A 72,089-nucleotide genomic window follows, 5' to 3' on the forward strand; every position below is an offset into this window, starting at 1 on the left:
AAAGCTGCTGGAGACAGTTATTTTCTATACAGTAGTTAACCTCAAGCCTATTTTAAGCTGAGGTAATTGTCTTGCTAGTATGACCAAACTGGATAAAAATCAAAGATGTGATTTAGACCTACAGATGTATCAATGTAAGATCTGATGTAAATAACAGTGAAATTTGGTGGGTGTGTAGGAAAAACATGAACATACTATTCCTGTAAAAGATTTGGCTACACACAAAGAGTTGTGGTCAGTGGCTCAAAGTCCAGCTGGAGACCAGTAACGAGTGGTGTCCCTCAGGGATCGATGTTGGGACTGATCTTGTTTAACACCTTCATCACTGACATGGACAGTGGGATTGAGTGCGCCCTCAGCAAGTTTGCCGATGACACCAAGCTGTTTAGCTCGGTTGATATGCTGGAGGGAAGGAATGCCATCCAGAGGGACCTTGACACACAAGGTGGGCTGATGCCAACCTCATGAAGTTTAACCATACCGAGTTCAAGGTCCTACACCTGGGTCAGAGCAACCCCAGGCAGAGCTACAGGTTGGGCAAAGAAGAGATTCAGAGCAGCCCTGCAGAGAAGGACTTGGGGGTGTTGATCAATGAGGAAATGAACATGAACCAGATTCAGTATGCGCTCACAGCCCAGAAAGCCAACTGTATCCTGGGCTGCATCAAAAAGAGTGTGACCAGTAGGTCAAAGGAGTTGATCCTGCCCCTTTACTCTGCCCTCGTGAGACCTCACTTGGAGTATTGTGTACAGTTCTGGTGTCCTCAACATAAAAAGGACATGGAACTGTTGGAACAAGTCCAGAGGAGGGCCACGAGGATGATCAGGGGACTGGAGCACGTCCCGTATGAAGACAGGCTGAGAAAGTTGGGGCTGTTCGGCCTGGAGAAGAGAAGGTTGCATGGAGACCTGCTAGCAGCCTTCCAGTATCTGAAGGGGGCCTATAGGGATGCTGGGGATGCACTGTTCTTTAGGGACTGTAGTGATAGGACAAGGATTAAAACTTAAGCAGGGGAAGTTTAGATTGGATACAAGGACGAAGTTTTTTACTGTAAGGGTGGTGAGGCACTGGAATGGGTGTGCCAGGGAAGTTGTAAATGCTCCATCCCTGGCAGTGTTCAAGTCCAGTTTGGACAGAGCCTTGGGTGACATGTTTAGTGTGAGGTGCCCCTGCCCATGGCAGGGGTTTGGAACTAGATGATCTTAAGGTCCTTTCCAACCCTAACTATTCTATGATTCTATGATTCTATGATTCTATTTCTAGGCTGAGTCTTAGTAAATTATAGTATGTGGTATCCATTAGTTTGCAGAAAATAAAGCAAAATTTTTAGGTTACCTAAACTTCCCTACTGACACTTACAAAATCTCACAGGACAATTTCCTATAACATTTCTAATTGTATCTCATCCAAATAGTTTATCTTCCAGGGTGGCTTTTTTTAATTTTCTGAAGCAAAACCACAGTTGACTGAACCACTAAAAGCATTTATGCTAATATTTTCATGAATCTAAGGCTTATTGCAAGATGTTTTCTAGTATCTCAGGACAAGATGCCTTTATCAGTCAGACAAAAATAAACTACTTTGCAAGTAGCATTAAAAAGTAGAAAATCCTGTAGAAATATTAATCATCTTCGCTCCTTGGCCCCACAACTTTGTAAGCTGCCATCTTTATCTGGCAAGAGTGAGGTACTACCAAATATTGTCTCCCCAAGTGGCCACTGCAAAAACAATGTGTTAAATACCCACTCCTTCTGTACACATAGAGAGGTTAGCTGGTTTTCCACCTGCCAATACGTAGCATATTACTTTATAGATATCTTAAAAAACATTTAAATGGATGTTTAGTGCACTAAGGAGTAGCTTTAGCAGAGCCATGATCTAGCTCTTTTGTCATAGGACTATTTAAATGTTTAGATGTTAAAGCTAATAGGAAGCAGACTCCAGACTCACCATCCAAGAGCAAGCTAGTGATATCAGCTGCCTGGTAAGAATTATTGACATAGACTGCAAGTGTGTCTTTCCCTTATGGAACTTTTTTCCCAATATGTTAAGAGCTTGGTGGCTACAATCAAGGCAATGCAGTACTTTTTATGAGATGAACATGTGAAGAGCTAACAAGTTCTTTAAGAAGCCAGTAAAAGATTACTTCGTAATTTCTGCGCTTTTACAGAATTTGGCCTCTTTTATATCCAGATCAAGAAGTTAGGAAGTGCTTTCAGATCAAAAAACTTAAATGTAGTGTTAGAGATTAAGATGTAGCAAAACTTTTAGCCTACTGTTCACATGTAGATGTATACAGCCCTGAGATTCCCACCTGTCTTCTCGTTATATGTCTTGGTTGGGAGGCTGCTGTATCTGAACTAATATTAGTATTGATGGGCAGGACACATTAACTTGGGTACAATCTTATGTTTCCCTAGTTACACAGTTTCCAAAACCATAATGTTTAGCTGGTTTGGAAGGTAGGAAGCTTGCTTTTGCCCATTTTGAACCCCTTAAAAAAAAAGTGATCTCATATTCTTTGTGAAGAAGTAGTCAGATGATCAGTCTGAAGATGCTTCCTGTCATTGTTTAATCCCAGCCAGCAACTAAGTACCACACAGCTGCTCACTCCCCTCCTCTTATGCCCCTACTCCACTGAGACCAGAAGGAGAATTAGAAAAAAAGTAAAAATACATGTGTTGAAATAAGAACATTTTAATAATTGAAATAAAGTAAAATATAAAAATTATTATAATTATTAATAATAATAATAATTGTTATACGAGAGAGAGAGGAATCAAAAAAGCTAAGAAACAAAAAACTTCATGCATAATATAAATGATCAGCACCAATGCCCATCCCATCCCTGAGCAGCAATTGGTCTCTCCCAGGTAACTCCTCCCAATTTATATACGGGCCATGATGTGTTGGGGCATGGGATACACCTTTGGTTAGTTTGGGTCAGGTGTCCTGTCTCTGCTTCCTCCTGGCTTCCTGTGCCTCTCCTCACTGGCAGAGCACGTGAGACTGAAGAGTCCTTGGTCAGGGTAAATGCTACTTAGCAACACATAAGGCATTGGTGTGTTATCAGCACTGTCCTCAGACTAAAGCCAAAACACAACACTGACAGCTATTAGGAAGAAAATCAGCTGGAACCAGGATGCTTGCCCTGGTTATACATTGGGAAAATGTAGTCTTACCTAAACCTAGAAAATTTTGAGATTCTGCCTTGGCAAGCTTAAGACAAGAAGTTTCATTGTTCTCATAGAACCTGGAAATGAGAGGGGAAAAAAAGAAATAGGAACTTGAAATATACCCTGGTGTCTAATACAGAAACTAGAAGCAAGTCAACTTATTAAGGTATTATTAAAGTATTATGTTATTCTTAAAGTAATCATGTATCTTTATTTTCCTTTCTTGACAGCTTGAAGCATGCTGATTTCTTGACTCCCAAAGCCTATGATACCCCTAGCATATTATCAGAGACCTATTGTCCATTGGGCTTAAAAATGCAATAATATTTTTTTAAAAGATGTTACAAGCAGCGATTGGAATTTACATTCATTAATATGTTTAAATATGCTTTAGAATAGCCTTATTTATAGTTTATTGTTGAAAGCTGTACATTATATTTTCACAAGCTTTTCTATTCTGGCAGCTTGGCCATCATGTATTAAATGTTGTTATTTAGCTGTCACAATGTTTTTGCTTAATAAGTGGGAAAAAGATAGCTTGTTCACAGTTCTCCTGTTCATGAAGTACCATCATAAAATGCAGGGTTAATATGTGATGCTACTGTCAGACTTCAAATACAGTATATGTTGTTGATTGTAGACTCAGTCTTGGAAATAAGTTTTTTATTTTCATTGTGTGACTTTACATGCTTTTATTTCTGATAAGACTTCTGAAGCTTGTTGTCAACCCTGATTATATTTTTAAGTTTAACAACATTTATGGTAGTTAACATGGTAACAGTCTCAGGTAACTGCATTTTATGTAACTCAACAAAGCTTTCATTTTAAGCTTCAAATTCAAATATATATAGTTTGTATTATCTAGATGTAGTATTATTAATAAGTCCATTCTTTTCTGCAAGAAAAAACTCTTAGATCCAAAATTACTATTAGTGGAAATCTAGCAGTGAGAATTACACCAAGAGAAAAACGAAAATGTTTGTGAGAACAAGATTAGTAAATTAGCTCAGAACGCTGTTACAGCTGCAACATTGTATTGGTCTATTAAATTATTAATAAGCTTCTATGAGACCAGAAGAAGGTCTGGAACCAGTAGAAAACTGTATCACATGAAAGTTTAAATAATCATGGCCATATGTAAATCTGTTGCCTTATTCTTTTAACAATGCTGCAGTGATAGTTTCAGTTTTTAACATATGCACTGATTTTTTTAATAAGCAGTAACAGAGGAATCCTCTAGTTCATTGTTACTTCAAAGCACAGCTTCCAGTTAGTATTAGGTTAAAAATAATTGATTTATATTTCTGAGAGGTACACTAAATATATTATTACACAAAAATGATGTAGTGAGCTAATCTCATCACAAGGAGGACACTGCAAAATTTATCCTTAATGTGTTGTACAAAATCAAAAATAAAGTTATATTTTTTAGTGTTTTGAAAATAACTGGAATATTTTTATTCCAGACATGTTTTGCTGACAGTGTTTTTCAAGATAAAAGGTGTTCTGAAGGCTTTTCAAAGCTGATTTTTTCAAAAGGGATAGTTTTGAAAGAAGGCATATCTACATTTTTACACTTACTAAAATAAGTTTATAGCTAACAAAGTTTTTCCATCATTCAAATTGGTTCTGTCAGCAGTTGTTTTTTGCTAGACTTCTTGCAATTATTGTCCCTCAGACTTACAGTGGTTTTATTTAACTGCTCTTCAGGCCTCTGCAGTTTGGGCATCCAAAGTTTTCACATATGCTGTTATTTAATTGAAATATATTTTCCCCTGACTTTGGGAATCCGAACTCATCTGTAGTAAGGGTTGCTTTGTTCTCTTCACACAGTATCCCCAACCCATAGAGTTCATACTCAAAGGTCACATCTACCACAGAAGTGCTAACTTACATTGTAGGCTTGGGCAGACGAAAGCAGTCCTTTCTCTGAATATCTGTGGGATCTTATTGTCCAAGACCTATCAAAAGGCTCCCAATGTTGTGAAGGTGGGCTGTCAGCAGTATAGGCAATGGGATGCCTGTCCTTGCCTGCTCGAATTCTGCCATTTGGCAAAGTAAAGTCATGGATATTTCCCAGAAGAAGCCACGCTGCAGGATCCAAGCATGAAAAATCCTTGTGTGTCTGTTGGGAACAAGGCCCACTCAGTTGAAGATTTGTTGGTGAAATTAAGAGGGTTTTAAAATAAGGAGGTTGTGGTAAGACCTAACTGGATAATACTCTGTTTTGTTTTCTATCATGACACTTGATTTGGTCAATTACTGCTTTATTACATTGAAATAATGTCTTTCATATGCTTTGTCATACATTATTTGTGCTGTTGAGACTTTCTTGCTAAAGGAACATTTAAATGGCAAATATGACTTTAAATAGGTTTAGGAAAATAATTAAAACTCTAGATTTAAATATGCAAACAGCTGAGCTAATAAATGTGCAAGTTATTTGCTGCCTTACAGAGCATATGGGCAGAGCTGGCAGAGTAATTAAAGGGACATAAGCATCACTTCCAAGCACTTATTTTGCTATGGAGAATATAGAAATAACTAAGTGGTGTAGCATCATCACATCTGTGGTGAGGTAAGACATTATGTGACAAAGAAAGGACTTCAGCATGTAAGCCTCCATCACTGAAATAGGATTAGAAGCCCAGCCAGCTAAGAAGCCACCCGTGATAAGCCTACAACACATAAAACCTATTTTGACATTTGCTCTGTTTAATATGGAAGATGCTCGCTGATTTCTGGAAGTTTGAAACAACCCTTCAATCATTAGGTTTATAGTTGTAGCTAGCATTAAAAACAGGTTTAGATTTTTTTTTGGTGAGAGTTTGAATCATGGAAATTCAGAAAATTAAAAACAAAACCCCAAAACATTGGAACAACTTCTCCAAATGTTAATCACTTCATATATGACATGACATCATTACAGTTCAGTGAAATTTCAGAAGTTAAACAGAAAGATTTAGGATATCAAACTTTCTGCCTAAAGCTCATTGCAGTGATGAATTGTTGCATTCACTCACTTTTCACTGCAGGCAAACTCAGATTTAAGGCTAATTTATTATGAATCAAATGCTTTTTTTCTGGCTCTGTGCACAAACCCCATTTAGGTTTAACTATATTATTCACCTGAGGCTTGTTATGGATGTATTTAAATGTTTGTAGAGAGGAAGAAAACCATAACTGTGTTAACAACTAATCAGTGGTCTTGGGCTTCTAAGTAGGTTTAATATTTCCTATATTCATTGCAATTATGTCAAGACTGAGGTTGTTTACTCAGATTTTGGACGATATCTTTCATTTATCTAACAAATTTCCAAACATTTTTTCTTCTTTTTTCTCCCTTCCCTCCCCCAGTTATTTTTAATGTATTGTTCTCCTAAATTGAAATCTTACAAAAATGCTGGTCTGAGCAGCCTGGAATACAGAATATCTGTTTTATCTGCAAACAAATGGGATAGATGCTTTTCTTCGCAAGACCTTGTCAACACCACTTACAGCTTTCCCCTCTCTCCCTCCACCACCCCCAAAAATGCACATTTACAGATAGATGTCTTTTGCTTTTAACTTTGTTCAGTCTCAAATTTGTTGACCAAAAGAATAATTAACAATGTATCATCCTCAGTGCTTGTTTGTACACTTCATGTGGATAAATGCTTGTAAACTAGTGATGGTTTGTACTTTCTCTGCTCTAAGTAGAATGGATTGATTTTAAAGGGAAAGGTCCTTTCATATTTAGCTCACTTAGTCTGAATTTTTATTTTAATTTTTATTGCTTTGGATTTTTAAAATCTAAAAGTTGGTAGAAAAACATAATTTATCTTTTTTGAAAAAAGAAAACTTTCAAAAGAAACCATTCTTATCCTCAAATTTCATCTAGAAAGGTTAATTTATAGAAAATCTGTTTTTACAGGTAAAATAGTTATGAAATCCTGGAATTTTAAAATTACCCTACAGAATTTAGTGTCACGACACAGGTATGAAAACTATTTCCATGGTCACTGACTCCAATAATGCATTGTCAAATGCAAACTTCGTAAGTTTATCAAGTCATGTAGGAATTTCCCACCTCTCTTATGTGACTGGAAGCACGGCTTTAGGGTTTCATTCATCTGATGATTAAAAGCCTTTTTATGTGAGTCTACTTAAATATATCTATACAGAGTTTGCTACCATGAGTACTGCTTTTTAGAAGTTTTTTTTTTTGGGTATTTACCTTTCAATGCTTTTAAGGTGAATAATCTTATTCTGTCAGTTTGCATTTTTCTGAGCTAAGCAATATGAGATAGACCTGCAAGCTGTTTATTATTGTTCCTTTTATCTCGTTCAACTTACTCTTTTATTGCATCCATTGCAGCTGAAAGATAACTTTTCAAGCACACTTAGCCATAATTTTGCACAGTATTCTATGCTAAATATCTGTAATTCTGTGGTCATTTTTTCATCACTGTAACTGATGTTTTCTGAAAATTAGTTTGCAGATCCTTTACCTTGAGCATCATTTTCAACTGATAGACTTACCATTCAGCTACACCACTTAATGTCATTCTAGTCCTCATTGTTGCTCTTCCCATTTGTTATTCTGGATCTGCTGAGTTCTGACATCACCTTTTAGCTGTGTGTCAACAACATTTCTCCTGTGCAGATCTCATTTATGAAAACACCAAATAAAGTGGCCTGAAAGTCAGTTTCAGAGTGTTATCACCGGTGATACTATTTGAATGTACTTGCAGCATCTGTTTAACTTCCTTCCAAACACCTACATTTTAAATCTTATTCTAACTGTTGTTTTATTTGTTTGTTTATCTAGCTAGATGTGGTTTGAGCTGTCCATATACCTGTAATTTTCCTCCTCCCTTTGTTTTTCCAGCAAGATTGATGGACATTCCTGGCTGCTGCGCAGCTCTGCAGCTGTTGTGTTTCCTTTGCCTCTTTTGAGCACACTATGATCCATTCTTTGTTTCCCAGTGTGGGTCCCAGTGCCAAGGGGCTAGTACAAACTCACCTGTTATCTTTAGGAATGTATGAACTCCTACTGTATCAAAAGGTTTCATGTAGCCCTATCTCATAAAAGACCATTACTAGCATAAATAGGTGAGTTACTCATAGTATTAGAAAGTGAGAATAAATTCTGTGCAAAAGCTTGTACTTGTAAGCTGCTATTGAAGTCTAGATTAAATTTACAGGTACAGCAGCTGGATATCTAAGTTTCTGTATTTTATATTATGAGGACAATTTGTGCTTAACTTTCTCTGCCATCTCCAAGTCCTCATATACAATAAACATGAAACAGATCTTGCTCTATTTCTCTCGTCTAGACTGAAGTCAGTGTTGAGAAGTTAAAATATACATATATTGGGAGTAAATTAAATACCTTGAGTCTCTGAAGGAGCGAACATGATCTGATAACATCACAGAAAGCTGTGTTTTGCTGTGTTTAGATACTGAATCCTTGGCAGAGAGAAAATTAAGTTAAAAGTTCAATCAAGGTGGATTATTTCAGACAGAAAACATGGATTTTTGTTGATTTTCAAACTACTTACAGGAATGTTCATTATCTGGTTTTGGATGAGTTTTTTAGTATCCATTTGTTTTAGCACCAGTTTATACTCTGATGGGTAGAACTAAGGCAGTACATCTCTGTATGTGCAAACACCGTGCCTGTGCCTTCCAATGGTGGGCTGGGACCATATCCTCTCATTTGCAAAGTTAAAGATCAGGAAAAAAGAAAAAAAATTACATACTTCATCAGGCTTGTTTTCTGAAGTCATTAATGAGAGGCAATGGAAAGTGGGAAAGAAGACAAAAGGAAGTTATGTACTTCCCAAACAGTGTTGTTCTTCTGCAATGAGTATGTGGGATACGAACTGTAATTTGTGGATGGAGGCATGGGTGGGGGAGGGTGGTGTGGACATTTTGTGCAGGTAAAGAAAGCAACATTTTGTTGTTATTGTTGTTGTTGTTTTAATTTAGTTTCTCCCTAGTCCTTCATCCATTTTGTGAAAGAGAGAAAGAAAAGTATAGTCTTATGTTACCGGCTGTTTCTGGATGAATAATCGTCCTCTCTCTTGAGGGTAGGTGACCAGAGATTGCTTAAGGTACTACCTTTCCTCCCAGAGGTGGAAAGCAAGAGATTGGGTTCTTTAAGAGTCATAAGAGAGTTCCTTAAGAGGAAATTTACCAATTTTACAGGTGGAGTTTATCTCATGAGTCCATTTCTTAACCCTTTCAACAAAACTAGACTCAAATTCTCATGTTCATATTTGGAAAATATCATCCTTGAACTGATAAAACCCCAGCATGTCTTTCTTTTCCAAAGAGTTTAGGATCAAAATTTCTTCCTATAATTTAATGAATCTTCTGAAAACATTTTGGCGAAAGTGGAAATAAAGATTTTGTTTTAGTTGTGTTTAAGAATATTGTAAATGGAACAATGAAAATATATGAACTCAATTTGATGTTTGATGTTTATCTGACTTCTTTATGAGATCGTTCTTAATACAGTCAACCACATCTTCCCCTGAAACTTCATTAAACTTCTCAATGGTAATTGAAAAAAATTGCCTTTACAGACTGTACTTACAGCTACATACAGGAATTTTTGTGAAGTACTTTCATGACTTTTGTAGCCACTCGCTGACACAATCAGTATTATAGAGTGGCATCTCACTGAAACTCTCATAACTTTATAGGGTAATTGAAATTACTTGGCACTGCTGCGGCACCTTGAATACCATGTTCAGTTTTGGGCCCCTCACTACAACAAAGATGTTTCATTGAAAAAGAATGTTCAAAGAAGGGTGACAAAGCTGGTGAATGGACTAGAGCACAAGCCTCATGAGGAACAGCTGAGGGAAATGAGGCTGTTTAGCCTAGAGAAAAGGAGACTCGGAGGAGACCTTATTGCTCTCTACAGCTACTTGAAAAGAGGTTGTAGTGAGGTGGGTGTTGGTCTCTTCTCCCATACAGCAAGCAATGGCCTCAAGCTGCACCAGGGAAGGTTTAGACTGGATATTAGGAAAAAATTCTTCATCAGAAGGGTTGTTAGGCATTGGAACCAGCTGCCCAGGGAAGTGGTGTAGTTACCATCCCCGGAGCTATTAAACCACATGTAGACAAAGTGCTTTCGGACATAGTACCTAAGAACATGGTGGAATTGGCAGTGCTAAGTTTACGGTTGCACTTGATACCTTAAAGGTCTTTTCAAACCTACATGATTCCATGACTATCATTTTCTTTTAAGAAAGAGATTTCCCAGAATAATTAGGATTACTGTCTAACGATATAACAAAGACAGCAGTGTGCAGTACCCATCCTGCCGTCTTTTATCTGTATCAGGATAGAACACAATTTTCTTTATGAGACAAAGGGTTAATTCTCTGAAAATTCTGCATGAAGATATTAGGAAAAAATGTCATCCCTAAAACATGAAAAAATACTTCCTGAATTCTGAGGCTCTGTAGTTTATATTAACAAAAAAATCTGTTATATGTGTATTTATGGGCACAAAAATGGCAAAAACTGAAAATATATGCAAAATCACACTACTAAATATTTGTGCAAATTCTGAAATGCCACCTGTTTACACAATGTTAAGGTGTTCTTTCTTCATGTCACATTCCACATTTCCAAAGATATTCTTTTCACACTGCACATCAGATTCAGAGCATTATCTGAAGGGCATGGGCTTTCTTAAAGGTTTGTTGTTTTGTCACCTAAGCAGATAACTGAGCTGAAAGCAAAGCTCGAGCTTTGCAAAAGCACTTTGGAGGTTGGCTACCCAATGAGATTTAACAATCTGAATCCACAAGGTACCTCTTTAAATTCCCTGGCAAAAATGTATCAACTCTCCTTTCAGCTTCTCTTCCTGTGTTTCTTGATGTCTCAGAAGTGACACTTTGTAATAGAAATCTTTCAAGATTTTTGATTTTCCACAGGCATTGCCCAATACATGCCTGTTTGAAAACTTAGACTATCACTAATAAAATCCTACCTATATGGAAAATTATGTCTTTAACGTGTAACTAATATTTTAAAATAAAGTTTTTGTTAAATGTGATTCTTCAGCTGAGGCAAGTTCTCTTGAGTGCCAATAGGATTTTACCCAGGGCTGTTTACAAGGAAGGGAAAATCTTGTGTCAAGACTGATTATTAGATTACATTAGTGTGATGATGTCATAGCATAAGGCTGATGGTCATCAGTAAAGCTGCACTGGATGAACCCTAATGGTTTACAATTGCTGCTGTGTTACCAAGGAAAACCTTTTTGCACTAGTTCTAGTGCAAAGCATTCACAAGTTTTCCTGAACTTACTGGGATATTGATGCAACTACCTCTTTTCAAGAGCTTTTAGTGTGCCATGGAATAATGTAGTCTCTTGGTTTCAAAATGCCTTTGAAGTTCACTTGTATTTCCTTGCAATCTGCTCTTGAATTCAGACTAGCGGGTAGGAAACATTAGATTCATATTAACTAAAGAGCTATCAGATGGAAAAAAAAAAAAAAATTCCACCAAGACCGTAAGAAAGACAAGGCTTTCAGTCAAAACACTGGCAAAAGAGAGCAATGATGCTTTCAAAGTCCTTAGAAAGCTGTGTAGCTTGTGCTTATCAAGGATGGAAAGATACAGAGTTAAGCAGTTTCCGGGATTCAGAAAAATTTCTGACCTGTCAAGCAAAGAAATGTCTTGCTAGCTATTGAGATTAAAGACATAAAAATAGGTTATAATTTCAATTGCAATGATCCTAGAGATTTTCTTCCCCCCTCCCCTTTTTTTTTTCCTAACATCTTTTCCTGCTTGTCTCCACTCTCTTCATTTCTGTTAACCACTCATATTTCTGTACACAATAGACATAGGCTTGCTGTGTTCAAATAACCACTTGCCTTAAATGCTAGCTGAGTTTTCAGTGTCTAATTGTGGGACCACAGAGTGCAGAGTTTAGGGATTTGTCTGCTTTCCTGATATACTAGAGACAAGAGCACTCACAAAACACTTTCAAAATCATTAAATCCTCTTACCCTCTTAGACTGAAACCTGTACTGCACACAGCTGCAGTAACCCCCCCCCCCCCCCCCCATCTGCATCGTTTGGCACAGTTTAAAGTAGAGGAGGGAATAATGGTGTGTGGGGGGGGATCATTCCTTCTGCTGTGGAAGAATGGTTCTTGGAATTCAGAATAAGTAGTCATGGGAAGCAGATGCATTAAAGAGAATGCAGAGTCAGTCAGCAAAACACGTTTGCTATACCCTGCAAACGACTACAAAAGCACTGTGTGCACTTAACCCCTGCGTATTTAAATGTAATCTTCAGAGAAAAAAGGTGGGTTTTTTTGTTTGTTTTTTTGTTTTTTTGTGTTTTTTTTTTTTTGTTTTGGCTATCATCTTTTCACTTGTTTTTCTCAAAAAATCAGAGTTTTGTATTTGGCCAAGCAATCTTAAAATAAAGTGGGTTTTCCTCCTCTTTTACAGGGAATAATGAAAAGAGTGGAACACATCTTCTTCAGTAAGTCTTCAGATTTCACTATGCACAGTCAAGGAATATCACTGAGCTCTGAGGCACTGTAGAAATCTTGGGTCCTTAGCTCCACTGTGTTTGTAGTAGTCCAGAAACACAAGAATAAAAAAAATAAGCAAATTAATGAACACTGTTTTCACAGAACATCAGCTTGCTGTAAGCTTAAATATTTTGGCCTTTGGATAGTTTCACTGTACCTTCTTATAAAAAATAATAAGGTTTCCCATGTTTTCCCTTTCTTTTGCAATAGTAAGGCTAAATGGAACTCTTACAGAAAGCATTTAGGATTTTGAGCAGACGTTGAATTTTTGAAGGTACAATGGCTATTCAGTATTTCAATTGGCATTCTTTAACTTTAGGGCTGGGTGGCCATCCAGGGCATTGCTGGGAAATGTATTGGTCTGATAACATATTTGGTGGAACCATTTTCTTTTTCATTTGTCTGAAGCACTTTGTCACCTCTTTGGAATTTTTCTCTGTTGCCAGAGACAGCCCTCCACACCAGTGACACATAGGGAAATGGTGTTTCATCAGTGCAAGGCAAGGATACCTGAATGTGCACTTGATAAAATGAAAGAGGATGCTTGCAAGTGGGATTTCTCCCCACCTGTAGTGCTATTTCTTAAATCTTGTATTCATGCTTTCTCTGTGTACTGTTTAATACTATGCAGTAGCAACAAGTATTTTAGTCTTCCACCTTCAAATATGATGTGGTTTCTTGTGGTTTAATATAGCGTAGTAGCATATTTCAGGCTGGAGTTCAATCTTTGTTCGGGTAATTCAATTCATTCAACAAGAAATAATGCTGAAAGAGAAGGCTTATTTGTAGGCAGTAGTTTGCCAAATAAAGTGAATTAAAGCAAAAATGAAAAACTTCAGCTTGCTTTGGCAATCTGTCAGTAATCCACATCATGCTAATTCACAGAAACTGACTGGCTAAGGTGATGTTCACAGTAAAAGAGCTTTACTGGATTTAATTTTATTTATTTATTGTATTTCTTCTTTTTTTTTTAGGAGGTAAGATCTTAAAATTTCTCAGGTATTTTTCTTGGAAACACTGATAACGAAATGGACTTTTTTTTAGGAGTTTGGGAATTTTAAGATTGAGGTAAACAGATCCCAGATAGAAATGAGTTCCGAAATCTAGTCCACAGTCTGAAAACATTTATTTGTATGCAGTTCTTTTCTAAGCTTATGCTTTATGATTCATATGAAAGTATGTTGCCATATTTTGCACCCCTTCTTAGCATGAGCAACAAAAGAATTACTGCAGCATTTATGCATCTAAATGAAAGTTTAAATTACTTCGGACCTATCATTTTAAGTAACATTCAGTGTAATAGAATCAAGTATATATCTTTTGCTGGAGTTTTCTAGAGCTGTACTTGGAAACAAGAAACTTAGTGAATGAGGAAGGAGGTACCAGGAGAAAGTGCCACCATGATTTAATATGTGTGATGGTACTGAGCAGGTCACTTAACCCAGACTTTATGCAAGCAGTAAGTAGTAACCTGCTCATTATATAGGAATTAGTTTGGAACAAGACATCTTGACGTGCAGTGCAAGCTGGTATGCACAGTGGTGATCTGAAAAGAAATCCCTCAGATATTCATGTTTCAAGGGACCACAGAGAATTTTGTACTGCCTGATGCCAATTTTATGGTATTGCTCTGTGAAAGGTGAAAGCTTTAATTTATTTGGAGGTGGGCTCCTAGTTCTGCTGAGAAACTTTTTTTAAACATGAACTGAACCTGTTCCATAGCCTGAGTACAGAATAAATATTTTTTGGACTTCAGCATTCAGTCTTCATGATATAGCTTCCTGCAGCAGCAAGTGAGCTTCCATCAGTGCCTGTAATTTAGCTGTTTCTGATACCTTATCCCTACAGAAAACAAAGAAGCACAGGAAAAATCAGATTTGTGTGTCATGAATGGTTAAATTCTTTTTCATCTTGTTTTGTCTTTGCCCTTAGTTTCTGACTGGTGCTGTATTGTTTGTAACGACAATTATAGTGTCTAAAAATCTCTGCATTTTTACAACCATTTTTTGTCATTTGCCCTAATAAAGATGACAAGCGGGCTGTCTTCAAGTCACAGAGGTGGTGTGAAAATGAATTAACAGCTGTGAAACATTTGTACTGGTAAGTGTTATAAGAAAGTCCACAAGGAAACTTACAACACTGTAGCTGGAGCAGGGCACAAAACAGTCAGAAAATAAAGCCCAATACCTCATTTTGAGCTATAAAGTGATATAAAAAATAGAGCAGTGTAAATAGAGACTTATGGTCATTAGGTACACATACGTATACACTGAATGAAACAGAAGGTCATGCAATTGAGAAAAAAAATACAAGAAAAAACAACAAAATAAAGCACATAATATAGATCTGTGAAGATTACGTGAACTGAGACAAGAATGCAATCTGAATTAAATAATTTCCTCAGAATTTTAGTATTTTCTTTTGCAATACATTAATATTCTCCTAAAGTTCTTTTCTCTATAGAATACATCTTCACAGAAAGAGAAAAAAATATTTGTGTGATATTGGTAGTAGCATTTTAAGTTATGATGATGCTGTCCATGCAGAATGAGTCAGCTTTATAGTATCCTCTCTTTCACGTTTTTTTCTGATAAATCAATATTCTCAAATAACTAAAATCACACATAATCTTACTGAAAAGGACAATTATGTATTTTGGCAAATGTTATGACAGACAATACTGATAGAGCCTTAAGCAGAACCTGATGGCAAGAGATGGATTTTTTGCTGTCTTGTAATGTATTGAATTGATAACGAGAGCTCATAAATTTAATTAAAATGATGGAAATTTAATAAGAACATAAAGGCTTTTGATTGTATTAACTTACCAGGTGCTTATATGGTCTCAGTAACCATAGCAGGGGATTGTCTCTCACTCTGTAATTAAGTACAGTTGGAAGACCTCTCTGAGTTAAGAGAATATAACTCTTTTATCCTTACTGTTTGCAAATGAACTGCCAAGGACTGAGATGTACTGGACAAATAATGTAATTGGGAATGAAAAGCCAACTCTGCCTCACCCACATGAGCATCTCAATCTCTCCATCTTTGGGGATCAAAGATATTTCAAACCAGCAAAGAATTTATACACATTTTTAGGTTTAGTTCAGTGTCTGCCTAAAACTGTGACTCATCAGGGGAGCTGAGGTATGTTTGCAAAATAATTTTTTATCTGAAACCATTCTGATACTTAATCTAGTAAACATAAAATGATTAATGTCTGTTAATGCCTTTTTATCTAAATAAGTGTTTTTCTTTCATAAAAGAAAAATAATTCAAGGGGCATGATGGTCACAGCAGCTAACATCTTATGATATGGAGAAGTACTGATGTTGTAGCTGATGCTGGTACTCAGTAATTGTAAAGTAATGGGCAAATAATCAACAAAGGATATCTCACATTGATTTCTCCAGCAGGTTTGCAAAACATGGCAAGTTTATTGAAAATACTTATGTTTTATTCTAATTTCCTGGAAATTGAATGAACATATTCATCTCATCCACCATCTTCTGAACTCTCTAAACTACCAAAGAGAAAGATATAATTTTTGTGCCTTTTTTTCTTTTCTTTTTTTTTTTTTTTCCAAAAGGACATTTACTAGTGATAGCAATATTCTTTCTTAAATTAAAACTCTAAAAATTACCTTTCTACTCTGTGGACTGCACTTCCTCCCATGGCTCATTTACCCTGCAGTCTTATTTCCATTTTTGCTGCTGTACTCTGGGCTGTCAGTTGTGCTTTCCTTTCACTGACAGAGAGAGAAATCCCATGGCTGGCAATGTCAAGAACATTTCTCTGCCTTCATTCCACAGGGACATCAACAAGATGTCTGATCCTTCTCTCTGCGCTTTTCTGTCATAGGGGTATCACCTAAGCTTTGGCTGCCTTTACTTCTTTCTTCCATTGACAGCCACTGTTTGACATGTTATCATCACGCATGCAGAATCCTGCTCTTCTCATGTGTAAAGGCCTAACTGAACAATAAAAACCTTAAGTCAGTCCTTCCACCTCCAGGCACTGGGAAAAAATAAATAGTGAGCATTAGCCAGTGTCTCAGAATCAAACCCTAAAATGGTTTCTAGTTCTTGAGAAGAAGGAAATAAAAAGTTTAGAAAGGTAACCTAGAAGAAACAGCAATACATTGAGCTATTTATTTTATTTATGTATGGAGCAACATGACTTAATTAACATCTACTATTTCCATAATAAAGATAATGTTTTAATTTACATAAAGTTCCATAAAATATGGTGAAAAACTGTACTAAAATTTAAAAATATTCTGACAAGATCAAATTCATCATATATAAAATGGTTCCACCCCTCTGGTTTACATTGAAAGCATTCTCATATCCAGTCTAGAATAAGACCCACCATTGAACACATCTTTCAAATTCTATTATTAACTAACTATCCTTCACCTTTCATCCCTACACCTCTGCCCTTTTCTTCCTCTTCTGAAGAGCAGTGTCCCACCAGTTCATCCTTACTGATGTCTCCTGTTCCCCTTTATTTCCCTGGACATTTAATGTTTCCTGGTATGATCAGATCTATTTTTTGAGAGATCCCAGGAAAAAAAAAAAAAAGGCTTGGTAGAAAGTCATGGGCTATCAAGGGCTTCACACCGGGAACACTTTGCCATCAGCCTCCTCCTGTTAATTCACTACCATATAGGGGACTTTAGTTTAAGTACCTTAGGTGACTTCAGCTGTGTAGGAGCTGCAACAGTATGTTTCTTGCTTAGATGAATCCCAAACGATTTTAAAAATATTTAAAAGGTCAAACCAAAATACTCTGCATGAAGTGCTACTAAGGAAGTAGGCTGGGATGTCCTACTCCATCCATAATTTAAATTGTAGGTGGCTTGAGGGAGTGCCCCATGTAAAAAGTATTGCAATAATCTCCAGTTGAGGTAATAGAGATGTAGAGAAGGCGAAGATTTTCTCTTTGCCAGATTTCAAGTAAGCCCACTTGACAGACACTGTTGCAAAACCTAGTATGACCAGGCAATTGAGAGCTGCCCCTAAGCTCAGTAACTTACAACAGTGACAGAAAAAGCATCAAGCATTGTACCAGTACATCATAGCTGTACAAATAATCCAGATCTGTTTCTTTTCAGCTATTTGCATCATGACCATGTAAACAAAATCTAATCCTATAATTGTTTTCATATTAATATCTTTCCATTAATCTTGTATTAATTTATGTTTGGGCTTTTCTTTCAGCTCAATCTGTTTAATTTTCTTTTTGGTGTTTTTGTTTTTTCTTCCTATGAAGCCTAGCTTATTCTTTCTTTTCATGCTGTACTTTATGTTATTTTTTTCTTTCCTTACTACCTTATTTCTATTTCTTCTTCTGACTCATTTACTTTCTCTTACTCTTTTTATTTCATTTTTGTATTTTAATCTATCTCCAGTTCCCAGTGTATGCATTTCTTCACCTTTGCTATACATTCAGCCCACCAGACCTATTCCCTTGTAACGGTTCAGCCCATAGTACTAATTTACTTTTCCCACTCTAGTTCATTGATAAAGAATAAAGCATTCCTTTGCAATTTCTTACCCATTTTAGTTTACATTCAAGTAGGTGAGACTGAGTGAGAAGAGAAATTAATTGCATTCCACTGAAATCAGAATACAAGCAACCGAGGAAAACTTGGTAGTGGAAAAGTAGCAAAATAGAATGAAATTAAATGAGGTGAGAGATGGATTAGAAAGTAGTAGTGGGTAAAATTGAGCACACATTTTTATGAAAAGACTACACAAATACTTGGCAAAGTGACTGAACTGGAAACAGACTAAGGAATCAAGTCCAATGAGCTAGAAATTGAAAGGAGTGAAAGTGGCCCAAATTCAAACTGAGAGAAGACAGAAATCTCCACAGGAAAGGGATTAAACCTAGTGAGACGAGGAACGAAAAAAGATAAAGTCTTTAATACCTTCAGTTTCCACTGTGAGCAGTGTTTCTTTTTACTACCTAGTGAGTGATAACTCTGGAGGTCAGTAGAGAGAAATTGATGTATTACAAATATAGTCGGTGTATAATTAGAATTATAGCACAGCTAACAGTAATGTAAGCATCAGCCTACCTGAGGAGCAGATGTGTTGCTGCTAGAACAGGCATATGAGAATGCTTAATATTTCAGCTTAGTGATGAAAAGACTCTTGAACATCTGATTATTCCTTGATCTTGTTCCTATCAGCTATATTGTGAAATCTAGTTTTTCTTCAAAATGAAGATAATTTGACTGTCATAAACTGGCAGTCTAGTTTTGATTACATTGTCGCAACAAAAATGTATGTAAATTGGTTTCAATGGAATTCTGACACCTGTTTTATAAATATTGTTAAATATCTGCATTGAGCCAAAAGCCTGAGAATTATTTCAGCTGAAACTGACACATAAATCTGAAAAAAGTAAAACTGCTGTTACTATTGTAATATTCTCTCTAGTGTGTGTATATAGCACTTTTTTATACAAGGTGCTCTGTGTACCTGTTTTAAATAGTGGGAAATTCAAAGAAGGCGCAAAACTGACACAGAAATATCCTTAGTGTGTTCAATTTACAAATAAGACACTGAAACATTCTGGTCACTAACATTTAAATGCCTACAGTGTTTAAATGTAGGTACCTTGGCTTGACATACCTAGCCATCAGGCCAAGAGCTAGCAATGTGCTTTTGAAGCAAAGGTGGCTAATGGTATCCTGGGCTGCGTTATCAGGAACGTTGCCTGTAGGTCAAGAGAGGTGATCTTTCCCCTCTACTCAGCACTGGTGTGGCCATACCTGGAGTACTGACTCATGTTCTGGGCTCCCCAGCACAAGAAAGCTACGGGCATATAGGAGAAAATCCAGTAAACGGCCTTGAAGATCAGAGACTGCAGCATCTCACATACAAGGAAAGATTGAGAGTTGGAGGAGACAAAACTCAGGAGGATCTTATCAGTGTATATAAACACTTAAGGGACGATGCAGAGAAGACATAGCCAGGCTCCTTTCAGTGATGCCCAGTGACAGCACTGACCAAAGACTGTCCCAGGTTGCCCAAGGAGGTTGTGAAGTCTTCATCCTTAGAGATATTCAAAAGCCACTTGGAACATTCTTGGACAACTGGCTCTATGTATCTCTGCTTGAGAAGGATGTTGGACCAGATGACCTCCAGAGGTCCCTTCCAACCTCAGCCATTCTGTGATCAGCCCTCTTGGCTTCTGATTGAACATTGTTGAAGACCTGGGCTCAGCACTGCAGCAGAAACAACTACTAGTCAAGACCTCAGCTTGAATCGCTCAAGTCTGAAGCAAGTGCCATAGCAAGAAAACTTTTTTTTTTCTATTAGACATTTTCTTCTCATGATGAATTTGTTGAAGGCCAACTGCCTGTCTTTATTTTTGATACTATAATTAAAATTTTGAAAGATAAAACAGAATAAGGCAAACAAAATTCTGTCCCTCTGTTCTACTGTGATAATGAGTATTTTCACTGTATCTGGAATATTTTATTGTTTGTTGTTAAGAGATAATTTATTTGTTTATTGTAACTTCCTTGTAAAGTTACACATTTAACTTAAAGCATTTTAAAAGAGGTAATATAGGTTACTTTTTTTACCCTTGTTTTATATAGATACAATTTCTGAGTTAATCATCGCTAAGCAGTATTTTTATACAAAACTGAGAATTTCTATATGGATATATATTGATATTTTTAATCTCTATATGGATATCTTATCTGTCAGTTCACAAACAGTCCTCTTGGCTTGAAACAATCCTACTGCTTCTGAGTTAATCAGAGCAGCAAAAATTGGAAAAAGAGAGGAAAAAGAAAAAAACCTGCAAGCAGTACTAATCATGACTATAATGCCTTACATCTGTGAAAAAAAACCTATTGAAGCAGCTCAATTAGTTGTGACATTTGGTTTCACTGTACCTCTACATAAAGTACTTTTTAGGCATTATCATGTCGTCAACAGACACACAGAAACATTGTTAGAAACTGTCCTAAAGGGAGCTGAAGCTTGGCCCAGATTTGCCAAGATTTTCAAATAAAATGGTTTGAGATTTTGGATAAGGTTAGGAAAAGTTTCAAGCTGAAACTGCAGATTTGGTATATAAAAGCAAAAGTCCAGGTATGTTCTGTGGTCTTGGATCAAAACCTTATCTTGAACTGGTTGGAAGAAAGATTCCTCATCTGGTTTTGCTGGGGTTTTTTCCCCAAACAAAAGCTTAATCTATTTTTTCTTTCATCAATTTCTATAGCAGTTTTAAAAAAAGGGAGATGGCAAAGAATCTCAAGACTTGTCAAAATCCTCCCACTCACTCCTATTAAAAAAGAAAAATCTAGTTAAATTTTAGAATATTGTCAAAATAATAAATAAGCCAGCAAAGAATCACTCTTGCCCATTCCTTCTCCAGAGAAATTCCTAAAATCCAGTGACAAACTCATGAAGTGGTATGTTCCTGGGCAGAGAATCTACTGGCAAAATATTGCAAAGCAGGGACATCATATAGAGGCTTCTGTTCTTTCTAACCAGTGGTGTGATTTCATATGCCACATTTACAAAGAAACTGTTCATGATTCTGAAAAAGAAGATACTAAGTCTTGGAATAGTGGGCGAACAGCTGCCATAGTGTTATGATTTTTGAGGCATGGGTTTGTGCCAATGTTAGGAACAGGACTGCCTAAACTTGTTTGACTACAGTCTAAAATGTTTATTCATTTCAGCGCAGGTATTCTTTTGGGAGGAGTTTAGTTACATGCCCAATGACAACTGCAATATTCCACCATAGTAGAAGCCAGAAGAGAAAACTCATATGGTATAAATATTATTCAAATGTGTATGTAGGCATGTTGTGTAGCTGCCAAAATGGCACAAAAAGACAAACCCCTAAAAATCCAGGCAACAGCAAAGTGTAACTTATGAAAAATAAAAAAGAAATGCTCCACTGGACCTCTGAAAACTGTTTTTGGAGCTAGGGACTTTTTTATAATTGCCTGCAGGAGTGTGGAGAGAAATCCCTTGTGCCCACCACTGGCCAGCTGCCTGTTGGCCTGTGTCTGAATGAAATCCCATTATCCTCAGTAGAGTTGCTAAGCAACAGCTGGACTTAAAATTGTGGGTAGGTTTTTTGAGGTTTCTTCCCTCACTTTTACACTAGTGGGGACCAGTGATGAGTGTTGTCCCTCAGAGGTCGCTATTGGAATCAGTGTTGTTTAACATCTTTGTCAGTGACATGGATTGAGTGCACCCTTAGCAAGTTTGCCGATGGCACCAAGCGCTGTGGTGTGGTTGACACACTGGAGGGAAGGGATGCCATCCAGACGGACCTTGACATGCTTGAGAGGGGTCAAAGCCAAAATCATAAAGTTCAACAAGACCAAATGCAAGGTCCTGCATGTGGGTCAGGGCAATCACGAGCACAAATACAGGATGGGCAGAGACTGGATTGAGAGCAGTGCTTAAGATAAGAACTTGGGGTCTGATTGACAAGAAGTACAAAATGCCCCAGTGGTGTGCACTTGCAGCCCAGAAAGCCAACTGTATGCTGGGCTGCATCTAAAGAAGCATGACCAGTAGGTAAAGGGAGGTGATCCTGCCCCTCTGCTCTTGTGAGACCCCACCTGGAGTACTGGATTCAGTTCTGGGGCCCCCAACATAAGAAGGTTGTGGACCTGTTGGAGTGAGTCCAGAGGCCACAAAGATGATGACAGGGCTGGAGTACCTCTGCTATGAAGATAGGCTGAGACAGTTGGGCTTATTCATGATGGAGAAGAGAAGGCTCAGGGGAGACCTTAGAGCAGCTTCCAGTACCTATAGGGGCCTAAAAGAAATCTGGGGAGGAACTTTTTATAAGAGCCAGTAGTGACTGACAATGGATTTAAACTGAAAGAGGGTAGATAGAGATTAGATATTAGGAAGACTTTCCTCACTGTAAGGGTTGTGAGGCACTGGCACAGGTTGCCCAGAGAAGTTGTGGCTGCCCCATCCATAGAAGTGTTCAAGGCCAGGTTGGATGAGGGTTTGCACAACCTGGTCTAGTGGAAGGTATCCCTAGCTATAGTAGTAAGGTTGAAACTAGATGATCCTTAAGGCCCTTTCCAACCCAAACCATTCTATGTCTATGATTCTGTGACACACAGGTGAAATGGTGTTAGGCTGATAATTCCAGATCTGAGGTTTAGAGTTATTTTCAGTTGTGCTGTTGAAATAACCATGAAATAAGCTTAAGGAAGGTGAAAATATACCTTTATATGTAAGCATTAAAAATATTCAAAATATATTTTGCCACTGGATATTCCTAAATCAGTATCATCCATATAACACAAAAGATGAACCTATTTTGAAATCTGGAATTCTTGTTCCAAGATTTAATGTTCAGCATATTCTTTTATAAATGAAATATATTTTTAATTATTTTAGCCACCTACATAGTTCCTGTGATATTCATTCACTACAGCTTTGTCCCTCACAAGATATCGTATGTTATTTTGCCACAGTCTCACATGTGCAAATCTTAGTTTCTTTCAGTTGATGAAGTGCAGTTCTTTGCCTCCAGACTTGAATTTACAGTCATGGTCCCCTCATCCTCCCACTGGACCCCAGGATACCTAATGAAAGTTTGTCAGTTGTCCTGTGGGTCTGATAAGAACAATGTCAGAGTTTATCTGTGATCAGACAGCTTTCAGAAAATTTAGTGCTGTTTATTTAAGAGTGAAAAAAAAATATTATAGGAAAGTGTATCACGCAGCAGTCTCCAGTTATTGCACATCAGCTGCACATGGTACAGGCAAAAATAAATCACTTGTTTCTCTAGTCTGTATTGCCAGTTTTCTCCGCTTTGCCCCAGATACAGGCTGACCTTTTTTTCAGTCCTTTCACCAAATTGTGTGTCATACTTTTAAAACTGCAGGAAACTGTTTCCCCAGGCTTCAGGAAGGGCTGCTTTGTCTTTTTCACCTTCCTGCAGCAGCCTAGGATATCAAAGCTATATATCACATTTGCAGCAGTAATACATTTTGGCAGAATCATATATACAGTATCTCTTAAGTATGATTCAGAACAATAATCTTCAAAATGTTCTTATTTGTGAAGTCTCACCTGTCAAAAGCATCAAAAATGACTTTTAAAGACTAAATTGGCCTAAAAAGTTGAGATTTCTCAGCACTGAAATGGTGAATAGTTTTAACAGTTTACACAAGCTCAGGAAAATTGCACCTCTTTATGCAAGGTGGGCTAAAAATACTAGGCAAAATACAGTCCCCATTTGATTTTATTAGGTTGCAAGAGTGGTACATGAATAACCTTATCAGGATAACTCAAGGGTTAGAAGCATGTTCAGGTTCAGGTTCCCATTAATCCCAATGCAAAAGTTTTCTACATGATTTATCATGTTCCTGTCTTTCCTAAGCTCCTCAAAGCTCCTCCAGAGGTGTTGACCTACCACTGAATAAGCTGAATTTAGACCCTAAGCATATACATAACTTTAATTCACAGAAAGTATTTTGGTCCAGGTTGTGAGCTAGTCATCAGCTGGGTTACATTGTGTCCCCAAAATATCATTTGCTATGACAGATGGTACAGTGGTGGTTTCCACATATAGCACTGCTCCAAACTGTGACAGAAATCTTCTCTAGTAAAATTGAAAAGTTTAACTTCACCTTTCCTAAAAACTGACATTTATATCTTGCCTGCTGTAACAGCTAATAATAGTTACTTGTCTGCTAGTAGCTGACAAACCTGATTTGCAAGTTGCAAGACAGCTCTTTTCACATGAGTTTCCCTAATTCAGATGCTACTTTAAAAAGAAACTGTAATGTTTTAATAGTGTGGGGCAACAGAGGGGAAATGACATGATAGATCTCTGCTGAATGAGGCCAGAACTGAGGAAGATTCAGTGTCTTTATAATGCCAAGATCAAATGGAAAACATTTTTATGTTAGCTGTAATGAGGCAGCATTTTTTGAAGCTGTGGTCTGCACTATGCACACCACAGTACTAAATATGTAATAAATTCTCTTTGGGTTACTTCACTTATCTAAATAATCTTCTTTTCACATATAATGCTACAGCATTCATAATTATACTATCTAAATAATCTTCACATATAATGTTACATCATCCATAATTATACTACCTTAATAATCTTCTTTTCACATATGTTACATCATCCATAATTATACTACCTTTCTTTTCAATCCCTATAAAGACACTATAGATTGAGGGTGGGATTTATTACTTAGTGCTATCTTTGCCTCCATTTATGCAAGTTTTCAACTGAATTCACCTATGCCAACAAGTAAATAAAAATTCTAATAATTTCTTTTCGTTCATAATGTGCTGTACTGGATTAAAGATTTATTTTATAGTGAGGTGAACAAGGATAGTTTTCTGCAGCACAGGATGAAAGAACAGCATGAACTAAAATAAAATTTAACATCTTTTCAACATATTTAATTACTGTTTTAAAAAAACCCTGAACAATTGTCAATAACTACCCAATTGATAACACAGAGATACATCACTTCATCTTTTAAGTAAAAAAAACGCTGTGATGTTCAACTGTTATAACCCCACCACTGTCATGTTAATGACAGATTTTTTTTACATTGTAGTATATAAATAAGTTAGTATTATGATATGTGTCACTATGCCAAGTGTCTACAGTTCAGTATATGTATAGGAAACTGCCTCTCACCTTTACATTTCTATCCTGCAGTGCAGCTGCTGAACAAAACAGAAGTATCCTATCTTCCCTGCCATTTTTAGACCACTTCTGCACACTCAGTGGGATCAGGCTAACTTACATAATTGTTATTATTCTTTTACAGTAACTACATAATATATGCTACAGCTGGCTTCTAGGAATTATTTGTTCAGGCATGAGGCATGGCAACAGAAATGTAAAGCACTTTTTCAGTAGCTGCTATGTGACAAAGTAATGGTCTCAAAACTGATTTGCTGCTTGAATCCGAACCCTCTGATTTGGATGCTTTATTTAGCATCTCCACAGAAACTGCCTCAGTCTCACTCTCTGGTTGGTGAAAAAGGAAAAAAAACATCCCAACAACCACCACACAAATCAATCACACAATTTCCAGACCCTTTAATGTTCAAGGAAGTGAAATTAAAGGAGATGATACCCTTGCTTCTAAATCTTAGTAAGCGAATCCGGGGGGGGGGGGGGAAGAAAAGAGAAGGGAAAAGTTCTCAACTTTTTCTCCTGCTGGGTATTTGGAAACAGTAATTGCCTAGCTGATTTATCTTGTCTCCCCTCATGTTCATTTTTGTTTGTTGGTTTATTTGCTTTTTGATTGCTAGACCCCTGCAAAGTAGTGTTCTTCATAGTAACACCAGAGCTGCAATGACATTGTTCATTGTATTCCCCTAAAATATCTTGAAAGTGTCTTAAGAAGGGTGACATTGATGCTGATATTTAGCCTTATGGTAGGTGTTTTTCAGGTTTACTGAAACCTAAAAAATCAACCGGTTGTTTCAGTTTTTGAGTCTGAAACAGTTGTATCTTGTCAGTATTTTCACTCCAAACTGAATCACGCTAAGGCTGCAATGCGCCTATCTCTTTTCAGGACTAAACATCACCCATGTGACTGCATCGGCTTGCTGAGTAGCACCTGCGTGTGGTAGTCAGGAGCCTCCACAGACTGGATCTGTAAAGCAGTTTCAGGGTTGATCCTCAAAGGCTGGTATGTTTGCAATATGCCAGCCTCATCTTGGTTGGCAAGCATTTTAGATTTCATTTGTTCTAATTTTTAAGATGTTTGCTCCTGTCACTACTTTTGCTATTATATCTTATTAGTCCTTAGTGCTGTACCTCGTAAACAGCATTGAGCTTACAACTCCTCTCACACCCCATTGCGCCTGTTTCCTTAAAACTAGATGATATGCTGCAAAACACAGCCTGAGATTGGGTCCTGAAAAAAAAATATCAAAGCATTTAAATACTATTCTAAGACATGTTAACAAAAGTGTCTAAACATGTACTACACATACATTAAGTGAATACAAGCTTTAAATGTTAAGTCAATATAATTAACTATCAAGTGAATATAAACAAGATGGAAAAAAAGGAAGAAAGACCAGTACCATGTCTGAAATAAATTCTGAAAATGTCACCCAATATTTTGCAAAATGATTTCTATTAAAAAAAAATAGGCTGAAGTTCTGTAAGAGTACAACCTATTTTTCTATCTAAAGTAAGAAAACCTGAAACATAGTTCCCTCAGAATTTTACTGGATACTGAAATACCTCAGTCTCCCTGGAATAACCATAGTCACATATAATAATTTCTGAAAATATTACTGAAATTGCTTCAGCTATCATACTTTGTGAAACATAACGTACCTCTGTAGGTCATTGAATGCTCCTTAAGATATCCTGGTTTTCAGTATGACTTCATTGACAGTTGCTGGATGGCACATACCAAAAATACAATGGAGAAGTTGTTTTTTTTTTTTTATACACTACTACTGAATAACAAAAAACCCCCACAACCAATCCAGGACAACTACAGGACATTCTGATTTTCCCTAATGCTGTTAATATAATCAATCTTTTTTGTGATGCCAAGCTTCACACTACTTACTTTACCTCCCTTCACATTTCTACAATTCTCTTTGTAACTCAGTGAAACAGAACGTGCTTATTTTTCCCCACAGAAGACTTCCTTTTTTTTCCCAACGGCAGTAATCTATTGCTACATGATGTGAACTTCATTATTTTTCCACTGTGTTAACTCTAAGTGCCTTAAGCAGAGTTTGTGTAGAGTGGGACTAAAATGGTTAGTCTATGAAACTGTGTGTGTTTATAATATACAAATATATGTTTGTATGTTATTAATGTACTAATTTCATAGTCATTTAGGTATATGAAAGATTTCCCAAGGAAATTTGTAACTTTCCTGAGCAATACAAAACCCACCAAGGAATGAATTTTTAAATAGCTAAAAATTCAGTCTAAAAGTTAGTCTTAGCATCCCTTTACAAGGTTTTGTGGCCTCATCATTTAGCCTTTAATTTTTAAGTTTTAAATCTTTGTAACGTCTCTTACAAATTCATAAGCAACTATGCAATTTTACAGAAAGTCAAGAATTTTACAGAAAGTCAAGAATTTTACTGCTGTAAATGCAAGATAATTACTTCTAAGTGTGTTTTGGTTTGCTAAGACATTAAAGATTAGAAGAAACATCTTCTTAACATTATTGTTGCACACTGTATTTGAAATACATAGCAAAATATTTTTAGTAGACTGGCTGTCACTGGAATTTATGTAAAAAGAAATTAGCACCTCTTTTGCATCTGGAAACAGTTTCAGTAGCAGTAAACCAGAGAAAAGAAGGAAAGATCTGTTTTCTTGCAAGTTACATGAAAAAAAAAATAAATACTTACATAAAAAAATCCCAAACAAAACCTAAAAAGTCCTGTAACTGAGAAACACAAGTAAATAGCATTCCCTGGCTGCAGGTGGGAGGTGAAGGTCCAACCTTGGGTGCTACTGTTGCAGCAGGTGGTTGTTGAGCTGACCTAGAGACATCATCTTCTGGTCCAATACCTTTCTGTTGAAGTCAGAGATTTGTGTTCTCCTCATAGCTGCATGCTGCACCACACCAGCATCAGATTCTCACTTGATCTGTTTCTGAGTTACATATAGCTAGAATCCCATGCTCCACCCCAACTTGTAACAGTTAATACAGCATCTGTAAAGACTAGATTTACAGCTAAGAAATCAAAAGCTGAAGAAACTGATATTTGGAAACAAGGCAGTTGAAAAACTGTTCTTTTGTTGGCTTTTTTCTCGTACTTATCTCAGTAAACAGATTATAGCCTTCTTGAACTTGAACAGTTATGTTGCTGTATGAAATTTTCTGTAATACTTGAGATAAACATAGATTATTGTTATTAAATATTCAACGTCTGGTTTATTCTGAAGAGATACAGATCATTTATTAAATGCATGAATGTAATTACTAAAAAAGGCTTTTAGGGTCTTCAGCTTTGACTTTCTCTGAATATTTCCTCATGATTTCGGTATCTATAAAATCAGTCCCCAGAGTATACCTTGAAAATGAAGACAAAGCAAATCTGCTTATTAAATTTAGATGATGACCATGACTGGTATTGATTCTGTATCTGAATTAGACCCTTGCTTTTCTATGAAAGTATCATTGAACTCAAACACATTGATAGTAAGTATATATTATTGTTGTTTTTAAATGCAACAAATTAAACAAAAGAGGTTTGATGTAAAAGAACAATGCAATTGTATCTGAAGATGTGGGTTTTCCTTCAGGTTCTTTATTTGTTTTGTAGTAAGATATCCAGGCTAGATGATAGGATGTAGAAAAAATATCTGAGTGCTGTTGCAAGAAATTTATCACCCTAAACATTTTTCTTGTGTTTATATTGCTATTTTCCATATGACAAACTGAAATACAGATGACAGACATGGCTATTTCAAGGTCAAAAAGGCAAGAATAAAAAAAATTCCATGACACTGTTTCAGACATCATACCCTCCCTTTTGAATATCAATATCCTCACTCTCTTTCTCATTTTGTTGAATTTTCAGCTTCATTTGATTTCTCATCTGTGACAGAGGCACAGTGAAGGGCTATATGTAAACATGAGAATTTGGAATCTCATTCATGCACACAACTTTCTGGGAGTGCATAGATTTTCCCGATATGCAGAATCTCCAGAGCTGCTAGGCAAAGCAGATATAAGCCTTTTTCTGTCCCCTGCTGAGAGTGAGCCTAACTTCTTTCCTGTCTTTTGTTTTCTCATAAGAAATAAAGTTTCTTTTTCAAGCATAGTTTGAAAATGACTATCAGACCCATGCTATTTTCTATATATTGGATAGCCTGTGATGCTACCTGTATTTCACCTGGACCATCTGGTATGCCAGTAGTAGAAATCATTACTGGCATTAACTAATACAATAATGACTGTAGCTCTATTCAATGTATCTTCTATTAGGTAAAAGGTGGCACGCTTTCCCAGTTGATTTCAAAGTTGCCCAGTTCTCCAAAAGCTTGCATGAATACAAATAAGTAATGTGAGGTGCTCTATCCCTTAATGGAAGAAGTCTAGGGATTTTTTGACTTTTTTTTTTGTTTGTTTGCTTATTTTTTATTTTTTTTAAATCTTTGGACTAACAAAGAGAACATTACTAGATCAAAATTTCAAATTCTGTGTCCCAGACTAATATTACACTGACATCCACTTGGAATTGGCTACATACAGAAGCTAAGAAACAAAAGCTGTGAAGAAAGAATTGTTCTATTAGTTTTGCTTCTGCTATTCTGAAAATTAATTTCAGAAGATCACAAGACACACATTGAAGTGCTATGTGAAATATGCCAAGGCTAATAAACCACCCAAATATGGCTTATATTTGCTATACATTTTGTGAAATAGCGCATATATGCTCACATTTTCTTTGAACAGAATAGGCTTGTTTTAACAGCCTTTGTCATACATGCTGTAATATTTACTAGCTGCCACTGTACTGATAAGGCTACTACTGGGTTGCACTACGCTCTGTAGCAAAAGGCGGAATGCTGCTTTCCAGATTTGTTTTTTGGTGGGTGTTTTTTGTTTGGTTGGTTTGGGGTTTTTTTATTGTTGTTGTTTTTTGTTTTGTTTTGTTTTTTGTTGTCGTCTGTTTGGCTTGGGGGTTTTTTTTGTTAGTTCAAGTCTCATTGAAGGGTCTCTGGGATGCTTTTGCACTTATTATTTGATTTTTCTGCTCCAAAGTCTTTATACTTCCTTAGAAAGGAAGTATATTTGCATCATGCTTATCAATTCCCCTTGCCACCAGCATCTCTCAAACATACACAGATTGCTTGGGAAATCAGTCCCAACCAAGGCCATCTGAAATATTTGTTTAAGATCAGCTTGTTTTATTGGACTTGTAATTGATTACTTTCGCTTGTTTGACTAATGCTTTATCAAGCACTTGATGGCCTATATAAAGTCTTTTAGGATAGGTTGCATTCCTGTGCAAAGATCCCCTGTGTCAGGTAAGGTGAGAGCTCCTTGAAAAGAGCTAAGCTAATTTTGCAGAGCTAACAGGCAATCCACATCCTTCCTCCCCCCTAAAAAAATTGTTTGATTCCCAGACTCTACCTGGGAATAGTCCTGGAAGAACTCTGTAGAGGCATGGGCAACACTGTGGGGTTTATTATCAACTTTATTTATTATCAGCTCACTATTTACAAGAGTTGAAAACTTTTCCAGATACATGTTCATGGAGGAAAACAAATATTTATTGCTGTACTTATCACTACTGTAACTTAGTGATATTTATAAAATTTATAGACAACAAGTAATTTGTATTTCAGGAAGTAATTATTCCTAATTGATTTTGTATATGAAAAACTGGTTGATATTAAATATATTGTAATACAGGATACATGTAACCTAACAGTTCTGAAAGAATCCTCAATTATTTTGTCAAATGCTGATATTCTCAGCTGTGTTTCTTGTTAACAAGCATGAACATATCTGAGAAAAAAAAGAAAGATGTATTATTGAAAAGGCAGTTATTCCTTATGAGCTTTGTACAGCTGTGTTTGTTTGCTTTTTAGTTTGAACTAATAAAGCAATGAATGAATTATGTAACTCATTCCAAAAGCTAATAAACCTTTTATGCTACCCCATTGTGTATTCTGATTAAGCTACATACTGAACATAAGTGTAGTTTAGAAGTGGTTTGAGGTTTCTTTATAACTATTTTTCATATCCCTCCAGCTGTGTTCATTTCTCTAAGAAATACTCACAGAGTAAGAGCAGAAAAAAAAATACTTAAAAATAAATCTGAAAATTACCAACATTACTTTTTTACTGCAGTCTCTTCTCTCTCAAAAAAAAAAAAAAAAAATCTGCCACAGGTTTTTAGTTGGCATTTATGGATAGTTAGACTGTAAGTAAATATTATTTCCTATAAAAAGTAGGCTTTAATGTTCTAGCAATTTCATGTGTAGGACTGCATTCCTGGACTTTACTGGGCCACTGCTTCTGGAGCAAGTATATTCAGCTTGCATAGCAGTCTACAGTAATTTGTAAAGACAGCTGTACTTTGAAGAAATAAATAAATATAGTATAAATATAATAAATATTTCTTGAGTGGGATTTCCTGTTTGGCTTGGGTTTCTTTTTTCTACTTGTCTTCCTATGAAGCAATATTCTTCTGGAGATGATTTGGTGGGTAGAATGAAAGTAGAAATTTAGGATAATGTAATGCATGAATCTGATCACCTTTACTGTAGTAAACATGACTATGCTGACTGAACTGTAAGCAATTAGCATAATGATTCTTTCTTGAGCATTTTTGATTGATAGCTTTGTCACAGGTGTTATTTCAGAAAGAGGGATTCGAGAACAGGAGAAGTCTGACAGAAGACCCTATGCAAAGGAGAGGATTTGAAACCAGTCACGAAATTCCATTTTACAGGAAGCACTCCAGGGGAGTGCATGTGCTTTAACAAGGCTAGATGCAGTGAATTTGCAGAAATAAAACTGGGAAAAAAATGCCTGAGAAACGATTGCATAAGAAAATAAGGGTTTGTCAATGTTTTAAAATATAAATTTGCAGAAGTAGGCCTGTTGAAACCATCTACTGATTGGCTATCTTTGTTTCAAATCAGTATAATTTCTAAATATATTCCTAATATGTTCAGCAAGGAAAAAAAAGTTGAAGTAGAGCTTTTAAAACATTTCTGTGAGCTCAGCAACAACCATCAATGTACTCAAGGATAATAAAATTTTAAATGAAAGGTAAATACTAAGACTGGTACAAAAGAGAGTGGCAAAGAAGAGCCTTCAGGTTATTAATGTCTAAAAAGAATAAGACTAGTCCAAAGGTGAGACATAAATGCTTTTTTCTCAAATATACTCAAGCATACTCAAAATCAGTTCCATGTTTGAAGAAGAACATAAAGAGGCATGTTCTTCATCTTGAGAGAAACATGCCAACCAAAATCAGAATCTTCACAACACAATAGCTCAATGCAGGCTGGAAGGATGATGTTCAGCTTTCTCTGGAGGAAAAAAAGAAGACTCTTAAGTACTTTGCTCCAGGTAGAAGAAGAAACAGAAATCATAAGTTGTGTTTTGCACACTTTATTCATTTAAATTGTTAAAATCAAACTCTAAAAAACATTAGAATTGGACTACAAGCTGAAAATGACATCAGAACAATGCTTATTGGCACGCTACTCTGCTGTATTCTATGGAGTGGCTATGAAATACTTCCAAGTATTTTTTAATGAAAATCAGACCCGAAGAAAAAGACCAAAAGCTATAGAGAGACAGTAAAAGACATAAAGGGCCAACACTGGACTTCTAAATGTGTATAAGCAATATTAGACAAACCATCCTAATCTATTTCTATTTTTAAATCTCTATTTTCTTTAATAATTTGGTCTTGTCATTGTCATCTCCATTACAAAGGGTTATATTTAAATTGGTAATTCAAGCAGTGTTTGTAAGTCTCTGCATCTGGATATTACAGCATCCTGATCCTAAGTAAAGGTCATGTCTGCATATGTATCAGATTCATTCACCTCCTCTTTATGCTTTTTGTTCTGGAGGAAGGAAGCTTAGACATTTGCAATGAAAGGGAGCCTTGGTACACTCTCTCCAACTCTCTGATATTGCTGAATAAAAAGCTAAGATCCTGGGACCCACAATGTGATACACATTTTTGTATGAGTACACATACTGCTTGTTCAAGGAGCTGCCATGGTGAGGTGAACCCTCTCTGAGGGTATCCTTGCCAGAAGTAGCAGTGCTATGAATATTAGGAAATATATTTGTGAATAAATTCTCCAGACACATAGGAATCCTTAGATTTCTGTATTGGCAACCTTGATGAGTGAATTCTTGGTTTCCTGAGCTTCAGTTATCCTTAAATCAGCTGGAGGTGAAAGTGAGCGTGAACCACACGTAGTTCTTATTGAGTCCACCAAATAGCATGAATCTTCTCTGCCACTACCCTTCTCCACCCCGCAGTGTGAGTCAGCTAGCTGTCAAACTCTATGCATGTGTTTTCAGCTCTCTGTGAATCAGTTCAACCTTACTGCAGAACAATGAAGTGTAACACAGAGTTGTCAGCTGCTGTATGACTGCAACACTGCTTTGTAATTGGAATAGTAGAACATGTCTGCTACAGTTTGGAAGAAGTTTCCATGTTTGACAAGCAGCTTAAGATAAGATTGCACATGAAAGGTAAATATTTTCCAAGATATTTACATTTAAAACACTTCCAAATATTTATACTACTGCCAGTTTTGGTAACTGTTAACATTTTAAGTCCTTCTAATTGATTGCTATAAATGCTTTATCAACTTTGTAAATAGCTCAGAGATGACTTTAAGTGTTTGGATTACAGTAGTTGTAACAGCAAGAAAAGCAATTGCTTATGTTGGATTTTTATTAAACCACAGATTACTTCATTTTCCCACAAGATAATTCCTGCACAAACTTTCTTAAAAGAAAGAAGTTAATTATTTGATCAGTCTTTTCCCCCCACCTCCCCTCCCTCAGTTCACTCTCTGTTGGCTACACACCCTATTCATAGTCAAGTGCTTCATTCAAGGATGTGATACTGAACTACTGAACAACACTATTATTTGTTCATTAAGTGTTAATTTGCCAGTTGCAATATGAAGGACTATAGCTTTCATCTTCTAACAGTTTCCTCTAAGCTACTTTATCTTAGCGATTTTTGTTCATTTCAACATATTCAGCACAAAGCTATTTTCATGTTGAATACTTCAGAGGGGGATTTTTCAAGGTATATAACTTCAAATCTATCTATCTCCTGAATGCACATTCTCTTTACTGTCCTGAAGACTCTCGGATGCATCTGCTAAGGAGTGTTCCCATAATGTCTCTCTCCTGTGCCCTGACAACTGCTGCTTTCTGTAGTGATTTCTCCTTTTCTGTATTTTAAATTAATATTTATTCGCTTTACATTATTTAAGCATGAAATACCACAGCGATGAGCACAGCAAGCAACATGGCAGTATCGCAGATGGCAGTGCACCACTACCTTCCACAGCTGGAACCTTCGCCTGCATTTCCTTAACCTTTATAATTTTTACCTGTGTGTCCTGTTGTCAGATGCTCACTCTGTTTCATTTAACACATTATCCATTAAAAGTGCAAAGCGTCTCTATACCCCTCTGCATCAGCTAAGAGTCTTGTTGTGCTTGCATTTTCTACAGCCACACAAGGATTTTGTTTATCCCATCACAGAAAATCACTATATTAATCATTGCTTTACCCTACATTACTGGACAGCTGATAAAAAAAAAAAAATAGTCATGCAGATACTTATTACCTAGGATTCATCCAGAAGGATCACACAAGATCCCTGCAAATTATAGGCCTTATGCTGCTGGGCTTTCCTCTAAGCCATGAAGTTTAATGGTTGTTCCATACAAAACTGTGAACCACCTTTTTATTTATCTCTACATTTAGTCTACACTAAGCTGTGGCTCTCCAAACAACCATAAATAGATTGGGTTTGTATTCCTTTCTAACTGAGAAAATCTGTACCTATTTCAAGAAATTTATTAACAAGTTACGATGTAGGGAGTCCACTAGGGAAAAAAAAAACAGGGCTGCTGCTCAGAATCGAGATGTTTAATGTGGAGTTAAAGTTATTTTCACCCTTAAATCCAAAATAGATGGTGTCTTCAAAGCATTAATTAAAAGCAGCTGAAGGAACAGATAAAGACACAAAGCCCCATCAGAAGAAAGTTATATACTAACTGAACATGAACATCCTATTTTCTTTTCTGTTTAAGCAGACATCTGAACAGGCAGATCAAAAGCCAACTGAATGAGTGCCAGTTCAACAGCTTTAGAGGTTTCTGCCATCTGTGGATGAGAGGTTGTCAGATTTTTTTTCATCGCAGCACATAGGCTGGGAAGGCAATACATCCCCTAATGGCAGTTACAGTGGAATGACTTGTGGCTTCTTCCTACTACAATGAAGTGGAATTATGACTCTGAACAACAGACCATAAAGTATTTTATTATCAGGTCATGAGTGTCATTTTCTATGAGGAACAGAGTGGTAATTTAGTGCACTAAATTACCACTTTGTGAAATCACATGTAACAATGAGCTCTGAACTAACTTTAATTGAAATGATCTGAAACTATATGGTGCTTTACTGCAGGCCTGTTTGTGTAAGTGTACACACTTGTAAAACATTGATGTTTAGACTCCATTCTTATTAGGACAGCAAGAAGACCTTGGTCCTGTTGGTTCTATATGCTTCCTGGAAAATAAAGTGGGAAGGAGCGGGGAGAGGAAAGGAAGGAGAAAAAAGCCAGTATTAAGATCTACTTGAGGTAGTAGGAAATGAATAAAATCTAAGAATAAAAGAATATCCCCTCACTGAAACATTTAGAATTTCAGCTAGAAAAGTGCAAATTAAAGTAAATCCAGTAAATCCCAATAGACTCTTACCTGCAGCATAATCAATCTTAGTATATTTGGATTCTGAGGACAAGATATAAAAAAATCAAAGCCAAGACTTCATTACATAAGCAAAAATTAACCTTTCTCCTTTCTTTGCTAAAAAGAAGAAAAAATATTTGGCATTTCATCTGGTGAGAAACTGGGGTGACTTTTTGTCAGTTCTACTCCTTTCTTCTTGAAAACATATAACAAGATTGTTTAATTAGTCATTGGCTTTATGTGATAATCTTAGTCCTGTTGTGATGTCTCTTTCATAGTTCTCCAGTTGATCAACCAGACATGGACACATTACCAGAGATAAAAGTTGAATAAGAATGTGGATAATGAAAAAAAAGTTCTTCAGACTTTTCACATAGTAAAAATAATTTATCCGACATTTGCCAACAGACACAGTGAAAACTGTCTAATTCAGTGGAAGACTTTAGGTAGTGTGTGCATTCTCCAAGTCTCTTTGCATTGTAAGCGGAAAACTTAGACAATAAAGCTTTCTGAACTCCTCTTCAGTTCCTTCTCTGTTCTCTAAACAAACAGCTGTAGCAACCCATAGATTGGTTCATTTCCAACACTGCAAGGACCATCTTTCATTCTACTGTGATAAACAATCAAACAAATAAGTGGAGTGTGATAAATTCTGGAGCAGGGAGGGTTTCTTTTACACATTTGAAGCATTAAATATTTGGCCCCAAGTGTGAAATGTAAATGCCTCTTGGTTTCAGACTTTGTTCCTTCTCAAGGATCATTATGCCTACTAAGAAATCTTGGCTCATTACTAGTATGGAGCAGTACAGCAGCTCTCTAAGGGTCCTTGAATTGCTTGAGCAGCATCCCTATCCTACTTTTGAGATATAAAATAAAGGTTTCTACTATCATCTCCAGCTCTGGTTCAGACCTTAAGAGTCTGAACATCTGTGATGCTTTAGACTTCCTACACAAGTGGCAGAATGAATTGTTCCTCTGTCAGAACATTTCCATAAAACCACAAGTGATGTACGAACTTTAAATCAGCTAGCAGTAAGATTGAAAACAAAAGGTATCTCACAGCAGTAAATGAGAATTTTCCTCAGGAGCTGATCAATATGAACTGACAATTAAATGAGCTGTCAACTAACAAAGAAAGAAAAAGGAAAACTCAGATGGTGGAATCATCCAAATTGGTCTTTGTTCTGCTCTTGCTAGTCACAGTGGTATTAGGGACCCTTGTGCTTCCCACAGCAAAAACATGTCTCCAAGTTCCCACTTCTGCTTTAGTACCATCTTTGTGAGCTACAGCTTTCCTTTCAGTGTTCTCAACTATATGATCATAAGCAATGACCATTTCTCTCAACACTGAATTAGGTAGATACTAATGAGTGCAATCTATTTCATTCCAAGCCACAAGTTTCAAGAACTGTCAAGTGCTGAATTGGGCTATTTCCATTAAGGCATCTGACACATTTTTCTCCTCAACCCCATGCCCCCAGTACTGACCTGCAAGCCAAGAGTGGACATCAGCACAGCCTTACTTCCAGCTTAGACAAAGACACAGTTATAAGGTTGAAAAGGAATTTCCGGGTTGCTACATACTTCCAACAGGGTCAGCGTTCCTGTCCAAAACCATTCCATGATTGGTTGTCTTTTCCCCCTAAACTTTTCTGAACAAATCTTATGGATAGTGATCTCCGTCTCTCTGTAGAAACTTATTGGCCATGTACACTCTGAGAATGTATCTCAGCAGACTTCCAGACTTTCCCAAGAGGTTTCCAGGAAAAAAAACAAAACACATGCTATTCAGAGTTTGTGAATATGAATGCTCATTAAGCAAGCACTGGACTTAGTTCACTATGTCCATTTCTCCCTTGAACTAAACATCCCATCACTGACCCAACAGTTTGGGTGTGTTTCACAGGTACTGAGAAAAGGGCAAGGATCAGCTTCCTAAACCTACTGCCAGCACCTCTTCTAAAGCATGTTGAAATATTGTCATTCTGGACCTGTTTAAAAAAAAAAAAAAAAAAAAAAAAAGTATTTTAAGACAAAATATTAAAAAATATCTATTTCAAGGAACTTATATTTACCCTTCACATATGCTGTTAGGATAGGTGTATAGGCATTTTTTTACCCTTCACATATGCTGTTAGGATAGTTGTATAGGCATTTTTCCTGTCTGTATGATACTTAATTTCATATAATGTTTTCTTCACAACCTTTGGTAATAACTTAGACTTCAGGAGAAAATGTCATGAATGAGAACTATGTCATTATTATAACACAAATAACATTTCTAGATTATGGTCTGGATGTGATTTTGTAAGAGTTCTTTGCAAAGGTTATAAAATATGTAAAAAAGTCTCCTCCTTTCTGCTGCAAAAATAAGATATTAACACCAGAATATGATTTCTAATTAATAAAAAAAAATTATTTATATTTAAATCTCTATGTCCGATTCAGAAACCCAAAATATTTAGGTTTCAATACAAATATTTCCAAGTTGTTCAAACATTAAATTACATTAGAATTTTGAGATCCTATATTTTATCATATCAAAATAACACATCAGTGCTTGACTGCGGGAAAACAAATGATCACATCAGTTAAACTTTCTAATAACACACTAATAAAATTAAACATTAGAAAAGCAAGTCATTAACTACAGATTTGAAATAACAATGATAGCTCCAAATTCTGTTATCAAAGAGCTCATGTTTTAATTGTTTGAATACTGTTTTTAAAAAAAATCACAAATTTGTCATCCATAAATACCCAGCTGGTATTTATCTGTTGGTAAGCATCATTTTGAAGAGGTTTATAACTTGCACTTAAGTTTCTGATTACAACTGATTTTTCACAGACACTATACAAAAATGGCTAAGAAAAACTATTCCCTGGAATACAAAAAGAGAAAAGATAGCTTCCACAGAACAGGAAAAGTTAAATGTTGGTGAATGAACATGTGTCTATCATGTGAGATTGACTGCTTTAAATAAGCTGGATGTCAAGAAATAACAAGCAAATTCGGAATGAAATTAAATAAAAAATGAACAGTCCAAAGATGCCGACAGAAAAATAAAATGGTGTAGGACTGTCTAATACAAGCAACCAGAAATCGTATCTGTTCCTGGGTGTATGAAATTGCTTTGTAATCATAACCTTTCTACATAGCAGCTTCTCCATCGCAAAAATGTGGTATATCCTCTGAACATTTATTGGGTCCTTTGAGATATGTTGATGCTACATAAAAGTGAATTATTATTATAGCTAGCAATGGACTAGTAGCTAAGATTTTTCAAATCACATCATAAGTGTCACAAGCATACAGATAATTTTGCTGCCTATGCCCAGTATTCATTTGGTCTTCATGCAGTTTACTGAACTGTTCAGTCCAAGGGAAATATTCAGATAATAGACTCTAGCACTGATTGAATTTCCCCACCAAAAGCTGTCAGATCTTTATTTTAAAAAATAACCTAGTAATTTATGTTACATTGTATTGAACAAGGTAACTTTCCTACAAGATACAATAATTGCTCTTTTCTGTTACTTTGAATAGATACTTCATAGAATCATAGAATAGATAGGGTTGGAAAGGACCTTAACATCATCAAGTCCCAACCCCCAAGCCATGGGATGGGACACCTCACACTAAACAATATCACTCAAGGCTTCATCCAGCCTGGTCTTGAACACTGCCAGGGATGGGGCATTCACAACCTCCCTGGGTAACCTATTCCAGTGCCTCACCACCCTAACAGGAAAGAATTTCCTCCTTATATCCAATCTAAACTTCCCCTGTTTAAGTTTGAACCCATTACCCCTTGTCCTGTCACCACAGCCCCTAATGAACAGACTTTCCCCAGCATCCCTATAGCCCCCCTTCAGATACTGGAAGGCTGCTATGAGGTCTCCACGCAGTCTTCTGTTCTCCAGGCTGAACAGCCCGAACTTTCTCAGCCTGTCTTCATATGGGAGGTGTTCCAGTCCCCTGATCATTCTCGCGGGCCTCCTCTGGACTTGTTCCAACAGTTCCATGTCCTTTTTTAGGTTGAGGACACCAGAACTGCAGGTGAGGACTCACGAGAACAGAATAGAGGGGCAGGATCACCTCCTTCGACCTGCTGGTCACGCTCCTTTTGATGCAGCCTAGGAAACAGTTGGCTTTCTAGGCTGCAAGCACACACTGCCTCTTGTTCAGTTTCTCATCTACCAGCACTCCAAGTCCTTCTCCACAGGGCTGCTCTGAATCTCTTCTCTGCCCAGCCTGTAGCTGTGCCTGGGATTGCTCCGACCCAGGTGTAGGACCTTGCACTTGGCATGGTTAAACTTCATGAGGTTGGCATCAGCCCACCTCACAAGCGTGTCAGGGACCCTCTGGATAGCATTCTTTCCCTCCAGCATATCAACCGAACCACACAGCTTGGTGTCATCGGCAAACCTGCTGAGGGCGCACTCAATCCCACTGTCCATGTCAGCGATCAAGATGTTAAACAAGACCAGTCCCAACACCAATCCCTGAGGGACACCACTCGTTACAGGTCTCCAGTCAGACATTGAGCAACTGACCACAATGCTTTGCATACGGCCATCCAGCCAGCTCTTTATCCACTGAGTGGTCCATCCATCAAATTGATGTCTCTCCAATTTAGAGACAAGGATGTTGTGTGGGACAGTGTCGAACACTTTACACAAATCCAGGTAGATGACATCAACTGCTCTACCGCTGTCCATCAGTTCTGTAGCCCCATCATAAAAGGCCACTAAATTGGTCAGGCAGGATTTCCCCTTAGTGAAGCCGTGATGGCTGTCACCAAGCACCTTGTTGTTTTTCATGTGCCTTAGCATGCCTTCCAGGAGAATCTGCTCTAAGATTTTGGCAGGCACAGAGGTAGGACTGACTGGTCTGTAATTCTGTGGGTCATCCATTTTCCCCTTCTTGAAAATGGGGGTTACATTTCCCTTTTTCCACTTGTCGGGAACTTCACCTGACTGCCATGATTTTTCAAATATGATTGCCAGCAGTTTAGCAACTTCATTCACCAGCTCCTTCAGGACCCGCAGATGGATTTCATCAAGACCCATGGACTTGTTCAGATTTTTAAGATGGTCTCAAACCAATTCCTCTCCTACAGTGGACCCAAGGTCTTCATTTTCACAGTCCCTGCGTCTTCCTTCCAAGACTGGTGGTGTGGTCAGAGCATTTGCCAGTGAAGACCGAGGCAAAGAAGTCATTAAGACCCCCAGCCTTCTCCAAATCCTATGTTCTCCCCATAGCTTCCAGAGGGGGCCTATGTTCTCCCTAGTCTGTTTTTTATTTGCTATGTACCTGTAGAATCCCTTCCTGTTATCCTTAATATCCCTAGCCAAGTTTAATTCTAACTGGGCCTTATCTGTCCTAACCTGGTCCGTAGCTTCCCAGACAACATCCCTGTATTCTTCAAAGTCTGCTCTTTTGAAGTCTAGGGCAGTGAGCTTGCTGCACGCTCTTCTCGCTGTCCTGAGGATGTCAAATTTGACTATCTCGTGATCACTGCATCCAAGGATGCCCTGGAGCGTCACATTTCCAACGATCCCTTTCCTGTTGGTGAGCATGAGGTCAAGAATGGCAACACTCCTTGTCAGCTCCTCTATTACTTGCCGAAGGAAGTTGTCTTCCACACAATCGAGGAACCTCCTGGATTGCTTGTGCCGGGCCGTACCGTTATTCCAACAGATTTCAGGGTGGTTGAAGTCCTCCATGAGAACAAGGGCCTGTGAGCGTGAGGCTTTTCCTATCTGTCTGTAGAATACTTCATCTGCAGGTCCTTCTTGATCAGGCGGTTTGTAACAGATCCCCACAGCAATGTCTCCCATAGCTATTTTCCCTTTAAGCCTGACCCACAAACTCTCTGTTAACTGATCACCTGTCCCCAGACAGAGTTCCATACTCTCTAGCCTATCCCTAACATAAAGGGCAATTCCCCCTCCCCTTCTACCGGGCCTGTCTTTTCTAAAAAGCCTGTAACCTTCCATTCCAACACTCCAGTCATAGAAGCCATCCCACCATGTTTCTGTGATGCCTATTATATCATACCCCCTGTAGATGTGCACACATCTCTAATTCCTCTTGTTTGTTCCCCATGCTATGGCTGCTTGTATAGAGGCACCTGAGTTGAGCTCCAAATGAAGCCGCCTCATTGGCTGGAGCAGCTGGAATATTTCTACATTGCTCTGAGCATTTATTATAGGTGCTGGCAACTGACTGGGTGTGTTGGGATGGAATGATGCGCCGCTCCCCCAGCACATCTAGTTTAAAGCCTCTTTGACCAGTCTGGCAAGCCTCCTACCAAAACCACTCTTCCACTTTTATCAGACCAGCTCCACCACCCCCCACTAGACCTGGCCTTCAAATTTAGGTCCCATGTTCAAGACACCCAAACCCCTGACTATGGCATCAACCTTTTAACCGTTTATTAACCTGGCTAATCCTCCTAGCTATTTTTAGGTCCTCCCCTGTATTCTGGAGAATTGACAAAAAGACTATCTGAGCTCCAGAGCCCCTAACCACCTCTCCCAGGTCTCTGTAGTCCTTCTTTGTGTTCCCCAGGCTACTACTATCTATATCCCTAGCAGTCACATGTATCACCAGAAGTGGGTAATAGTCCATGGGACTTACTAGAGCAGGCAGCCTCTCTGCAACATCCCTGATCCATGCCCCTGGTAGGCAACACACCTCTCTTGAAACTGATTCAGGCTGACAAATAAGTGCTTCTGTCCCTTTCAAAGTAGAGTCCCCTACTACTACAACCCACCGCTTTTTCCTGGCAGCACCAGTAGATATCTTCTTTACCAGTGCATCAGCCAGTCCCTCTAGAGTTCATAGTTATATATTTTCACACATAAATATTATAAAAATATTTTAATGTCACTCATATATGTTGTACCCATAGACACATATATATAAGGTCCTGAAAATAGAATTTCTGCTTATGTCTTTGCAGTCTTAAAAATGAGGCAGGCACGAAAGTATTGAGGAAAGCTTTTCTTGGCAGTGACACCAGTTTTATAATGACATTCCATGTAATTGTAAAAAATCCAAAAACTAAAACAGGAATTCCTATGAACCAAGTCCACCTTCTTATATTTAAATCTTGAAATAAGTTCAAAAGAATAAGTGATGGGGCTATGAGGGGATATGAGAATTCTGTATGGAAAATAAACACAACCCTCCCTAGGTTTTGTTGGGTTTTTTTTTCTTTTTCCCTTCTCAGTCTCTCATTCTTTTCTCTATTCTTAGGTTTATTAGAATTCTATATTTACTATGGGTCCCTAATCTCTCCCCCTCCACGGAAAATTCAGCTTACTTGCCAAGACACCAGTGTTGGCATACCAGCATTAGTGTTAACATGAAATATTTGGGTTAGTATCTATAATTCAGAAAGGCTCTGGCCATTTCTAGTTTTAACCAATGAAACTTTTATGGTACCTGTCATTGGAAGTTGATTACAAAGAACGAAACATCAGTCAGCTGTTATCTCCTGACTTTATAGTTACTAAGTGCATCACTTCTTATCATTTGAGGGTAGTGAGGATTGCTCTTGAGTGCTCGCATTTTTATCATTATGTTAGAAGACTGCTATCATTAATGTAAAGTCTGTACTTTAAAAGACAGGTTAGTGGGGCATTTAACTTACACATGACCTATCCTGCAGCTGCTGCAGCCAGCAATGGCTACTAGATAGATCAGGAAATTAAAAAAAAAAAAAATACAAAAAACCGTAAAGTGAGAATGCCATATAATTACTATTAGAATCTAGTGTTGGAGTAAATCTATTTTTCTTTTTGTTTTGGGCAAACATTGGATAGAAAGCTTAGTGATATTAAAGCTTCTTTAATCAGTTTTGGGCGCAATTGGCATGTATCTTCATCCTGAAAGATAATCTAGGATAGCAAAAAGAAAACCACTTTTCTTATGGCAGATCCAAACAACACCCAATAAGTGGTTCCTAATCAATTCCCATTGTCTGCATATACAAAGGATGCTCCATCTAAAATGTATATCTACTGTGCTTCAGGACTGAGCAGGATTCTAGGATTTAAACAAGCAAAACAAACAAACCTTTAAGAAGATTAATGGCCTGATGATCATAAAATGGCTTACGTCTAGCCCAGCATCATAATAGGTGGCTTCTTAGAAAAAGGCAGAAATACCAAGATTTTAGCTTTCCTTAAGGATAGCTAAATATCTGTAGCATGAATAGGCATTTTGACATTGGCCAAATATTGCAGCAATGCCAGTGTTATACAGAGATCACCCTTTGGAAGATGACCAACCTCACTAAATCATGCTGGGCAACATCACCAGCTCAAGCATGTCCTTGCTTGCAGTCCCGGTGAAGAGCTCTGTACAGCCAGTTTGATTTGTCCTCTTTCTGCCAGATTCCCCTGGCAAATCTGACTCGGGCTGTGTAAATCCACCCCTGTGGCTGAAATGCAGCTTCATGTAGCTGTTATTCTGTCCCCTTTAGAACTGTGTTTCATTAGAAGAACTAATAAGAGGAATTGTATGTTGCTGGTATTCAGCATTGCCCAGTATGAGAAGAAAATAAATCATATGAAACAGAAGAGTATTGCCTGCGTCAAACAAGCCAACTGTATTGTTTGACTTACAGAGAAGAAAAATGTGATTTGAATAATATTCTGTCACAATGAAGCTGGGTAGTAATGGAGCTTAGGTCCAGAAAAGAATAACTTTTGATAGGAATGAAAGGGGAAGGAGAAAAAGTGCAAGCAGTAATTGCAATATGGGGCTCACAACACTGACAGCAGGCGTTTGGAAGAAAATGAAGTAATTCAAAAGTCCTGGAAAAAAAAAAAAAAGAAAAAAGAAACAAAACCTCCAACCAAACCAAACCAGCAAACAAACAAACAAACCAAAACAAAATAAAAAAAAAATAAAAGTAAAAAACAACCAAACAAAAAGCTAAGGACAGGAACCTCAGAACTGCCTACAGGACAGTGATAACTAGTTGAGAGCATACAGCTGCTGAACTCTGGTGACTATTAATTCTGCTAAAAACCAGGGAATGACCGCTGTAAACAAACTGAAGTGAATAGATGCACACTACAAATGGAGTAATTGGTCTAAAAAACCTTTTGAAAAACAGTAATGAAGATTTTCTGCAGCGTAAGCCAATATATTTGTGCTGCACTGAGTATGGATTATACAAGAGAAGAAATTTAAACTGAGACTTCATGTTCATAACACTTTGTCAAGAAGGGCTAAATGTTGTTTCTTGGACTATTTACACTGGAAACTGAAGCATAGCTGCCATTTTTATGCTTTTTATTTTCCAGTGCAAATTTGGGACAGCAGTTAGATGTAATCTGTAAACATCATCTATGCTTTTACCAACAAAATTATATATTTATTGATTGATTTACCAACCAATCATCTATGGTTTTACCAACAAAAGTATATATCACTTACAAGACATAGCCTTTATAGCCAGTGAAAGAAACTTAAGCCATGTAAAAATCATCAAAACTTCCATGGTAAATTAAAACTATACCCCTCCCCTTTTTAAATACCTACTCAAAACACACGAAAAATATAAATCAGTATTTGGGGTAATAAAGCTCTAAATCAGAGTTTATCACAAATCCGTTTGAAATATAATCTTTGTTTGAAGGCACTTATTTTTGTTGGGAAACTCTGCTTTTACACCTTATGGAAAGGAAAATAAAGGAATCATAGAATCATAGAATACTTAGGGTTGGAAAGGACCTTAAGATCATCAAGTTCCAACCCCCCTGCCATGGGCAGGGACACCTCGCTCTAAACCATATCACCCAAGGCCTCGTCCAACCTGGCCTTGAACACTGCCAGGGATGGAGCATTCGCAGCCTCCCTGGTCAACCTATTCCAGTGCCTCACCACCCTAACAGGAAAGAATTTCCTCCTTATATCCAATCTAAACTTCACAGTATCACAGTATGTTAGAGATTGGAAGGGACCTCAAAAGATCATCTAGTCCAATCCCCCTGCCGGAGCAGGAACACCTAGATAAGGTTACACAGGAACGTGTCCAGGCGGGTCTTGAATGTCTCCAAAGAAGGAGATTCCACAACCTCCCTGGGCAGCCTGTTCCAGTGTTCTGTCACCCTCACTGAGAAGAAGTTTCTTCTCAGGTTTAAGTGGAACCTCTTGTGTTCCAATTTGTACCCATTTCCCCTTGTCCTTTCATTGTTTGCCACTGAGAAGAGCCTGGCTCCATCCTCGTGACACTCCCCCTTTATATATTTATATACACTAATAAGGTCACCCCTCAATCTCCTCTTTTCCAAACTATAGAGACCCAGCTCCCTCAGTCTTTCCTCATAAGGGAGATGCTCCACTCCCTTAATCATCTTAGTTGCCCTGCGCTGGACTCTCTCCAGCAGGTCCCTGTCCTTCTTAAACTGAGGGGCCCAGAACTGGACACAATATTCCAGATGAGGTCTCACCAGGGCAGAGTAGAGGGGAAGGAGGACCTCTCTCGACCTACTAACCACCCCCCTTCTAATACACCCCAGGATGCCATTGGCCTTCTTGGCCACAAGGGCACAGTGTCGGCTCATGGTCACCCTGTCGTCCACCAGGACCCCCAGGTCCCTCTCCCCTACACTGCTCTCTAACAGGTCGTTCCCCAATCTATACTGGAACCTGGGGTTGTTCCTGCCCAGATGCAGGACTCTACACTTTCCCTTGTTATATTTCATCAAGTTATTCCCCGCCCAACTCTCCAGCCTGTCCAGGTCTCTCTGGATGGCAGCACAGCCTTCTGGCGTGTCGGCCACTCCTCCCAGCTTAGTGTCATCAGCAAACTTGCTGATAGTACACTCAATTCCCTCATCTAAATCACTGATGAATATAATAAATAATACTGGTCCCAGAACCGACCCTTGAGGCACTCCACTAGTTACAGGCCTCCAACTAGACTCCGCCCCATAGACTACAACTCTCTGGCTTCTCTCCTTCAGCCAGTTCACACTCCACCTCACTACCCGATCATCCAGACCACACTTCCTCAATTTAGCCGCAAGGATGCTGTGGGAGACCGTGTCAAACGCTTTGCTGAAGTCAAGGTAGACCACATCCACCGCTCTGCCATCATCCATCCACCGTGTTATTTCCTCATAAAAGGCTACGAGATTGGTCAAGCACGACTTCCCCTTGGTGAAGCCATGTTGACTGCCCCTCATAACCCTCTTATCCTTGATATGCCTTAAGATGGCACCAAGGATAAGGTGTTCCATCACTTTCCCAGGAACGGAGGTGAGGCTAACCGGTCTATAGTTACCCGGGTCCTCCTTCTTGCCCTTTTTGAAGACAGGAGTGACATTTGCTTTCCTCCAGTCCTCAGGCACCTCTCCCGTTTCCCAAGACTTGGTAAAGATGATGGAGAGCGGTCTAGCAATGACCTCCGCCAGTTCCCTCAGCACCCACGGGTGCATCCCATCTGGACCCATGGATTTATGGATGTCCAGATTGCTCAACTGGTCTTTAACCCATTCCTCATTGACTAAGGCAGACCGCTCCGTTGACCTATCTTCATCCGAGGTCTCAGCGGTACAGGGCTCTTCAGGACTGCCTCCGGCAGAGTAGACAGAGACAAAGAAGGCATTCAGTAACTCTGCCATCTCTGTATCTTCTGTCACCAGGGCACCCGTCCCGTTCATCAGCGGGCCTACATTGCCTCTGGTGTTAGTTTTACCTGCCATGTATTTGAAAAAGCTCTTTCTGCTGTCCTTGACCCCTCTCGCCAGCTTTAATTCCAAGGAGGCCTTAGTCATCCTAGCAGCTTTCCTACATTCTCTAGCAGCAGGCTTATATTCTTCCCAAGTGGCCAGCCCTTCCTTCCATGACCTGTAAACTCTCCTCTTCCACTTGAGCATACCGAGCAATTCCCTATTTAGCCACGCAGGTCTCCTGACCCTCTTCCTTTGAACCCATTACCCCTTGTCCTGTCACCACAGTCCCTAATGAAGAGACTTTCCCCAGCATCCCTTTAGCCCCCTTCAGATACTGGAAGGCTGCTATGAGGTCTCCATGCAGCCTTCTCTTCTCCAGGCTGAACAGTCCCAACTTTCTCAGCCGATCTTCATATGGGAGGTGCCCCAGTCCCCTGATCATTCTTGTGGCCCTCCTCTGGACTTGTTCCAACAATTCCATATCCTTTTTATGTTGAGAATACCAGAACTGTACACAGTACTCCAAGTGAGGTCTCACAAGAACAGAATAAGGGGCAGGATCACCTCCTTCGACCTGCTGGTCACGTTCCTTTTGATGCACCCCAGGAAACGGTTGGCTTTCTGGGCTGCAAGCGCACACTGCTGGCTCATGTTCATTTTCTCATCGACCAGCACCCCCAAGTCCTTCTCCACAGGGCTGCTCTGAATCTCTTCTCTACCCAGCCTGTAGCTGTGCCTGGGATTGCCCCGACCCAGGTGTAGGACCTTGCACTTGGCATGGTTAAACTTCATGAGGTTGGCATCAGCCCACCTCACAAGCATGTCAGGGACCCTCTGGATAGCATTCTTTCCCTCCAGCATATCAACCAAACCACACAGCTTGGTGTCATTGGCAAACTTGCTGAGAGTGCACTCAATCCCACTGTCCATGTCAGCGATCAAGATGTTAAACAAGACCGGTCCCAACACCAATCCCTGAGGGACACCACTCGTTACAGGTCTCCAGTCAGACATCGAGCCACTGACCACAATGCTTTGCATACAGCCATCCAGCCAGCTCTTTATCCACTGAGTGGTCCACATACTGGTGTCTCTCTAGAGACAAGGATGTTGTGTGGGACAGTGTCAAACACTTTACACAAATCCAGGTAGATGACATCAGCTGCTCTACCGCTGTCCATCAGTTCTGTAGCCCCATCATAAAAGGCCACTAAATTGGTCAGGCAGGATTTCCCCTTAGTGAAGCCATGCTGGCTGTCACCAAGCACATTGTTGTTTTTCATGTGCCTTAGCATGCCTTCCCGGAGAATCTGCTCCAAGATTTTGTCAGGCACAGAGGTGAGACTGACTGGTCTGTAATTCCCCGGGTCATCCATTTTCCCCTTCTTGAAAATGGGGGTTATATTTCCCTTTTTCCAGTCATTGGGAAATTCACCTGACTGCCATGATTTTTCAAATATGATGGCCAGTGGCTTAGCAACTTCATTCACCAGCTCCTTCAGGACCCGTGATGGATTTCATCAGGACCCATGGACTTGTGCACATTCAGATTTTTAAGATGGTCTCGAACCAATTCCTCTCCTACAGTGGGCCCAAGGTCTTCATTCTCACAGTCCCTGCGTCTGCGTTCCAAGACTTGGGTGGTGCGGTCAGAGCCTTTGCTAGAGAAGACCGAGGCAAATAAGTAATTCAGAACCTCAGCCTTCTCCAAATCCTGTGTAGCTAGTTCACCTGAGAGCTTCCTGAGGGGGCCTACATTCTCCCTAATCTGTTTTTTATTTTCTACGTACCTGTAGAATCCCTTCCTGTTATCCTTAATATCCCTAGCCAAGTTTAATTCTAACTGGGCCTTAGCTTTCCTGACCTGGTCCCTAGCTTCCCGGATGACTGAGTATAGCTGTGTTGTGTTTAGGGTAGAGGTCCTGGTGATCAGTGGGTTAATTGCAATCTTTAAACGGGTTAACGACCATTACATCTGCTCTATATATACAGATATATATGTACAGATATATATATACAGATATCTCATCTAGAAGTGTAAGTAACATAACACAGCATCTGGTGTAAGATATCTTACACTAAAACATGCTGGTGAGTCATCAGAATTCCAGATAACAGTTATTGCTGCTAAGGAAAATACAGGAGACAACATATTGACCTAACAAGAAGGTACTGTTTTCAAGGAAATAAAATATTTTTCTACTATAATAAAGATATATGGCCAGCCTATCGTTCCAACAAGGAGGAAACGGGGCTATTCTAACAAAAAAAAAAAAAAAAAAAAAATACTTCAAAAGGGAAGCAAATTTTCTTTCACTTTCTCATTTTACAAAAAATTCAATAACTTAGATTGGGAACTGTGACACTGCAGCAAGAGTTACATGCGTTGTACCTTAACTTAAGGTAACCATTACTTAAATTGATAACAGCAAATACTTCCTTACCAGACGCAGTGGTAAATCTATAAACTAAGCATAAAATACCTGAAATGCTCAATTATCCTGCACATTCCCTCATTAATTAAAAAGGCTGCAGCTTAGCCATAGTTCAGTACAGGGGCCAGAGGAGGAACTAATACTACAGTCTTCAAGAAGGTAAGCATGTTCTAGTAAAAGATAATATCCAGGAAGACTCTTTAGCATACACTGAGAGATCAGAGTGGAAACTTGGAACTGCAAATGCTGCCAGAGCATTGTCCTGGGTTCAGCAGTAGCAGTCATTTTTCTCCTTCTTGGTGGCTGGTGCAGTGCTGTGTTTTGACTTTCGGCCTGGGAACAGAGCTTATAACAATGATGTTTTGGTTTGGCCAAGGACTTCATGAGCCTCATGCTCTGCCAGGGAGGATGGGAAGCCACAAGGAAGCAGAGACAGGACACCTGACCCAAACTGACCAAAGAGGTATTCCATACCACAGCACGTCATACCCAGGACGTAACTGGGAGTTACCCAGAAGGGCTAGGACTGAGGGGTTGGAGGAGGTATCGGTTGATGCTTGGATGGGCTGGAAGGGGGGGCAAGTTATCGGACGGCTGGTGCTGAGGTGTTGTATTCTCTCCCCTTATTATTTCCTTTATCATTACTATTATTAGTGGTAGCGGTGGTGATTTGTGTTATACCTTAGTTACTAAACTGTTCTTGTCTCAACCCGTGGGAGTTGCATTCTTTTCGATTCTCCTCTCTGTCCCTCTGGGAATAGGGGGAGGGCAAGAACGGGGGGAGCGAGCGAACAAGCTGTCTGGCTGGGTTTAAACCATGACAAGCATATATGAGCTGTTTCTCTGGACACCTTTAGCTCATGTGCTGAGAGAGGTGAGAGAAAATGCAGTAAAAGTTCGGCTGCTTTTCCAAACGCATTGCACACATTCTGCATGCACCCATTATGTGCTTTTTGCAAACTATTGTTTGATCCAGGTTGAAGGAAAGGCTCTGTATATGGCATGAATATGGCAACATATCAAACATGATCCCCAGTCAGTATCACAAATTAAACTACTTATTTTCTGCTGGCACACATAAGACGGGGTAGATTCCTCAGTGATTTTATGAGACATGCTCACCTATGGCTACCCTAATAAGTCAGTCACTTTTTAGGTACACTATATGGGATTTTTTTTTAGCTTAAAATAGCTCTCACAACGCTGTTGTCCTCGTTTCAGCAGCTGGCTGGGTATCGGTCGGCGGGTGATGAGTGGTTGTATTCTCTTCCCTTGTTATTTTCCTTATCATTATTATTATTGGTAGTAGCAGCAGCAGTGGTTTGTGTTATACCTTAGTTACTGGACTGTTCTTATCTCAACCTGTGGGACTTACATTCTTCTGACTCTCCTCCCTATGCCTCTGGGAGTGGGGGGAGGCAGGTGGGGGAGTGAGTGAGCGGCTGCGTGGTTCTGGGTTGCTTGCTGGCCTTAAACCATGACACAATGCATACTCTGAAGGTTCACTATAGGTAAGTGCCTAAACAAGTACCCTTCCGAACTGACTGTTGCATTTTCTTTGGGCATGATTACTGAGTGATCAACAGGAAGAAAAAAAATAAGATCTTTCAGTAAGCACAAATGAAACTTTAGTTTTGAAACCTGAATTTAATAGCTGCTCCATCTTTCACATTTTCTTGAAGAGATTCTACATCATTTGGTCATAACAAAGCTTTTAATAAAGGGCTAGATTAGAAGTTGACATTTATACAGTCTGAACAGAGTGCAGTGTCTGGACATAAACAAGTACAAGTCAAACAGAAAACAAATATTTGAGCTGCCTTGAGACAAACACAAAAAGGATCTCTTGACCATCACAGACCCTGAGACAATTTCAGCAAAGGTAATGAACACTGACAGAAAGCTCCAGGCTGTTTATTAAATGTGATTAAAACAAAAGTTCCAAGTTCAGTACTTAAAGTACAATATAATGCTAAATGTCCTGGATTTAGCTTGGAGATTTTCCAAACATAGCACAGGAGGAACTGAGCAGAGAAGAGGAAGCAGAAGAAATTGAAAAGGTAACATTAAAGCATCATGCAGCCAGTAAGAACAGAGAAGTAGTAGATGGAGGGAGCAGGACAAGATGTTGTTTAATTAAGTTACAATAAAGCTGAGCAGACATGGTGTAAACCAAGAATGTAGGAACTGTAAAGTACAACATGCAAAAGTAACTACATGTGAGTATTGCTGGTGAAAATACACTAAACTGAACAGTATTGCAACATGGGAAAGTAAAACTCAAAAAGTAAGAACAGCTTTCTGTACTAAAAATAGTCTTTTACCTTAATTCTCCTGGCCCATGAGACTGGAACACTTAGAGTATTATAAACTATTGCTTCCATGCTAATTCTTTGAGTAGAGAGACTAGAGGATCCATATGTAGTAAGTGAAAATACCAGGAAGAGATGTACTTTGAATTTTCATTATAGAAGTGAAGTACTGGTTTCTTACTTTGTTCAGTTTGTACTTGTAAAAACAATAGATCATGAGTCCTCCACAGAAGCTTGTCCAAATAGACAGGGAGTACAGCAGTAGCTTGTGGAAGGGGAGAAGACTTTTAAAGACATAAAGGAAAATATTTGGGAACTAATAAGTTGCATGGAGTGTTCAATGACACGACTTCGTTCTGTACTTCTAAGAAGGTTTGGGGGTTATACTCTACCTTTATTCTGAACATTAGTCAACTAGAAGAAACTGAAATATGAATCTTCCTGCACAAGTTGTGTCCTGATTACTGAAACTCAAACCCACATTAAGAGATGCAGCAAGCTAGGACACTAGCTATTTCTCTCCCTGCAGGAGATGAGGTCCATAGCCAAGATACTTCAGTACAGCATGCTGAAGCTTCTGAATGCCACAGGGACATGCAGAGGAAGCAGATGACTGATATGAAAGGGCCACATTATGCTGATGAAAGCTCTCTGGCAGAAGGGATCTATCAGATTTAAACTAATGCATAGGGTTATTCACAGAGAGGAAGCTTTGACTGCCAACTTGTCAGAAGAAAACAGCAAACCTCTGAATGAGAGGTTTTCTGATCCAAGAGGCATCCTGTGTTGAACTGGACTGCAGGGTACAGGTATGACAGAACAGAGATGCAGTAATAGGGTAGACTGGACAAAAAAAATAGTGGTAGGGGCTGAGAGAAAATGAAAGCAAATCTGAACAAAGCTGAAAAGAATAATGGGGGGGGGGAAGAAAAAAATGAAAAGTTTAATGTATCTGCCACTACAATAAAAGCTCATCTACAGTTGTCATGGTCCTTAGAAAGGCTGGCTGATCATATATCCACTGTAAAATACTACAGCTATATTAAGCAACCTCAGTTGTTGTGGCAAAAGAATACTTGAAATTAAAAATAAAATAATAAAATAAAACAAAATAAAACTAAATAAAATAAAATAAAGCCAGACAAAAAAAGTGCTTCAGAAGTTTGCTTCAACTTTGCTAAGAGATACCTCCAAACACTCAACTCAGGTTTCGTGTTTCAAACCCTACAGCTAAACTGTGCTACCTCCCAGTAATGCTGACAGCAGCATTCTGACTGCTTCCAAATTTACAGGAGCAGGAGTAGCACTGATTGTCTAGTCATACAATGTATCTAGAACCCCAGCATCTCTCAGACTCACAGGTAAAAGCAATAGGTGTTATAGCCTTGCCCAGTCCTGGGGCATCAATGTGCTGCACTGAAGCTGATTCTCACCATGATGTTCATACTGGGTAATATAAAACAAAACTGCTTAAGTGTAAGCAGTTTTCAAATGAGCCACACAGAAGAAACATATTCAGCAAAGATGTTTCCTAGTCCAAGGCTTATTGAAGTCAATGACAGCCTGAACAGGGTTGCACACACACAACAACAACAAGAAAAAAGGAACAATTATGATTTTTCTGAGTGATAAATTCACTTTTTGAATACAGAGGTCACTTTTTAGAACTAATTTTGGTGGTTAAATAAGTGCCAATTTATTTGAAAGCATAGAAACAAGAAAATCTGCACATTATGAGACTTGATAATGGTTGGATTTTGGAGTTGGACACAAACACATTGATTTTTAGATAAACATATAAACTAGATGTAAAGAGGTATCATGACTGAGGGTCACCAGTAATTGCATCAGGGTTGAAGAAATAAATCTTTCTTAGCATAAAATACTGAGAAATTAGTAGGGTGTTTTCCTTTTTTTGTTTATGAACAGGACATAGGAATTGATGAGTGTATCAGTGTAATCTGTGGCATATAACAGAGCATGTTTCTGTTCGAAACATAATTTCATAAAGTTTCTATCTCTTGCTATTTTACTTTGTCCAAAGTTTTAATATTAAATGTGTACAACCTTCTACTGGCTCTCTCAGATATTAGCGAGTATTAAATAAACTTCATGCTGGAAAATTTCTGTTCATTCACATGTCCAATGTTTAACTAATTTAGATACCTGGAATTATATCTCTAAAAGATTAATAAAGCCAAATGCTTGCTTGATTGCTTTTTGGAAATAGATTAGGCAAAGAAAGAATGAAAGAAAATTTTCCAGAGGGGATAAATTTGCTGCTGTACCATTAACAAATAGAAGTATGAATTTGCAAAAAAAAAATTATTAATATGAACTGGTTACTACACAGAAAATAGTTTGATAGGTCAAGTGAGGACAACACTACAAAAAGCAATTCTGCACCCACAGATTAGCAGTGAGAAGTAATATAGCAGTGCGTCAAGGTAGATACTATTTTCTTCATTTTAGAACTCCAGCATGTGTTTGAAGTCTCAGTTTGGAGACATGTCTAAGTTCCAAGAAAAATCGTAAAGCCCAGTCCCCTGCAGGAGTTTTTAATATGATCACTAAAAAAAAGAGCTCTGAAAGCTGACAACATTTAGCTGAACACTATTCTTATTATTTAGCTGAAACACCGTTCATGAAAACCACTCTCACACCTTTAGTCACTGAGACTCAAAAGTTTCTCTAAGATGCAGATTTCTTCCATCAGTTGTGAAACAAACATCTTCATGCCAGTCTGTCCAGTAATGCCTCATAGTTTTGTACAACATATCCTATCCTGCATGCTTCAAATAGAAAGATCAATATTCATTGCATAAATTCAAAGATGCCATTATCATTCTTTTCATCTTTACCAACAACTTTACTTTCAGTAGTGAACATGACCTCTAGATAACAGGAACAAGACCAGGCCAATGTTTTAATGAGCCACCTTGTAGAGATTTTAAGTAGCTCAATAGCCAGCTTTATATAATACCTAAAATACCCATTTGATTTATCCTCATCTGGATTAGAAACCTGGACTCTCTTACTAATTTTTAAAATACAACCAATGACCCTTTATCAAACAGTTTTTGTAATACCACAATAACAAAGTTACTTTCCTAAACCGCACTCATAATAAATTAGTGGCAATTTGCAAACCACAACATGCAGAAAACTCAAGGCCCACCTATTTCTTACCCTTATAAAGCCAGCAACCATCTTCATTAAGTCAAAAGAAACCATAATACACAGCCAGCAACTCAGATCACAGCAAAAGGCCTCCGAGGGAAAAACATGAAGTACACACCTCCACAGTCTAAAAAACCTCATATGTTGTAGGAGCATTCCACCAGACAATGAGATTAATATTTTAAAGCTTGGTTACAGTTTTGAACCACATTAGAATTTAATTCAACATGAGAAGGACCCCATGTCTTTACACTGCTGCCACTGCTGCAGGCACATTCCAGAATCTGTGCTGGGAAATGAATTCTTCCAACAGCCTTGTCACTAAATCCATCTTTTGAAACAAGCTCTCCAGAGTCTGATGTGCACTGAATGAATCCAGGTTGTGCCTCAAGTCATAATTTAAGCTTGCCAAAGACTTCACAACCACTGCAAAAATACTCTCTGCAGCAGAGCCATCAAAATCTTCAGATTCTTTACTTCCACTTCTTGAAGGATAGTATATTTCATCCAGTGTACTCAGTACCATTACTGAAATTATGTGTGTGGAAATAAACAACTATTATGCACCAGAATAAAATCATACAATCAATAAAGGATGGAATGACACAGCTATGAGTAGGGGAAAAATATTTCTGGGAAAATAATTTCTCTATCATGTCAGTCTAGATCATGACAAAATACCTTACAAAGATGAACTGAGCATCTATATTCATAATTTAATGAAAGAAAATAAATCATGAAATCAATAGGAATACTGGTTCTGGGACATAAGTAACTTTTCCTCACACACAGACAAACACACGTGCATGCACAATGTGCAGTTAACTTACATTTTAGTTGACTCTTTTTTCCCCTCCCTGATAACTACCTTATCTCCCTCACTTCCATGTTAAGACCCCCTTTCCTCTCTTTTCTCTCAGATGGTCTTTCTGATATAATATCTAATTAAATCTAAACCAGTTTGGTTTTAGATTGCATTTACCTTTAAAGTTTACTTTTTCTGCTTCAGACCTGAAACACCTGTACCTTTTTCATATTTTCTTACAAGTTTTGCCTGATGATAACAACTTCTTTACTCTCTAAAAGTTTTCAATTTTAAGTGATTCTTATCAAAACTGAAGACCATATCTCTTATAACTGTGCATTTAACTATCTCAGTATACTATTGCCCAATCTTTACCTGATCTATTTGAGTATCTCATTCCCTGTTTGTTGTAGAAGTATACCAAGCAGTATTGTGTATGGCATTGATGACTGATAAACCACCCATATGAAATTCTGGATATAAAAAAGGCATTGTTATTATGTAAGCTGACATCCTGCTAACAGATGACATAGTGCACTGCATCATCATTTCTACAAAACAAAGTATTTGGATTTGAGTTATAGTATATCTTTAGGTACCTGTGTTGTTGTGGCTTTGTTCAACTTTGTCTAACTATTGCTATTTAAAAATTTGGCACATTGTTTAAATCAGACATGTAAGCACACCTCTGGCTTCTGTGGGGTTTATGTTCACTGATATTACAGACTTCTCCAGAAGACTATTCATCCCATTCTGAATTAAATGTTTCAGACAGGTGAGAGATTGCTCCCATGAGTCTGAGTTACAACCTCCCTTGGCAACTCATTTGAGTCATTGGTTACAGTCAGTGTTGATAACACAATTCTTTCCCTTTAACTCCAAACCTTTGTTATGTTCAGGTAGAAGATTAGCAGTCTCATATAGATGTCTGGAAACTCAAAGTTTTACAATCACTTTTAAGCTGAGTAGATAGATTCAATAAAGTAATTATTTTTTTTCATCAAGAACACTGACCAGATGGATAGATGCATGAATTAATCCTTTTAAAACCTTTAGAAATCTTTGTACAACGTTCCGTAAATTGTAACTTGGAAAAAAAAAAAAAAAAGAAAGTGCTAGTCCCTTTATTAAATAATAGCTTTAAATAATAGCTTTATTCTGGCTACTTTCCAGTCCTTGAAGACCTTACTCAACCAGTGGAAGTTTGTCTAAGTCTTTTTATGGTACTTCATACTGCTTGGAAGTATGTTGTGGGGTCCTTATCAATTAGCTGCTTCTATCATTTTGAACAATCACTCCTGGTCTACTCTGTAGACTTACTAGTTCCTTGTACAGTAAAAGTGATATTGGCAAACATCCATTTTATTCATTTGTGGAATAGAGAGTAATTGTTTAACCCCTGATATGGGTCACATTTTTTATTATTGTCCTCAATAAATGAGCTGCATAAAGCATTGAACAGAGTACTTTCCTAGCCCAGCAAAAAAACCCATATTTTATTAAAGCTATTGACTTAAACTAACCCATTCCAATAATGACTGCCCTTCTAAACAGTGAAGCAAGAAACAGTCTCACTCAGGAAGTCAATACAGCTTCGCAGAAGTGTCCACATACAGAAGAGTTGAACAGAAAAGGTGATCAATTTTCTGCAGAAGAAGTCTTGGTTTGCACCCATTCAAAACTTAGGCTCTACACTAATTCAGGACAAGTACTACAATGAATGCTGTAAGAAATCCTGAAAGACGTTATCTATTAACAGTTTGTCACTTTTCTTTGAGATTTTATGCTCATTTCACTACTTGTCTCTTCTTTATTTTAAAGGTCTGATAGAGAGGAAGTGAAGCCATGAGACATAGATCTGCCACAGGCCAACCAAAATGCCTGGACTCAGCGTTTTGATGCACCACCTTAGCAGACCAAAGTGTTCTTTCTATGCCTCCTCCTGTTTTGTACAAAAATTAATTTTCCTGCAATCGTGTAATAGGCATTTGCAAAATACGGAGCAAGTACATGTTTGTCTACAGAAATTTTTATCAAAGTTGATGGAATTAGATGATCATAACTGATGGGAGAGTTACATATTTAGTATTTATCTGTTTGTCTGCGTGCCATCTGCATCTCTCTTTGTAGCAGTTAAATAAAGAGCAGATGTTTCTGGCCAATAACATTCCATCTAAAGGCATTTAGCTGAAGCATTAAAGCTGCCAAGCCCACAGGTTTACACAGTTTTAACCATCTCTGTTCTTTCCTGCTGCTTACTCTTTGCCACAGGTGAAATTCATTTAACTTGAGGGCACTGATCTTACTCTTCTTCATGGGACTGAGTTCAAATATATAGTTAAGATCTTTCTTTTTCTTCACCTCCTTTCTTTGATTGTAGTATAGGCACAAGATTTTGGGGTTGTATGGAGTAACTTCAAAGAATGGACTGAACTGAAGAGTAGATGAAAAATTTCCATGTATTAGGATGGTGCACAGGTTTTTCATTTTGCTTTTCTCCATGCTCATCTCCTGTTAGACTGAAAAAATACACATGAAACCAGTAAATAGGGCAGTCTTGACAAATATTTGTATTGAAGATGCCTTTTGACCTCGTACATGAAAACTTCTGAGCACTTATTTTATCTAAATAAGAAAAAACCCAATTCATTACAACTTGCCCACTAGACTGTAAAGCCTATGCAAGCTTATACCTATACTTGAAAGACTGTTCAATAGTTAATAATTGCAATACTATATGGTATTCTGAAGTGATTTTACTGGTGGTAACAAAAAGTGGTGATAAAAATGGTGATTATTTTGACCTAACCTAGTTAAGACTTCTTGAGATTTAATGATAACTATGTGACCGATTCAGTTTCATTCTTTGCCTTAATTCCCATATACATTCAAATATTCAATTAGTTCCTGTGATTGTTCATTAAAACAGTAAAAGTAGAGTTGAATTACCACTATAAGCTACCCTCCATAAAACCCATGCTAAAAGAATGTGGTGTCAGAAGCTTTCAAGAAAGGCAGCATTTAGTATTAGTTGTCTGTGGGGATACTGTATCTGTTACTGAGGCTTATTTTCGTACTCTCAGCTATGTACATTCCAGTCAACATAGCAGGAAATATACAGCTGCGTTTGGATACCTTTGTTGCATGTATCCCAGTAATGGTTCAGCTATAGACTGTCTAAACTGGTATAGTAGTACAGTATCTCTAATGTTTGGAAAAACAAGTGGGAATCATATATGGGAGATATAAGGGAATCATATAAGGGAGACCCTCAGGAATTTAGCTGCTTCCTCTAATGTAGTGGCTCCCAGTTCTTGTAGAACTCTTGCCAGTACAGGATAGATGTTTGCCTCCACTGGGTTATCATATCAGTCTTTGGCTAACTGAAAATAATTTTCATTAAGAGCAGCTTCTAACCCATGCCACAATCTATGCAGATATTCAGCAGTAATCCTCTATCTGAGCAGGATGTTCCTCACTTGTGGTAGGCTTACCCATATAGCATGAACCAAAAGAAGCAACATTACCATGCTACTTCAGACTCAAATATGGCACACCTCCCAATGCCCTAGACCATGATAACACAGATTCAGAAGGGTTTTCAGCTCAAGTACAGAATTTTTCAACCATCTCTGTGGTGTTTCTGATTGCTATGCTAGCCACCAATAACTATTCCATGCAGATATTTAATGTGGCTTTGCATATTAACTCTGGTGTGTTCTGAGGCCTAACAAAACATAGAACATGGCAATGCAAAGTAGGAGGAGAGTTCTTGACAGAAAACTGAACACACACTTCAAACTGCAGCTGCATAGCCCTGGATAAAAATCAGTATGTCACTGCAACTGGCTAATTCAGGACACAGTGTAGCGTATAAATCTAAAGGTCTTTATGCTCACCTGTTAGATTTTTGTCCCAAAATGGATGAGAAGTACTTTCAAGGTCAGGTTCAGCAGAGAGACTATATAAGAAATTCTTCTTGTGCCTCTCAGCTACTGTCTCACAGAGCAGATCTAATAATTGACTTCACAGATAAATCTAAATTTGCTTGTCCACTCACTGAAGTGCTTTTCCTCACTATATCATCTCTTTTTAGCAGATTAATGACCTAGGCAGTGACAGTTTAACTATATAACCTTGTATTATTTCATGGTATTTAAGTGAATGGACAGTATTTTCTACATTGTTGTAACTTTTCATATATCTCCAGTTGCGCCCTGGGGGTTCAGTTAGATTTCACTGATAGTCTTTAAGTCAGGGTAGTCAACATTCACTGGGATCTACTAACCTTTACTCAGATTAGTTGTTACAGAACTCTGCTATGTATTTTTACGTAGGACTGTCCAGCCAGCTAGACTCCTTGTAGCCGGGAGCTGCTGTTACGTACTGCAGCTGTTCTCTTGAGTGGTTGGTTTGTTTGTTTCCCCTGACAAAAAAGGGTCATCTGAGTCCTTGTTCAAGTCTTTCTTTTTAATAAGGGGGAATAGAATCATAAAACCATAGAATCATTTAGGCTCGAAAATACCTTTAAGATAAAGTCCAACTGTTAACCTAACACTGCCAAGTTTACCAGTAAACCATGTCCCTACACTACCTCCAGTGATGATGATTCCAACCATTTCCCTGGGCAGCCTGTTCCAGCACTTGACAACCCTCTCAGTGAAGAAATTTTTCCTAATACCCAATCTAACCCTTCCCTGGCACAACTTCAGGCAATTTCCTCTTGGCCTATTGCTTATTATTTGGGAGAAAAGACCGACACCCACTTCACTACAACCTCCTTTCAGGTAGTTGTAAAGAACAATACCTTCAGTCTCTTGCCTCCTTTTCTCCAGGATAAACACCCCATCTTCCTCAGCTCTTCCTCATAAAACTTGTGCTCTAGTCCCTTCACTAGCTTTTTTGCTCTTCTTTGGACAGGCTCCAGCACCTCAACAGCCTTCTAGTAGTGAGTGGCACAAAGCTGAACCCACAGTGTGGTTTCACTAAGTAATTAGGATTACAAAAACTCAACCCTACTGTCTCCATCATTAGACAATCAAAACACTCCCTAACATCTAGGGCTACCCTAACATCTCTCCTTCTTTGCCTATCCCTTCTGGAGAGTTTATAGCCACCCATTGTAGCTCTCCAGCTGTGGGAGTCATTCCACCATGTTTCTCTGATGGCAGGTATATCATATTTTTCCTTCTGCACAACGGCTTTCAGCTCCTCCTGTTTACTGCCCATGCTGTGTGTATTGGTGTAGATGGACTTCAGCTGGGTGACTGATACACCACCTTTGTGTGGAAAGAAACCCTAATTCCTATATGACACTTCTTAGGTGCTTATGTGGTTTCTTGTGTATTGTATCCTTGTGTATTTTCTGCTACACAGATCTCCATCCCTTACCTCCACTGAGAGATCAGATTGAAAGACCTTTTAACACACTGTCCCTCAAATATTGGCAAGCTGCCCTCAGGCTTTTCTCTAACTACCCTTGCTTTATCCCTTAAAATCTAGTTTAAAGATCTTTCAATGAGCCCTGATAACTCCTGTGCAAATATCCTTTCCCCCCTTTGAGACAGCTGTACCCTGCCTGTTGCCAGCAGGCCTATATCATATAAAAGCAACCCATGATCAAAACCACCAAAATCCTGCTAGTGACACCAAGCTTAGAGCCAGGTATCGATTTGGTGGCTCTTCCTGTTTCTTCCCTCATCATTCTCTGCAACTGGAAGGACAGAGGAGAACACTACTTGTACTTTTCCTTATCTCTTATCCAGTTGTCCTAAGGCTCTGAAGTATCTTGATTGCTCTCGGAGTCTTTCTTGCAGCTTCATTGCTGACTACCTGAAAAATCAATAATGGATGATAATCTGAGGACCATACCAGGGTAGGAAGCTTTCTCTTCACATCTTTAACCCACGCCCCAGGGAGGCAGCAGACTTCCCTAAGAAGTGCATACCGTCTGCATATGGGGCCTTCTGTTTCCTTCAGAAGGGAGTTTCCTACGACAATGACCCATCTTTTTTTCTTTGAAGCAGGATGTATTCTGACTTAACCTCAGCAACACCTCCAAGCTAGATGAACTATCATATTCACTATTGTTCAACTGCACTTGCAGAACCTCATATCTATTATGCAAGGGCATCTGCAAAGGTGGGGTTGTCACAGAGGAGACATGCCTGCTGTGTCAGGCAGAAATTTGTCATCATTGCCCTCTATTCCTTAAGTCAATGTGCTCAGTACAGGTGGAGAGAGGATAGGGAATTCTCCATATCATGCATCCTGTCTGCCTGTTGGCCTGTTAGCCTGCTCAAATGAAGCAGATCTCATGTCAGGGAAAACCAGCAGTACAGGAGTGATTGTTAGTGCGAGCTTAGCTCCTGTTTCATATTTCTGTTTTTTGAACAGATATACTCCTGTTACTTCTTGCAATTTTGCTGACTCTGTATGAGGATTGACTATCTTGTGCAATACTGTAAGGTCTAATTAACATTTCTAGTTTGCGTTACACACTTGAAAGTATTTTAATATTAATGTATCTAAATTGCTCATGTAAGCCTCCCTTTTTTCCCTATGCATCCTGAGGAAAAACAGAAGAAAGGTATGCAGCTTGCCTGTGCAAGAGTAAAAAGTGGTAATAGTCAGATGGCTATGTATATTTATACGGAATATATCCAACTCTAATAGCTGCAAAATGAGCGTTGATAGGAATAAAATAAGAAACAGCAAATAAACACAAGATTATTGGTAGGCATCACCATGCAAAGGAGCTCTAGCTTTATTTATTCCATGAGTATAAATAAATTGATACTGTTCAAAGCCAGACTCAGGTATAATGGATCAAGGTGCACATTTTAATGATCAGCCAGGGGTTTGTTCCTCTAATTAGGCTTTTTCCCATGTTTAGTTCATATATCAGCTTTGTTGATGGCTGAGAAAGGCTGATGCATGGTTTGGAGGTACGGGGTGGGGGGGGAAGAAAGAAAGAAAAGAGGAAGAGAGAGAAGGAAATAATCAGGTATTAAGGTACTAAGTAAGGCCCTCAACCTGCTTTCATCTAGGAAATGTCTAACAGAACCTTTTCTTCATGTCATTTGGGAAGAGTATCTGAGGATACTTAAAGTCTGCCTTAGGATAAAGCATGTCCTGAAGTCAGATGAGAGAGATCCTCTACTGAAGCCACCTTATTGTAATATATTCATATTCTACGCTTTAGTTGTGCAACTGAATCACTTCAAAGGTGATTGAGGCATACAGGCAAGGAAAGAATTACACTAATGAACGCCTGTGTAACAAAGACTTTAATCAGAATGTTAGTCCTTTCCTGATTAGGGGATAAGAAGGCAAAGATTTGAGGTAAACTGCACACATGAAAAGGAATATCTGTCATTGTTGTCTAATAATATGATCAAAGGAAAAATTAGAAAAAGTGAGAAAAACTCAAAGGCTTTGTAGAGCCTGCTTGATTTTGACTGCCATCTCCTGCCCTTCTGTTTTCACATGAAAAATAGGTGGAAGAACAATAATTGATAAGCTTGGTTTTGAAGCACTTATTTAGCAGTGATCAACAGTTTCAGCTTAATTAAACACATGTAAAGTAATGGAAGCAGTGAAAGAGACTTGAGCTTTTCAGTTGTACTTCCTTACCAAATGCCACTGAATTCAGTGTAAAGGCTTTGTATAGGTGTCTGCATATTTTGACATTAAAGATAAAATCCAATAAAATGTTGATAATGAAACTACAACAGAAGTTGCTTAAGTTTTAAGAAAATTAGAGGAAATCTGTCTTGAAACTTCAGAACAGGGAGTAGGAGAATGAGTAATAACTTGGGCTGCTTGGGGTGTTTGCAGTGTCATGCTGTTTGTTATTAACAAAGACAGTGGGCACAACAGTAAGATTCTCAAACTTGTTTTAGAAGTTAGTGTTTCTGAGAGATTTACTGGATTTCAGTTGTCTGTGTTAAGACTGGTTTTTAAGATTGATCATTCATATCTGCCACTAATAATTCTTGCTGCATGCATTTCAATTATCTTAGCTGAATAGACCAAGATATGATGTAAATTTTTTCCTTGAATCTTTTTATAAATATGCTAGTAGGAAAAAATACACATATACTGGTAAAATACAGGAATCTCTCATGTGCTGATACACAACTTGGAAGTGATGAATTATAAGTGGAGCCTCACCCAAATTTGGAAGTGGAGGAAGACAAAAAAACCCTGAAAATGAAGCTGTTCAAGTGACTGATAAACCCAAGAGGAACTTGTAGCCAAGCCTTTAGAAGAGGCTTTGGTGGGGTGCTCTATGCTAATGAACATTGTTCTTGCTAAGTATACTTCAGTCTGTAATTTTTCTTGTCTTATTTAAAAATAGCTCTTTAGATTAACTGGACACCTTCCTCTGAGCTACTGAAAAGTAGCTGCCTTTTGAAATGTTAAGCTAATTGGACAGTGGTATAAGACAAACAGTATGTCTCCCTGTAACTTCATATTGCTAAGGTACTGCTCATCTAATTACATGCAGATGTATTTGTGCTCAGTGAATCATTAGTCTTCATCAGAATACAAAGGGAAAAGCAGCTCTTGACTTTCAGCTGCCACAAATAAGGCACATGGTATTTGCCTCGTGTGTCAGTCAGTACTGAAACTTTTTTCCCCTTTTTTTTTTCCAAAGCTTTACATGACTGAATGACTTATTAGCAAAAAGGGAAACTTGCCCTGCATCACTAATATTGAATTTCTTATACATTAGCTGGTACAATTTTGGGAAACATTTAAAAATCTGAAATTTAGCAATGAAAATCTAACACACACACACACAAAAAAAAAAAAAAAAAAACGGCAAAAAGCCTGAAACTCTTTGGAAGACTGTTCCATCTATGTATTTGCCAGATTTCAGTTCTTTGTTGCACATGCTTTAAGTTGGTAACTTTCTTATTCAATGTTCAGCAACAAGTTTAATGTCTTATTTCCTGCTGTCTTTTGTAAAGGCAAATATTTCTACAGGGCAAAGTGCAACCTACTAGTCAGATTAATCTCATCTACTTTCACCTGCCTCTTTGCCGATCCATGCTTCTGTGACTGAACATATGACCTCATTATTGTATTCTATTCAGATCTAATATTTCCCTCTGGTTTAGAATTCTTGAGTGGAAAAACATAATACAGAGGTCATAACAAAGTTCTACTTTCATCCCTGATGTGAAGCCACAGAATCTACACATAAAACACATAGGTTGTTATGCTGTGACAATCCCAATTTTTACTAATAGAAAATTGTTTGCTAGAATGGGAGAATATGAAAGTATTAAGTTCTTTGAGAGGGGATGGTTTTGCTTAATATTTTAAGCTGATACAGTTCAGGAGCATATCCCTCTTCAGGTTATCAGATCTGTTGACCTTAACATCTTAGAATGGCTTCCTGTTTCTATTTAACTATGATTTTTGTCCTGAAGAAAAGAGATATTATATATGCCACTGTGTTGACTGTTTCCTTGGTGCCATTCTGTGGTATTTGCAGCCCTGTTTGACATTATCAAATGGATTGACATTTCAAATATTTGCAGTGCTCAGCGGGTACTAATTCAGTGAAGGTGAACCATCGGTTGCTCACATAGTAGCACAGCAAGCGATATGTGTCTATTTAACCAGAGCTCCTGAAATAAGATCAAAAGGCACTGTGCTGTTAAACCCTTAAAGCTGCTGTCACAGCAGAGAGATCAGGAGGGGCCCACTGCAGGAAGCACAGTAAAGAAGAAACTTGGACTTGCTGCTAATGCATCGGCTGTATCTCAATCTGCCTTAAGAGGGGATGGATAAAGGAGGGCATTCAGGGGAGCAGCTATGCAGATGAACTGCAGTAGTCCAATGTCAGGAGGACCAAGAGGCGTTTCTTTAAATGAACTCATCCACTCCATTCTTTCCTAGATACATGATGTTTTTTACCTCACTTTCCATATTATTTAATTTTATTAGGTTTCTCTCTCACACACTACTTATTCACCTTTCAGCTGGTATGCTATACCATGCTAAGGGTTCCTGCAACCCCAGAGTTCAACTACAGCAGATGCTTATTTGCCCTGGATTGAGAGATTCCTGGTCGATTTTTCTTTACCTGCTGAAAGCCTGCATTTATTGCACAGCTGCAATGCATAGTTTCTAGCCAGGAGAGGGCAACAGCATCCACCAGCTGCTGAGCAGAACCAGAAGGCATAGAACAGGTAAGGTAGATAATGGCACAAAGGGAAGAACTGGTAATGCATTAAGTGTTGCAGATGATGTATAGTAAGCGTGACGGCTCTTAGGTCTACTTCAATATTTGGTAAGGGCTCTGTTACTGATTGAAGCTGTATCTTGGGTGTTGCTTGTTTAATACACTACCACACATTAATAGTTGTGTTAGTGCCAGCAAACAAGAAGCTCCACTAGACAGAGCCCTTCTCTGAATTGCATTGCTTCAAATGATCATGTTCGCTGGAGCAAGTAAGGATAATGATACAGAGAATGAAGCAAGGTTTTCTATTTATTTAAACCCAAATGTCCTTCCTTTTAAGATCAAATATTGAAAGCAAAACCTGTCAGTGAAACTCCTGACTCCACACAGGTTTTTTGGCTCAGTACAACAGTCAGTACATGATATTTAATAATCTGTATTACACAGAAGTAATGATGATCTAATGATCTTTTCTGGCTTTAAAATCTTGGAATCAGAATCTAAACTAGACTGCAATGGAACTATTTCTGTGTGTGTGTGTATAAACCAAACATGCAAAATGCTAGCAGGTTCTAGGCCTCATTTCACACTAACAGCAAGCCATTCATTCCAGCCTTGTTGGTTTTTTATATCTTTCTTTCCCTGCACACCTCCCATGTAAGTGCACTCTCATTACTCAGTTATATTCGGCCTTCAGCTGTGAAATGGCAGCCATCGTCAGTTTGAGTGGTTTATTTGAGAACCACTGTGGTCAGGGATTTCCTGCCTTGGTGATAGCAGAACCACATGAAACTTTGAAGAACTTTCTTCTTTTCTCAGTTAATTGTAAGCTACTTCTTTATCACTTACCCCCCTTCAGAATGCTGAATTAGGAGACTTGGACATTTTTAATCATTCCAACTGCCAACTATATCAAGGCAAACTCTACTGAAGGCCAGATCATACCATGAAATATCCAACATCATTTTGGGGAGAAAAATTGAACTACTCACACAGAATCATGCCCTGGGAGTTTCCTTATCCCAGTAATGCTCAAGAAGTTCACAGAGCTTTTACTTTTTTTATTTTTCATAGAAAATTGTCTCACTAAGAAGTTGTCTACTTCAAGTCTTTAGTGCTTTCTGTTTCTTATTCCTGGAGAACATACGTGCACAGGTAACTAGCTATTATTTTTCATAATTTCTTCTCAGATATTTATGCGCCTTTTTTCCAGTGACAACCACCACAATGCTGTGCGTAGTATTCATTGTAGAATTAAATGAAGCATGTGCTGGAGCATCTGAGAATAATTGAAATTAAGTGAATTGAATGAAAAGCGAATGAAAACAAATGAAAATAATTGAAATGAGCTGTAAACTCTCATTACCTTCATTAAGGTTTATTTTTCTTAAGCAATTTGATGACAGCCCTCTTGGTTCTTCTTGCTGTGGGCTGGCAAAAGACTGTTACATAAGACATCAGAACAGAACACAGTAGAAATGGAAATTGTTAGCAGTGATGTATAATTGAGGGTAGGCAGTAAAGAGGCAGGAACTGGAGAGAAGCTGAGGAAGAAACATTACTTATGTCTTTCTGAGGGAGGAGACTAAGCCCTCCACTCTTTGCCTTTGCAGCAGCTGCATTATGAATTAATAAAAAGATAATCCATGAATATGCATGAGGTCTTTTCATTAATAATTCATAAGGCCTTTCCATCCATCACGAAGCTGCAAATTCAGCAAAGAAAATTGAGATTAGGCCTGTTTACCCTGATTTTTGAATTACACCTGGAGGCACAAACTGAAAGGGTAGAGGCAGAGGAGATAAAATGCTTATCAAGGAAGGGGTGGAGGGAAAGTAACAGAGAAAAATTGTTTGAAATAAAAATATTTTTAAAGTGTTGGCAAAAGGGAGTGGGAAGGCAATACAAAATGCAAGACATGTCTTGTGCTGTTTGTCACACAGTACATCTTTGGGATGTTTGGGATGATGTAATGATCAGAAGTGGAAAGTTACTCTGATCCTCCAATAGCAAGAATGTTTTCTACTAGCTGCTCCTTGAAGAGCTATTGAGAATGTGGAAGGACATTAATTTCTTTTTAACAAAGGCTACACCAGGCATTCTGTTTTCTAATTATTTTCTCTATTTGTTTGAAGTTAACTTAAAAAAAAATATAATAAAAGAGAGTGTGAAAAAAAAAGTCCAGCTCAGAGCAAACAGTCCAAGTATGTCTACTCTGAAAAACCATAGAATCATAGAGTAGTTAAGGTTGGAAAGGACCTTAAGATCATCAAGTTCCAACCCCCCTGCCATGGACAGGGACACCTCATGATAAATCATATCACCCAAGGCCTCGTCCAACCTGGCCTTGAACACCGCCAGGGATGGAGCATTCACAGCCTCCCTGGGCAACCCATTCCAGTGCCTCACCACCCTAACAGGAAAGAATTTCCTCCTTATATCCAATCTAAACTTCCCCTGTTTAAGTTTTAACCCATTACCCCCTGTCCTATCACTACTGTCCCTAATGAAGAGTCCACCCCCAGCATCCTTATAGGCCCCCTTCAGGTACTGGAAGGCTGCTATGAGGTCTCCACGCAGCCTTCTCTTCTCCAGGTTGAACAGCCCCAACTTTCTCAGCCTATCTTCATATGGGAGGTGCTCCAGTCCCTTGATCATTCTCGTGGCCCTTCTCTGGACTTGTTCCCACAGTTCCATGTCCTTCTTATGTTGAGGACACCAGAACTGCACACAATACTCTAGGTGAGGTCTTATGAGAGCAGAGTAGAGGGGCAGGATCACCTTTGACCTGCTGGGCACACTCCTTTTGATTAAGATAGAAAAATAAAAGATGCTTAAGGTTATGAATCTTCCCGTGAAACAGTGATTCATTGAAAGATGAATTAGAATTAATATATTGTACAACTCATACATATAATAAAAGCCTCCAGCATTTCTCAGTTCCCAGAGAGGTTAATGAAGGGTGTAGAGGAGCTTAAAAAATGTCATCTTCATCTCTGCCTACAGTTGCACATCTAGCTCTTTTTTTATGACATCACTTCCTGTATTTCCTCTCTTTGTAGTGCTTAAGTTGCAGGATGCAATGTCACCTATCATGACACATTGTTCATTGTTTGCTACGTAGTACATGTCATGATTAGGGGTTAAATGGCAATATGTATCATGCTAACAGAGGCTGACATTCTGGTGATGTCAGTTGAGGCTACACCCCACGTAAAGCACTGAAAGTTATCTGTCAAGTGAAGAAATAGGCATTTAAAGGAAAACAAGTAAAGCATGAAAATGAAGAAGTTTTCAGGTCTATTTCAAAGTCTGTTTTGTAATAGTACAGCATAGATTCTTGAATCTGTTTGGGCTTGAAACTTCTACCCAGCATTGCTTTCTAACTATGAAAATAATTAACTATTGAAGCAAGCTGCCTATTTAAACACGAAACTTTTCACTTTTTAAGTATTTGAGAGATTTTCAACACAAACATTCTGAAAGCTGTACTTTGCACTCCATAAATTCTGTCCAACATAAATGTATCTGACTGAAATTCAGAGTTAGAATTTAAAGCAAGCTGGATGATCTCATGTTTTTAGCTGGCCTTCAAAATCTGAGTCTGCAGTAATGTTGCATTAACTAACTTTCACATGTACTTGCACTTGAAAAATTTCTGGAAGAGAATACTGGTTTAAATACAAATTGCTCCCTTTATTGTTGCTATGATGATGGCGGAGAAATGGTAGGTATTCAATGATTTTATCTGGCAAATAATTACATGTCTATTTTGGACAAGTGAGCTTTTGGATGTCTTTAAGAACTACAGTTCAGTAAAGAAGTGTCTCAATATTGATAAAACTAATTCTGAATTTTTCCTTTCTAGAAATTATCCTTTTAAAAATGTTCACACTTTTGGGGTATATGTAGGGATAATGAAGACTCTGTGTTGTACAAAAAAAAATGTGCAATTTTAAAGTGAAACATTTATGTATTTTAGATGGTAGGGAGAGATATGATGCAAAACATATTTTCTTCATTTAAGATATATACTATACTTTAAATGTTTTTAATAAATCTCTTTTTTACCTGTGCATTGAAAAACACCATTTTACTCTTTGCTGTGCACTAGCACTATATGGAGATTAAAAACCAAAAGAATTTGGCCCCTTTAGCAGTTTCACCTCTTCCCTGTCCTGTGGTTTTGTTGGCTAAACTACCCTTTATGCTCCCAGCTTGAAGTAAGCAACCAAAACAGAAAAGTGAGAGTATGAGCTTTTTCCTACTTCTTCAGTTTCTGTTTCTATGGAAATGGACCTGGGAAACACAAAAAGCAAATCAAGTACCTTAATAATTTTTAAATCCCACTTCGATTATTTCTTCACTGTTATTTTCCAAACAAAGACAAGCAGCTGGAAATGCTACCCATTACCAGCTGGATGTGGGGAGGTAAAAGTGACATTTCCTTTGTAAATCATTACAATAGAAAGTAAGTTTCCTCATAGAACTTCAGCCCACCTCTCCTTGTCATGACCACAGCACATCCACAGGCTTGAACATCTTGTTCTAGTTCATCCTGACTTTTTTCTGCTGATCTGTTAAGAACAACACAACCAGAAAACTCACTGCCTTGGTGGATTATAGCATTTCCAAAGGGAAACTGATTCCATACCTCACACAGGTATTGATGACATTGTAATGAAATTAACACAAAAGTTTCCAAACTGTCAATGACCCCTTTCTGAGGCTTTTCAAAGCTTTCATAGAATCATAGAATAGTTATGGTTGGAAATGACCTTAAGAACATCTAGTTCCAAGCCCCGTGTCATGGGTAAGGACACCTCACACTAAACCATGTCAACCAAGGCTTTGTCCAACCTGGTCTTAAACACTGCCAGGCATGGAGCATTCACAACTTCCCTGGGCAACCCATTCCAGTCCCTCACCACCCTTACAGTAAAGAACTTCTTGCTTATATCCAACCTAAACTTACCCTGCTTCAGTTTTAAACCATTCCCCCTTGTCCTATCACTACAGTCCCTAATGAAGAGCATCTCCCCAGCATCCCTATAGGCCCCCTTCAGGTACTGGAAGGCTGCTATGAGGTCTCCATGCAGCTGTCTCTTCTCCAGGCTGAACAGTCCCAACTTTCTCAGCCTATCTTTGTGCGGGAGGTGCTCCAGTCCCCTGATCATCCTCATGGCCCTCCTCTGGACTTGTTCCAACAGTTCCATGTCCTTTTTATGTTGAGGACACCAG

This window comes from Neopsephotus bourkii, unplaced genomic scaffold, assembly GCF_033783945.1.
Source record: "Neopsephotus bourkii isolate Nb327-2 ecotype Australia unplaced genomic scaffold, CSIRO-AGI_Nbou_v1 NB_762, whole genome shotgun sequence".
Lineage (NCBI taxonomy): Eukaryota > Metazoa > Chordata > Aves > Psittaciformes > Psittacidae > Neopsephotus > Neopsephotus bourkii.